Source organism: Ochotona curzoniae, unplaced genomic scaffold, assembly GCF_017591425.1.
Source record: "Ochotona curzoniae isolate NIBS_2020 unplaced genomic scaffold, NIBS_Ocur_1.0 contig_1014, whole genome shotgun sequence".
In the NCBI taxonomy this organism is placed as follows: domain Eukaryota; kingdom Metazoa; phylum Chordata; class Mammalia; order Lagomorpha; family Ochotonidae; genus Ochotona; species Ochotona curzoniae.
The window spans coordinates 13,351,663-13,423,751 of NW_024464920.1; the positions used below are offsets into that span (position 1 = coordinate 13,351,663).

The 72,089-nt window shown below is 37.4% G+C and overlaps 2 protein-coding genes across 5 annotated transcripts; both read left to right on the forward strand.

Moving 5' to 3' along the window:
* The first annotated feature begins 6,332 nt into the window (after positions 1–6,332).
* On the forward strand, positions 6,333–39,156 carry DCN (decorin). 4 transcript variants are annotated; one of them, XM_040980918.1, is made up of 8 exons: positions 6,333–6,522; positions 10,356–10,632; positions 22,560–22,672; positions 28,747–28,960; positions 29,614–29,727; positions 34,044–34,137; positions 35,871–36,009; positions 38,780–39,156. In XM_040980918.1, the coding sequence occupies exons 2-8, from the start codon at positions 10,389–10,391 to the stop codon at positions 38,972–38,974; spliced, it is 1,113 nt and encodes a 370-aa protein (XP_040836852.1). In that variant the 5' UTR covers positions 6,333–6,522; positions 10,356–10,388; the 3' UTR covers positions 38,975–39,156. The 4 variants fall into 4 exon arrangements, with proteins under 4 accessions (XP_040836852.1, XP_040836844.1, XP_040836856.1 ...); XM_040980910.1 differs by lacking the exon at positions 6,333–6,522 and adding an exon at positions 9,400–9,607; XM_040980922.1 differs by lacking the exons at positions 6,333–6,522; positions 22,560–22,672; positions 28,747–28,960 and having other exon boundaries at positions 10,360–10,632.
* A 24,536-nt stretch (positions 39,157–63,692) lies between these two features.
* LUM (lumican) lies at positions 63,693–69,095 on the forward strand. The gene is made up of 3 exons (XM_040989569.1): positions 63,693–63,889; positions 66,223–67,104; positions 68,240–69,095. Exons 2-3 carry the CDS (start codon positions 66,243–66,245, stop codon positions 68,392–68,394), a joined length of 1,017 nt encoding a protein of 338 aa, XP_040845503.1. The 5' UTR covers positions 63,693–63,889; positions 66,223–66,242; the 3' UTR covers positions 68,395–69,095.
* Positions 69,096–72,089: the final 2,994 nt, after the last annotated feature.

The window sequence follows — 72,089 nt, forward strand, 5'->3', positions numbered from 1 at the left end:
AATAAATAATCTCAACAAGGCAAATTACAAAAGTTGAATTCTTATCATTGAGGAAACAAATTGAATCGAATCCAGTAGCTTTCACTGGGTGGCAACAATCTCAGAAGTTCCTAACAACGTTATTATTTCTTAGCATAGACATTAGAATAAAACATTTCAGTCACTTGTCTACTTAAATTCTGGAGGGGTATATTCAGCAATGGAGCATTTACTTTTCCTAGGATACAGAGTAAATTGAAAGGAGTGTATTTGCAGACCAAAGAGGCGCCACACAGTAAATACATGGCACAGTCATGAGCTGCATTTGAATGCTCCAAACTAAACACAACGTAACTTTCAGACTAGACTATATGAATAAAGGCATTTAGAAGGAATCTTGCAAAATCTTGATCCATTCTGAGATTTTCATAACTTGACACAAACTTGCAGAACTTGTTGTCAATGACAAGTTCTACTCCAAATCCTTTCCATGATTTAACTCATCTTACTCAAGTGTGACGTGAATACTATCATTAATGGAGAATCTGCCTACAGTCACATAGACCTTAAAAGTTGCAGAGCTGAGAAGCAAACCTCAGCAATATGGCCCCCAGAGTCTGTATGCTCAACAATTTGCAATTTCCCTGAAATGCTAGTGAACAGAAGAGCTCTTGTTGAAGGAAATTACAAATATGAATGTGTTTATTTCTAGAATTGAGGTTGTGTACATTATTATTTTGCTGCCTTGTGTCTGGCCTTAACTTCTGTCTTTTCACACAATGTTTTTCTTTTGTTGGAGAAAGAAGTATAGCACTGCCAAAGCAGTCTGCTTCGTCAGTTTTATGGTAGCTCGCCTTGATTCCATCAGCATTAGTCAACTAAGATGCAAACAGAATCAGAGGCAAGGAGATGATCTTCCAGGTAGTGTCTGGCTTTTATCTCTCCCTTATGTTGCTTCCACTCATTTTCAACGTGCATAGCTCTAAATCTGACTCATCTGTTAAAAAGCCAGCATTTCTGCCATCACTCAGTGTGAGAAGACTTTCTCCAACACTAGGTCCTTTCCCATGTGGCAATTCAGCTAATCAAGGGAAGACTGTATGAGTGATTTCTTGTCAATTTCATTCTATAAGATTGCATATTTTAATCCATAATTCCTCACATTAGAGTCACTACTGTGTACATACTTTATTTTTGTACTCTACAAGTTAAACTCACAAAGGATAGTCAATTTCTTGATGACACTAACACACATCTAGAATTTTTGTTACCATAATCATTTTTATTTGTTGCTCTCTTCCATTTAAAGAATATTCTTGAGAATAAAGATGCAAGCAGAACCTTTATCATGCTAGTCCTTCATTCAAATACTGATGCCAACATTTAGTTTTTAACACAGTAACTGGAACATTTTAGTCATCAACTGAGCACTGGTTGAACTAAGAAAGAAGTGGGTAATTTCCCCATGCAAGGATTTCAAGTATTTTCACAATTAGACTTTATCCTCTTTTATCTCCCCATGTTCTAGTAACTCCCTAAAACATAAAACTTTCACTGTTGTTTGCCTCCAGTATGTCAGACACTATAGCAATTGAACAACCAAGAATGACAAAGAGATTCATGGATTTTTGAAAGAAAGACTCATCTTAATTTACACTGACATGTTTATTGTCTCTTTTCTCCTCACTGAGATTTTCTTAGTACATTTTGAACCTATAAAGCTGTTTCTATCCCTACCCTCCACACACATTCTTTTTGTCCCTGAAGATTGAGTTCAAATTGTAACTTGTTCTCCAAAACACTTAACTAATCTCTCTTGTGTAAAGTGGGTTCTTTGTTGACCCTCCCCTGACTTGCTATTACAATTATTTTAATTGCATCATACTTTAATTTAGCAAGGAGTTCTGTGTTGTACATCTTCTGGTATATGATAGATACTAGAGTATTCAATTATACTTTATGCTCTATCTCTTCACGCTGTGTCAGTCTTCTGAGGCCATGCTTTTCATGCTTTAAGTTTCCTAGTGTCTTCCTTAGGACCTGAAAGTAATACTTTCCCCTCTATTGGTTCCTTGGTCAATGTATTTGGCTTGATTGGTTGACCAAATTACAGGAAATTTTCTTTTACTTAGCAGAGTGCTGTTTCTTGCACAGACTGCTGGGTATTCAGTTGATTTTATTACCCAACTATAAACCAATTGATTATTATTATGAAAATAATAAAATATTCTTTGCTTGCTCCTAAGCATTCAAGAAGTCAGCAATAAAGTATTTGAATATCTTCCTGAATTGAAGATTAAGAACACATTTCCATGTTTTTGTTTTTCCCCTATTTACATATATTACCTACCCTGTCCTTGATTCTATGTCCACTTCCACTTCATAGTTTAAGGTAGAGATTTTTAAACCATAATTTGAACACTAGCAAAGTCTATGAATGTTTTTCAGCAGGTATGGAAACCTAATCATAATAGTATGCCTAAAAAAATAAAAACCCAGGGGGTTATTTAATGATACCAAACAGAGCTGTAAGTTCAAGCTTATGACTGTGCTGAATCCTTGTTTTTCTGTGTGCACCATGGTTTTAGGTGATATCTTGGTTGTTAGGCAGAAAACACACCGAACTATAAAAGGAATGTGGTCTGGTTTTTGTACTGGAGTGTCCAAGGGCAGGTTTGTAGTAACAACCCTATGAGCAACAGTGGTAGTGGCAACAAAAAATATGTGTTGCTGGAGAAGTGTCAGGCACAGCTTTAAATACTTTCTGTATTACCTTCTTAACCCATATCACATACCCCACACCCACCACCACAAAAATGCAGCCCTATGTCTCTAAATAGGCTCTAGATTAAAATCCTGAATCAGAGAGAAGTTGAATTACTAGTACAAGGTCCAAGGCAATAAACACAAAGTGAAGAACTGGGGAAGTAGAAGTGTGGGAACAAAGTCAAGGTTAGAGTTGTCCACACAAGATTTCATTTCACATCATCCTGCACTGAGTTCCATTCTAGTATATTAACTTGGCTGACACAGAAATCTATCTAGGGGAACAAAATATAGAATGCAGTGTCTAAGTTAATTTTGAAGAGTTAGTCTAGAATAAACTAGTCCCATCACATTTGTGAAGATAATCACTTTCTTCCTACATCTTACAAAAGGGCATCAAGAAGAGCCCTTCCCAGCTGCAGACCTCAGCCTTTCTCTCAGCCCTAATACTGCACACACACACACACACACGCACACACACACACACACACACACACACACACACACACACACACACGCCCTTTTTAGGCCTTTGGACTTCTTCACACCACAACATGGAGGTATACTTTAACTCATTCATAGATGAGATTGATAAGAAAAACTGACTAGTCTTGAACAGACTTCAAAAACATGAAATACAGTTATTCTGTTGCTAACATGTTACCACAGAGTTCAAGTCATCTTTATATCAGATGCAGCAAGTACTCTAATTTGGAATATTCCATATAACTACATAACAGTCTCAGTTGTACACAACCTTATGCCAAATATTGCAAACCAGGACAGGCTGAGGCAATCTACTCAAGTGCAAGCTGTAGACTCAAAATTATTCTGTTTCGTATTAAAACATAAGAGACGTGGGGAATGGCACAATGGTTCAGTGGCTAAATTCTCGCCTTGTAAGTGCTGGGATCCCATTTGAGCACTAATTTGTGTCCCAGCTTCTCTACTTCAATCCCAGCTCCCTGATTGTGGCCTGGGAAAAAAGTAGAGGACAGCCCAAAGGTTTTGGACCCTGTTCCCACGTGGGAGACCAGGAGGAAGCTCCTGGCTTTAGATTGGCTCAGCTCTGGCTATTGTAGCTATCTGGGGAGTGAACCAGCAGATGGATCTCTCTCTCTCTCCTCTCTCTCTCTCTCTCTCTCTCTGTCTCTTTCTCTCTATAAATCTTCCTTTCCAATGAAAATAAAATAAATCTTTAAAAGAAAAAAAATAAGAGACCTGGATCCTAGTGGTAAAGTTGTGACTTCTTTGTGACTTAACTATATATGGCACCTTTGGAACTTAGTGTTTCAATCTGAAAATGAGCATGAGAAATTATGTTTAACTTAGCACATTATTAAAAATTCATATTTAACACAGCTATGGTTGGGCATTCAGAAAGGGTGCTTTTACCAAATTTTAAAAGGAGATATCTGTTCCTGCATAAAACCTAAATACATTTTGAAATACAGTATAACTGGATCACAGTTTTTCAAACGTCTGTAAGAATGTTTTATAATGTGTCATTCATTCAGAGTTTACTATTTGTTATGGTGGAGCACAACAATGAAGAGTTGAGTAGGTGTTAAGACGACCTGAGTGGAAATCTTTTCTTTGCTTGTTTTGAACTCTGTGAACTTGAGCAAGTCTTTCGATTTCAATTTCCTCACTTGTTAAAGCAAAATAGTAAGAAATATTGCCTTTGCCTAATTCAAAAGATTTTTCTGTATACATCAGAAAAAAAAAACCTTTTATGGACAGATTACTTAATACAACTAGGTAATGCCTCATTTCACCATCTCACTAATATTATGAATTAAGTAATCATTTCTACCCATTTTAAACATATGGAAACTGCGTTTCAGAAGCAATAAGGAAGTTATCCATGCTCATATAGCTTACTGTAAGAGGGAAAAACCAATACGTGAATGTTAACCAAAATGGTTTTGCTTTTGCAGATAAAATGATCTAATATAAAAGTCAACTTTTTCTTCTTTTGCTGTCCTTTTTCTCCTGTTTTTTTTAATATTTCTGTTATCTCTTCTCTATTTTTATGAGGTAATAATGATTGCCATTATTCATCGTATACACTTTAGTAGGATTAAGTTGGGTAAGTGGCAAACCAGAATGTGGTCAAGTCAGTATAATGGCATGGCCCAGAGGCAACTGTGAAGCATTCAGTAAGTAAATGTTTTTGAGAATTTACCACACAAGTATATCCTGACTATACTCGCTGCAAGGACCCTACAAATGTTAAGAATGAGATATAGAATTAAACAAAAAAAAAAAAAATAAGAAGAAGAAAAAGCAGTTAATTATCATGAACACAGAGATATAATTACCATGCAAGGAGAGTTGAGAGGAGAAATTCGTTCACTCCAAGTAAGGAGCTAATGGATTTTACAACAATGTGCAGAGAAAACTTGCCTGTTCTTTGCAAAACATCAGGGCATTTGGTAACCAAATAACAGAGTGAGGGTAAACTATAAGAAGGGGCTGCTGGGGCTGGGAACAACTCAAAATCCAACATTCAGAAACGTCTCCTCTTTTAGATTTTAAAACTAAATTCCTTCCAATCTCATCAAGGCAAAAGAATATTTACAGTAGAAGTGCAAATGGAGGTAACTGGAAGAGAAGGGTAGAGGATGGGTTAGGATCCTCTCCTGTTTCACAGATGTTGATTTTAACTTTCCACCTGGTAATAGCCTGGGGGCTAGGACATAAAGATACAAGTCAAAACATAGAGACCTACCCAGAGGAGACTAACAGCAACCAGCAGGGGAATTACAAAACCACACAAAATATCTCCAGTGGCTAAGTACACTTTCTTTTTTTCCCTATTTACTAAAATTTGGAAAGAGTCGTAAAACATATTACCTTTTCAAAGCTCTGGATTACATAAAATGTAGCTTGAGAAAATAAGACATTTTTCATATACAGAGTAAATGATATTGTGATGAATTTCCAAAGTAGGCTTTGTTTAACAAACACAAGTACACAATGTAGCTTTAAAGCTATGAAAAATAAAGGTAGTAGATAACATACTTTTCCTGTAACACTATACCGTTTCTCCAGGACTTCAGAAAATGTCCAAGAATGTATAGAAAAGCCCCATAGTTTAGTATTTAACTTGCAAAAATATATTTCAAGGCAAGTGAAAATTTAAAAAAAAAAGTTTTTCCATAAGGGTAGTCATTTATGCTTGCAGACCACATTTTTAAAAAGAAACAAGATTAATTTTATTCTGTTTTCTGGACTTGCACAACGTAAAAGCAAACGAGCAAAAAAAAAAAAAAAGTCCCTATCATTTTGGAAGCATAATAGATGCTTCTTATAAACAAGGCTGGGAAGGATGGCTAGTGAAATAGGAGTCGGGGAGGGGAAGCAAATCCTTTAGGTAACAGTCTTTCAGGGAAAAATTCAGAAGACAAATTTTGAATCAAGTTATTCTGCTTCACAACGTGAGTAGTTTTGAATCCTAAGCAGATGTAAAAGGAGTACGGCAAATGGGGAGAAAAAAAAAAGTCGATAAAGTTTCTGGCTACAACACAAGCGATATATCATTACCATATGATCTAATGTGGGTGTCAGCAGCATTGCGTTCATTGAGGGAAACCTCACTTTTGAGCTGTGCAATGGAGTAGAAGCAGGGGCTTCTCAACCTAGTGACAGTCAGAGAGCAGCACCTACCCCCTCCTTCTTTCCACATCTGCAAACTCTTTTGCTTGGGCTGAATATTTAGTGTAATTACATCTCAGTTTTGAGCGCTCCAGTGGCAAATCCCCGGATTAAAAGGTATGGTTTTCAATAATTGTCCTGAACTCTGCTACAGACTAATAAAATTTGGGTCAAATGGAGAGCAACAGGAAATATTTGGTGAGAAAATGAAAATAGAGAAAATAGTGCTAAACTTTTAATATTCTGTCTGCAAAATTTTAGATACATACTGCTTGAAAACAGAAGTTAAATCTTTGATAAACTGGTTGAATGCATTGTTTGAGTTCTTTATCTTCTGTTCTTGCAAAGATGCTTATTAAAGAACTGTCACCTAACACCATAAATATAAACTTTGATGTTTTTGTATTTGTGCTAATGAAATGTTCAGCTCTTTAGGAAGTGTGTACATGAGTGTACTCTAAACTAGCATATTATTTGTAATTGGATTATACAGCTCAGGATTTAGCCCCCTACTGTAATGTTGTACACTTTAAGGACTTGTAAAACCTCAGCAATGTTGGTAAGTAGCTGCAGAGAAGTAAAATATATTTCTACATTCCCAGAAATGAATAGAAACTGTCACCAGGAAGGAAAAAAAAATGTTGAAAATGCTTCTGTTATTAAGACCCACGTTTTCTTAAGTGTTGTACCCCTGTCAATATTTTCTTAAGAAAAGAAATTTTATTAGAAGACACATTCAGTTTTCAATGAGGATTCAGGTTAGTTTTCTTTCTAATTTTAAAATAGAGTAACATGATGACCCCTGGTTTAAGTGGGCTCACAGCAATACAAATACCTGTGGCTTTTTCTTTCACTTTGAATTTTCCCTAGAAAAAGAGCAAAATCCCTCTTATAGCAGCCCTTGTTTATGCATAGAAGCTTGTCTTATTTATTTTTTAAGTTATTTCTATTTGTATTAAAGTTTTTATCTCACCTCGGGCTGGGGCATTTTTCTGTCATTTGGCATATATAGCCTCTCTTATCTCTTAAGGCTCAAATTATTTCTTTGAAGTCACACCAAAGGCACAAATAGCATTAGACCAATGTATATACGAATGATATAGTTCACTTAACAGGAAGAAGTAGTTTCAGGAGTCAAAAATTATTTCTGCTAAACATTTATCAACTGTGATAAGTAGTTTTTATTGGAGGAGTGGTACTATCCTAGCAATTAGCATCTAGATAAGTGCCACATGAGAACACATGGAGAGGAACTTAAAAAAATTCAGAGAAAATTTAGAAATAGATAATCTCCATAGCAGATTCCTTGATTTCTACACCGTCAACTGTTGTTTGCTGTTTGTGTTTGTGATTCTTCAAAGGTAGGAAGGGAATGGTTAAAGAAATCATTAGCACCCACAGTCCACAACATCGTTTTAAGATACTGTGTTTTCAAGAATCATGACACTTATTTAGAAGTAATTTTATGGAAAAACTTACACAAAGTTTCTGGACATGCTGTGATGCCACTCCGGGATGTTCAGGGTTAAAATGCAACTCATGCGTACTTGCCTACATCCACACGTACACAGAACAAGTCCAAGTTATATAAAAATGAATTATCGAAACTGCATGTTGTGCTTCTGCATTCAGCTGCAATCAAAAAGAATAATGTGCAGAGAACAGAACCATTTGAACCAGAGTAAACAAATGTAAATTATGATTCTTTTCTTCTGAGCTAATGCTCAACATTTCCTTTTCTGGCTGGTTGGTGAAACCACCAGCCCCTTTCTGTTCTGGAGAAAAGATTACAAAGCAAGCGACATCTGTGCTTTTTTTTTTTTATTATTATTAAATCTGCAATTACTTTGCTTTATTTCGCTTCTAAAATTGTGATACATTAAATATGAAAGGCCAGCAAACTTGTGGTAAACTGTAAACATTGCATGCTAATGTAAAACATACAGAAAACCACTTCCTCAGACTTAATCCAAGCAAACATGTTGCCAAAACAATAGAGGCTCCTCTTAAAGGTAAAGTCAGGAATTCCCAAGGAGGGACTGCTGGAAAAACAAACTTGAAGTTCAACTTCAAGTGGCCATGTGACTCATATGGTAATTTATAATCAAAAAGTCACAAGCCTATATGTAGTTTAGTGACAAATATGGATTTTTAAAAATTGAGTAAGAATTTGCAAAATACTTGTGTCCTCTTTGCATAAGTTTCTAAAATTCAGGTTAGGACATATAAAGATAAATTTTATCTCTGCTTTTCTTTGCTGTTAGTTCTATCACTGCCTACTGGCCAAAGAGTTCTTTCATCCTAATTATGAACCTTCAGGTTAATGATTTAAGGTAAAGATGATAAGAATAAATGTAATATCTGCAAAATGTTTTGGGAGTACTTAGAACATCGTTCTTTGGGGTATTTAATTGGAATTCATGGATATTTAATTAGGATTTATTTTAACATAAATAATCTCACAAAAGGACTACTTATCCTCTATACAATCAACTACATCTTGTTGTTCATATTTATGTAGTTCACTTCAGTCAGTTTAGCAGCAAAGATGTGTACTTCTGTCTCTAAATGCTCGATGAATTAATGGATATTATACATATTTGTCAGAGCTGTACATTTTTGGTTTCCTTGTTGTTTTTAACAAAATATCCCTATTGGTAAAATTAGAAGACATACATGTCATATAAAAGTCAGAATTTTCCATATATATTTATTGGAATTTAAAATAAACAGTTGGAAAAAAGTCGCCAATGGACTTAATTTTTTACTAGACTCTTGATAATACTGTTTAAATTTTCAATTTGATAATGTTTTAGTGTCAGAAATTGGATATAGACTAAAAAGGATGATTATGTATTTTTAAGAAAATCACACAGATTTGATGCTCACAAGAAATGAAATAGATTGCATTGTTACAATACACTTACGGTCAATTGAGTCATTTGTGTGCAAAATATTGTGCAAAGCCGAGTGCAGAGCAAGGGATAATAAGACACGCCCTGAAGGACTACATCTTCTAGTGGGGAGGACAGAACAAATATGCACAACAAATTACAATCTAATGTGATAAGTCCTTTAAAAGAGGTAGAAGCAGCAAGCTTTTGTTGCGCAGAAAAGGGGAAGCAGCACCACTCCTGAATGAGCCAGGGTGCAGAGAAGGGAAGCCCATTGTCTCACCTCATCTCTACAGCTGTGTTACAAGGTAGGTAGGTGTTTGTAGTTTTGAGTATCAGGGTTGATGTGGGGACTTGTGGTGGAGAGAAAATGAAAAGATAAGTACTTGGAAATATCTGTGGGACCAGATGATGAGTAGCCACGCATGTAACCCAGGCAATGTGCCTGCCCCTTCTTGTTAAGCCATTGGAAGTCAATGGATACAATTAGCAGTTAAAATTTAATTTGTAAAAAAATGATTTGCGCAGCAGAGTAGAAGCTGGCCAGAAGTAGAGGAAATGCTCAAGAAAGAATTGAGTAGCAACTCTTGCAGAAGTTCAGGATCTGCTGAGAGGGCCAGAATCAAGATAAATACAGGAAGACAGAGAGGTTAGATTGGTTTCCAGGTATATTTCAGAGGCAGGCAGTGGCGATCTTTCATGGGTGTAGGTGGAGTTTTACCTGACTGTTGCATTGGTTGTGTTGATTGAGCAATGAAAAGGTTCCCATGATTTTCTGTCATGACAGTTTCACAAATGAAGTGATTGTATAGTGTCTTCATAATTCAGACCCTACATCTGAAGGTAGCCAGCCTAAGTAGTGTTCTAATTTCTCTTCATAAGAAAATAATTGTACAAATGAGACATATTTAATCTTATCACCTTTCAAATGCATTTTTAGCGTTTTGCTTCTGAGTAGTAAGTGAACTATTGGAACATATGTTGTTCCCTGTGCTCATGGTGGGGCTTCATCATCAGGTAACACTGCTCTTCCCAAACCTTTCCTTTGTTTCTTAGGTTCTCTGGTTGTGAAAATATATGAAATAAATCATGACGGCAACTCTCATCTTCCTTCTGCTTGCACAAGTTTCTTGGGCCGGGCCGTTTCAACAGAAAGGCTTATTTGACTTTATGCTGGAAGATGAGGCTTCTGGGCTAGATTACGAGGAGGCACCTGTCCCACCTGAGTCAAAACCCAGATTTACGCCTGACGACTTCGACATGTTGCTCCCAGAACCAGTGTGTCCCTTCCGCTGCCAATGTCACCTTCGGGTTGTCCAGTGTTCTGATTTGGGTAAGTTGGGTGTGGTCCCTCGTGATTTTTCTTGTTTGTTTTGTTCTTGTGACTGTCTTTGAGTTAGCAGTTCTTGGTTTTAATTTCTGTGATTCCAAACATGAAGGACAGTGCCACCTAATGAGCAGTAAAGGAAGTAGAACAGGAGGGAAGGGGCAGTAGCTAAGTTAGGAGATCTTCACTTTTTCTTTTCCATCTCATAGTTTTATTAGTTAAGACAAATGAATTTTAAAAAAAAAAGTCTTCCTTGAGTTCAGGCTCCAGTGTTTACAATATAAAACTTTGGAAATGGCATATCTTATGTCCTGGGATTCCAGAGTGATGATTTATTTTTGTTCTATACATTGTGTTTGTGAAAGCTCAGATATTAAGAATAACAGGGATATCTTTCTACTTTTGAGTTGGTCTAGATAAGAGTTTGAACATTACTAAATTATAAGGTATGCAAAGTTCCCTGAAGAAAAACAAGATAAATGTTATGCCAAAACTTATCTCTCAAGTACAGAAATGCACCCTTAATCTTTGGGTCTTAGTTTTGCCTTTAGCTCTGGCATTTTGTAATCCAGCTGTTTATATTCTTTAGAAAGTTTCAAGGGAAATGTTTGTAACTAAGGTACAGTGTAAATATTCAACATAGTCTTGGAACATTTATCTTTAGCCGAACACCCTAGAGACAGTTTGATTTATCATCTTTTGAGAAAAAAATTGGTCTGGAAATTCCAAAAGCAACGTACTTAGAGAATAAATCTCCAGAAAGTTTTGAGGCCTCAGTGGATGAGCCAAAGGGAAAGAATCATTTTATGTGTCAGAAGATTTATATTCCTCTTCTCTTTTGAGATGTTTTCTTTTTGTAAAGATAAAAACAGTCCTCATATATTGATTCTCCCATTGTGTATTTCCTTACAGAAGGAATTGTGCCACATGGTAAGGCATGGGTTTTAGTAGGCATATACTTACACTGAACATACTTTGTAGCACAGCTTCAGGTAAAGCATATTGCCACTAACTTCTATAATTGTAATAAATGACGTACAGGAGTATGGAATCACATGAACTAGAATCACACGCAGGAATAGGGAAACATGAAAATCAAATTCAATGCTGACATATGTGATATAAAACCCACAATGAAGTATATCAGAGTTTTCAGGAATCTATAGGAAACTCCACTTTTCTTTTTTCTATTTCAAACTTTTAAAATTACCTATATAAAGAGAATAGGTTTTATGTATTTCCCAAAGATATGATCCTAAGAAGATAACCATAGTTTTCTCATTTGTCCATTCATTCAGCAAATCTATGAAGAATCAGTTCTGTGCCAAGCCCTGGGAAGGAAGGGATAAGGAGGTCAAATACGGTGTTGCTTCCTGTGACTCTCAGAGGTTAGGGTTGGTGACTGGTCTTTTCTGACATGCATGTTTGCTGCAGGGAAGACTGGATTGCTTTCAAACCGTCCAGAAACGTTTGTCAGCATCTGACATGCATCACTGTGTTAGGTGAGAAAACAAAGGACTGCAAAAACCTGCAGAGACCATCACAATTGATAGAGTAGTGGTAGACTATCTCTAACATGACTTCGATGCCAAGCTCCCAAGAAACGTGTAGCAAGTTAAATGTCTCATCGCCTCTGACAACAAAATTAAAAAGACTCATTACTCTCATTACGCACATGACCAAAATATGAACAGTTGATGTTTTTAAGGGAGGAAAGAGATGGCAAGGCACGGAAGACCTTCCGTCCAATGATTCACTCCCCAGGTGGCTGCAACAGCTGGAGCTGAGCCAATCCGAAGCCAGGAGCCTCTTCCGGGTCACCCACGCAGGTGCAGGGTCCCAAAGCTTTGGGCTGTCCTCCACTGCTTTCCTGGGCCACAGGCAGGGAGCTGGATGGGAAGCGGGGCTGCCAGGATTAGAACCAGCGCCCATATGGGATCCCGGGCATGCAAGGCTAGGACCTTAAACACTGCGCCATCGTGCCGGGCCTGACAAGTACTTTTTAAAGCATGACTTACTAGGATAATAGAACAGGATCCCAATCCCCAGGTCTATAAAAGGCACAGAACTATTGCCTAAAACTAAACAGCAAACTCCAATTTTAGCAAATATGTTCACTTACTTGGGAATCTCATGATGCATCTTTTTCTTGTTTTCTTTAGATTATCTTTTTTGTCTTCAGATGAGAAAGTATTCTACATTTCTAAAAATATAACTTTGTAATTATCATTCATTTTAAGGGATCATAATTAACTATTATAACTAAATTCTTGGAAGGATTAGGCTATTCCAAGACATCCTTAGTTTTTGCTCATTCAGAAATGCATATTTAAATATGCCGTATAGACATACATCAGATAGCTCAAAGCAGAGCGTATACTTTTTCAGAAAAAGAAAATCTCCCTGTGTTCAAACTATGCTCACAATTTTAGCTACTAACACTTGCTCTCTGATAAATTGTTGAGGCCTTGACATCGTTATTTGTAAAAGCAAAAAAAAAAAAAAATCACAAACAATCCTAAAAATTTTCTTGTATGTGTAAGGTCCCTAGCTCATAGTAGCAGCTCAGTATTTTTGTTTCAATTATTATCACATAATGATTGTGCAGAGAAAAAGATGAAAGAAAGGAAATAGAAACTTCATTCATCATCAAGGCAAGATAAGCATCATTTGTACTTTGCATTTCCTAGTGATCTGAGTATGATGCTTGGATTTTTACGAAAAAGGATAAAATACAATGCACTTGGGGAAGGGAAATGTTAGTCATTGATTGCATGCTTGGCTGTTGTTTTTTCAGGGTTGTCCTTGCTAAAATTCATAATAAGCACAGAGGACCTACTGGGTGGGACAGCATTTTTTTTCTTTTCACCTAAACAATGCGTAACAAATTTTTTATTGTAATCTTTGACTCTTTATTCGCCAGTGATATTTCTGACAAAGTTAAATAACATGTGGTTGTTAAATAGTTCTTTCCAAGCCAAGAAACCAAAACTGTGAAACTAAAATTCAAAATTCTTCATAGGAAAATTTTAGGCCATCCAGCGGATGCGCTGATTAATTTCATCTTTTATTCAAACTTATTAGAGTAGCATTTCAAGGTGCTTTGAGAATCTGGGATATTACTGAAGTAATCATTTGTTCCCTCAGAAATTTTGGCCAATTTGTATTGTTGAACTTGTTGTAATTCACCTTGTTAAAGTAAATCAGAATTTTATGGGTACCATGTCTTCTTTCTTTAAATAAAACTTATGTTCCTAAGACATAACACAATTCACTCAGAATTATTTTACAAAAGCAATATAAATAGAAGATGAGTAAACTTCGAACGTTATCAGAATCTTAAAATCATAAACCCACAATTTCACTAGTTTTTGCCCAATCTTATTTATTTATTTATTTATTTATTTATTTTATTGGAAAAGCAGATATAGAGAGAGGAGAAGAGACAGAGAGGAAGATCTTGAATCTGATGGTCACTCCCCACGTGGCCTCAATGGCTGGAGCTGAGCCCATCCGAAGCCAGGAGCCAGGAGCTTCTTCTTGGTCTCCCACACGGGTGCAGGCTCTCTAAGCTATGGACCATCCTTGACTGCTTTCCCAGGCCGCAAGCAGGGAGCTGGATGGGAAGTTGAGCTGCCGGGATTAGAACCGGAGCCCATAAGGGATCCCAGTGCGTTCAAAGCAAGGACCTTAACCACTAGCCTACGCTATCACGCAGGGCCCAGTTTTGGTGAATCTTTTGAAAATATCCTAATTTCTATCTCAGCGGATATTCAAGTTCATGATGGCATCTTCTTGAAGGAGATGAATTTCCCTTTTTTGAGTACTCTTTGGCTCAGCCACTCAGTTTTGGATTAAGGACAACCAGGTAGCATAACTTGATTCTGACTTCTCCTGGCTGAAATGTGGATTAGCCCTGACAAGTCAAGTAAGCATGAATGTTGCCTTTTGACTTTTCCCTAAAGTGAAGGTAGCAGTGATCTTTCATATAAAATGTTCTCCAAAGACTTGAAATGTCTTTTAAAAATGTTTCACAGTGTGACTATGAAAATAAAGATCTATGAATTCAAAGCTTGACTTAGTAATGGTTAGCTGTGGAGGCAACTTTCAACATCTCATTTACTCAGTTCCTAAGTGGGTCTATATATTCCTGCAATGGGTAATAATTAAAAATACATGTAAAAATGATTTTCATACTAACTGCTGTAGTCAGTTCCCATTTCAGATAAATGCGGTAACATTGTAAGGCTGCTTCTGACATGTCGTTTTAGTTTTATCTTGAAAACTAAGAATTTCTGATAAGCACACAGCCTGTAAAACTGGATGCAAACTACCAGCCTCCTTCTCCCTGTCAAAAAATGGCATGTCTTCTCCAAATGTAAACAGACAAAGGTAAAAATATTGTACAATTATTAAGAAGCATAGTGTTTCTCAAACCAACATTGTTTTAAACAAAATTGTGTTGGTTGGGTTGAGAACAATGAAGCAAAGGCTATTTTATACCTACAGATCATCAACTTACAAATTAGCCCTGTAGAAATGTGCCAGAACATGGAATGCATTCAATGTTGCCATGGTAAAGCATTACAGATAACAACTGCCTGTTAAATTCACCCTGTGGTACAAAAGAAATTTCAATTTTAAGGATTTCAGAGAACAAATAGAACAAAGTTAGTTTTTTCTCTTTAATTATTTCTCCTGCAGTGGTGAAAATTTTGTCATTGCTTACTATTTGGGGCATACACCAAAGCTTATTGTTTGGGGAAGTTGATTTTCCAGAAGCACACCTTACAGAGGTGTTAACCTCTCCCATGAAATCGACTCAGAAAAGCAAACCAGAGCTATTTAGTAGAATAGTAGTTCAAGTGCTTGAAGCTCCGTGGCCTCCAAGGATTTCATCCTGTTCTGTAGTACCTAGGATATAGATAACCCTAATTCGAAGTTTCAGATACATCAACAGGTGTCTCCAAAGCCTGGGACAAGTGTACCCAGTACATGCCCAGTGGTTTACCCAGTACATGCCCAGTGGTTTACCCCCATGGGTGGAATAATATTAGTCCTCCTATGAATCAAGGTAAATGGCTGATGTGATTCACAAAAGCAATGTACCTGCCTCAAAGGGTTAAAGAAGGTAAGAGGAAGAAAGGAGTGAGTGAAGGGCAAGGGAAGCAGCTGTCTTCTTGACCCGACTGGAAACTGACTTATCCCTGGTTTCCTTCTCTGGCCCCAGAGGGGGAAAGAGAAGCAGCTGTGTGGGATCAAGGCATTCTGTTAGAGTGCAGCTGCGATGCATTCTCCTTGGGAAGAAAATCCTTGGCTCCAAGTGACAGGATGGGAGTAGGTCAGCTGGAGTATCAACTGCCTGGGTGAGAGAGGAAAACATGAGGACGTCTAATCTTATAAGGGGCAGAAAGGCAATGATATACTTCCCAGAAAGTAATGATAAATAAGCGAAACCGATTTTCTATCCTGTCTTAGTAAAAGGAGAAAGCCCCCCTTTCAGCTATACTATAAAAATCAAGAAATCAGTGACATTTGATCTGCTCTGCAGATGGCTTTGAATAATCTCTACAGCTTGTCAATTGTTCTTCACTATAATCTGCATGTGTACTGACTATCTCAAATTAAATTGCATGTAAAGTTAGAATTAGCCAATATCTTTTAAATATATATATATATGTATATAAGATATATGTGCTTTCTTTGAAGTTTGACAGCTTATTTTCATAAAAAGGTGTTTATACTTTCCACCCAGTAAGGTGCCTCATACTTGATAGTATCTTCAAATTAAAAATTGCTTTAGCAATGAATACATGGGCAGCTACATGGCTTGATCGTTGGGTGAGTGCTTGCTGGAATAGTCTACAGTGCTCTCCAGCCCCACAAGCTGAGGAAAGGAGGGCTAATGGGGAATTAGATGCCTGGAGCTGCCAAGCAGCCTTGCTTCTTCCCTTTGAGGCAGCCAAAGAAACCAGAAAACTTCACTTCTAAAATGCTTGAAAAAGAATGAAATAGAAAGGGAGAAATATTCCATTTATGAGTCCTCATAAAAATGTCATCTCACATAAAAATCACCGTTTTTAGGAAGGAAGAGGTACACATGCCTGCTTTCAGCAGAAAGGTGTTAACCAAGACAGGGCACCTAAATAATCCTTTGCTCATTTAACAAAAGCCGAAGTGTACTTCCATTGCCCTATTCATTCAGTTGCAGACAGAATTAAATTAAAAATGGTGGAAGTCAACAAGAATAAAGCTGAGATTTGGACCCAGGCCACATGGCAGGAAAAGGATGAAGCTTTAAGGCAACTAGGCTTTTGTCCAACAAGATGTTCACCAGATTGCTGACACTTACTAGTGGAACAATCCTATTCATCCCCAGGACAACCAGGAATAGATGGAGTAGGGTGAAGGACTTGTTACAAGTTTTTACTCAGAAATAATTTTCTGGTAGGAGAGTTTTCTTTGCTGAAATAAACAACTATATCCAAAATTTTGACTATTTTTGTTTTCATTTTAGTTGAAAGTCAGAGGCAGAAAGATGGACAGATATACTCACTAGTTCATTTCATAAATGAATGACAGTCAACAATGGACCAGGTCAAAACCACAAGCTTGGAGCCCAATCCAAGCCTTCCACATGGGTGTCTTGAACTATCACCTCTTTCCTCCCATGGTGTGATGAGCAGGAACCACATCAGAAGCAGAGAAACCAAGACTGAACGCAAACATTCCACTATGATGCAATACCCCAAGCAACAATTTAACCACCTGCCCCATGATGATATTTAAGAAAAAAATAGGTCTCCCTTTGTACAGTTAGGGAACACAAATAAATATCCATGGTGGCTTGGGAAGTACGCTGTTTTCAAAGGATGTTCATGAAAACATGAACTTTTTTGGGCACTTTGTTCCAAACACTTTTGATGAATAAGTGTTGCACCAAAATTTGTGGTTTGGAAACAGTCGTTAATTTGCTCATGACTGCAGGAACAAGAAATTTGTGAAGAGCCTAAAAGGACTGCTCTCACTTGGAATCTGTCATGTATTTCTAGTCAAATACTAGCTAGACCTGGAGTTAGGGGCAAACTAAGTTAGAGTGTACTCATAAGAGAGTTCACCCTCGGAACTGGCAGTTGGCGCTGCTGTCACCTGTCAGCACTGCTGTTCCGTCATCTGCTGGCTCAGGTGACCTTTCAGCATGATCGTCTCTTGTTATATGCCGTCAGGTTGCCCCAATAGGAAGCATCCTAAAACTCCATAACAGGCATGCCACTTTTATCTCACTTGCCTTAAATGTCATGCTTCCCAAGTCCTGTGTTGGTGGGAGGTTTGACTAAGAGATGACCTGAAAGCAAATTCTGGCACTTGGATATGTTATGTGAAGCATTTCAAGTGTTAGATCAAAGGCTAGCACCAGAAATATTCCTAGAAATGCAAATTCTGCAGCAGAAGAGACCTATCTGCCAAAGAACTTCAGCCATGATCAACTAATTCTTCTAAGTTTTTAATAGATCTTGAGCTACTTCTCCCCTTCTGTAACATTCTGAACTGATTTCCAATGATTAGATCATTTTATTTATTAATGTATCAGGATGTTATGAAAGAATCATACTTTTAAGTAAAGCAATCACTCCTAAATTCACAGTAATTTCGTAATGAGAAATAGTCACTCATGCACATCATTTCAATTGCTGTGTAAACATTATAAATGCTCATCTTAATTTTTTATGTGCATCAATCCAAACGAAAGGTAGATTTAGCATTAACAAAACAGTTTCTAAGTTCCGTAAATCTACAGATTCATCAAAATCTCTCTGCAAGAAGTTAGATCTAGAGGTTTTATGATATTTAGAAATAATACTGTATTATTATGCCTTTAATAGGACTTGGACCAGGAAATCCTTTAAAAACCCAAGACCTATGATAACAGTGAATGAGTTCATGCCAGTTGTTGATGGATAAAGTAGAGACTTGATACACTTATGACAGCTAGGTGACAGACCAAATGGGAGATCATTACATCTTTGGGGACTTACCATAGGATTTCATAATTGTGGTTTTTAGCAATATTCTCCCTCTCTGCTTCCTTGTTTACCATGCAACCTCTTCTCCACACACATACAGCCTCCACCTGAGTTCAGACTAATGAAGTGCTCAATTTTGAATGCCAAACCTGTAAATATAAGCTAAATAAACATTTTATCTCCCTAAGTTTCTCCTCTCAGTTGTTTTGTTCAAGTAATAAAAGAGTAATAAAAACAAAAATCCAGGAATTGGGATTTATTTATCCATTTACAAGCATAAATTAATCCTTCTCTGAGACAAATTTGTGCTGTGCAAAGGCATTGTTACTGCAAGATCATTCACCATGTACAACAGCATCTCCCGTCCTGTTTCTACAGTTTAATACTGAAGTTTGAATGCATTTTAAGAACTATTTATTCACTTCATCATCCTTAGCATGGGACAATCAAACACAGAAGAATATTTTGGGGGGTTTGTTATAGATAAGGTCTCTGTGCACAGACTCAAGATGGTGTGAGTGAGGCAGGGTAAGCTCAATAGCTCAGATCTCTCTTCTAAATCTTTAGCTTTCAAAGGAACCTGTTCTCACAACTGTTCCTGACCAGTCAAGAATTAAAAAGCTGTGATCGTGATGGTCTATTATCCCAATACCTACGAGGAAAAATAAGAATCTCCAGCCAGTCAATAAATGGCAGAAAAAACTCCAAAACCATAGCCATTAACTTTCCACCTGGGATGGGAAGGCAGAGAGATTTAAAAACAATCAGGAAAGCACACCTGATCAGTTTGGCAGAAAGAGCAGCACTCTAATGAAAAACAAAAGTGAGCTTACAAAAAAAGCAAGCACTAAAATCCAGGGTGGTATAGTCTAAGCATGCAAATCTACAGTAGATAGAGTGTACAGTCTGCTGTGATGTAAATTGTAAGAACAATCTTAGGACAGAGTGGAAATAATGAGTATGTTTCAAGAGGTTTTTAGACTGAAATCAAAAGGAAATCAATAGTTTTTCATAAGGTATATATTGTACCAACAAAAATGAGTGGCTCTAAATGAGCATAGCAAGTTAGAGAGACAGCTGTAGATTCTCTTTGATTCTGTTAAGTACAATGCTTGCCTGCATAGATGGCACTCCAGCTAGTTGCGTGGTGGAGTCTCGTACCATACAGATTCTTGGTGTACTTTGACTGTGAGGAATGTTGAATAATTGTTTTACTTTATTTTGGGGTTTTTTTTGCACATATAACAAAATAATACTGGATTATCTTAAGTATTCCAAATTTCTAGGTGAAATAAGCATTTTTGAATGTTGAGGAATTTATTAGTTATGTCAGAACACAAACTAACAGAATAATAGCAGAAGATGACCTGCTACTGTCACAATAAAGTTAAATAATACATATTTAATGGCAGAATAGGAAGTGGAAGCAAGAAATGGTGTCGGAAATGGGTGTGTATGTGTTTAGTGATTCACATGAAAATTAACCAGATTCTCCCATTTTCCTTCATTATAGCATCTGCCTGATCAGCATGTGAGAACCATACACTAGCCATTGTTTAAGTACACTTCTATTTATGATATGTATCTTTTTAGACTCATGACTAGGATAATTTCTCCATTCAACACTACCTCTAACAAGATAGTTAATATCTTGATAACTTACCTATCCCCTAAATTGTATAGCATCTTGCTGGGTGTGATGTTAGAAGAATTCCTGTTGGAACTACAGATGCTTATCCCATTAAAAAAAAGCAGCATGCTGGAAGCCTGGGGAGTTAAGTTCTAGTCTACCCAGATGAGCATCTCCGTATTAGTAAGCCTTTGAAATATCTTCTGGAGAAAGGAAATTATCATGCCATCTCACCTGTCACACTGAGTTCTTTTGGATAAGGTAGCATGTTTTCAGCTTTAGAAAACTCTAGGAGTTAGAAAAACTAGTCCCACTCCTAGAGCTGAAGTCTCTCATACTGAACTCCCAAGAGTTGTAGGATCACAATTTTAATCACCAGAATGACCATTTAAGAAATAAACTTCAGAAGTTTGCAAGACCGAAAATGATATTCTTATACTAAATCTTTAGAAACAAAGCATGCATGAATCAATATTGTTCCAGTATTATGGAATTAAAGGATGACAACAAAATCAAAACTTTTGTCATCCATCCAGATGCATTATTCTTTCCTTGTGCATCTGAAGTTTTGTTTTCCAGTTGGTATTGATCAACCATGAAGAAAGTCACTGGAATTTAAGTTCATCAACTTGTAAAAGTAAGCAGAAATAGAAATTGAGACTTCGACAGAAGAATCCTGAAGTAATTATAAAATGTGGGCAGTTGTCTATATTCGGAATGACAGGAAATGTCTTTTCTTGGTTGGAGAACACTAATTATCAAAGATTTGGCAGTCTACCACTCCTAATTGCATTAAAATTAACAAACTGACATTTCTGAAAATGATTGTGATTACAACGGAATAGAATCATTAACAGTCTCCCCCAGGACAGCTGTTCTGGTGGCTTACTGTTCAGCACTGTAAACATACTATTGCAGTGAGAACTACTTCCGTAGTGAACTCTGTGTTTATGTAACATTTTAAAGTAAACTTGGTATCACCTGCATTTTGATGTCAAAATTGATAAGGATAATGCCCACTGATTTCGAAATAAGAATTTATTCCCCATTATCAACAGTCATGAGACTGTGAGTAAAATGTTACTTAGAAGTAACTCCAATGCCGACGGTCTAGGTTAGTTTTTCCTGTGATTTTAAATGAAAATAGATGAAGTGTATCTACCATAATGGTGTATTTGCTTATGTAAGCTTCAAAATCAATAAGATGTCTTTCCCACAGAGTAGTAAAACACCTTGATGTAATTTTATTTCCAACTGAAAACTATAGAATGAACTGTATTTGTCATGAACTTGTAGGTAATTTCTGTGTGGTTCTTCAGCAATCCACAGATGGTACCTGTGAAATACTTGACAAAGTTTTGTTGAATAAATGAAAATAGGATCTTTAGTCCCTCAGCTTTCTTACACGATGGAGAGGTTATTTCTCTCAACGGCTTAATAGAACATTAAGATTCTCTGGTGTGGAGCAGTCATTGGAAGAGAAAAACACAAAAAATCACCTTTAATGATTTCTTCCATCAGTATTAGAATAAATTGTTCAAAATGGCATTTTTAAAAATATAAGTATCAAACGGGTGCTAAAATGCTATTAATATCAGGAGCCAGTTACTTATTCAATATATTTAGATTTATAAAATAAAATGAGTAATTCAGTTAGTGAGAACTAGGTCTAAAAATCCAAGATTCTTGCTTTATAAAATTAAATTTTGGGAATTATGTTTACAAAAGATTTTTATAGTTAGCCAGATATATATAGGGCATAAAATGCCAATTGAAATTTAGATTGTTTTAACTTTTCAATTAAAACTGCAAAGAGTTTTTTTTTCCAATAAGGGTACAATTGGGTTATATGTTCATATACTTTTTACAGCATTAGTTTTCTCCAAGTAGGTCCTTATAACTGGAGGTTTGGAGAGAGAACTTTCCTATCACCAGAGTAGTTATGTAGAAATGTGTAAGTTTAAGCTGAGCACTTGTACAAGGTCTATAAAATAGAATACAGTGTGCTCTGAAACACTGAACCACATGAGAGGGAAATACAAATTTCCCCTTATGTAGAATAATCATATAAGGAAGTTATGTTCAGTTACAACTGAGAAATAAAGTTCATTTGCCTTTGTTAGAAAAAAAAATTTTAAACTGCATTTTGTCCTATTTGTGGGGGGGGGGAAGTATTTTACTGAGAAAGCTACCACTGGGGTGTAGGCTTGTTTTGTCTGAGTGTAACTCTGTACACTGGGTCCCTTTTAACTACCCGTTTTGTTTCATTGACTTCCTAGGTCTGGACAAAGTGCCCAAGGATCTTCCCCATGACACAACGCTGCTGGACCTGCAAAATAACAAAATAACTGAAATCAAAGATGGGGACTTTAAAAACCTGAGGCACCTTCATGTAAGAACAGTTCTTATTTTTACGTACTAAGATATGATTCAAAATGTTTTTCCAAACATAAAAACTAAGCATGGTAAGAAGCACCCTTAGCTATACACTAGTGTACAAGCGTTTGTTAAATTCGTTTTGATGACGGTGAGAGATCCAAACATTTTATTTGTTGATCACTCCAGCATCATCCACATGTTTACATATTTCTTCAATATTAGCTTCAAAAGTATTTTATATCTTTATTTATTTTATTGTCTCTCATGTTGTCATCTTAACTATTTCTTCTTAACTATTTGTTAATTCAATAAGGGAGCAGAACACAGAATAAGTTGATATTGATAACATTTACTTTATATCATTTCTTTAAATCATTTTACTGAAAGAAGTATGTATGACTATAATGTCTCGAAGACTGACACTAAAAGGAAAAGGATTAGCATGCACATTTTATTTATTAATTATAATTATGTTTTCAGTTGCATATTGATGCACATATCTTTTCCTTACTTAGTATTGCATGCTCTGTGGGCTGCACCCTTAGCTGTGTTATGTTGCCATCTTTGCTTACCTGTACTCTGTTGTAACGTCCCAGCTACCAGTCACAATGTCATGAGAACAGAGTGGCGTTCTCTAAGAGTCTTGTAGAGGAGACTTTGTAGAAAGCACTGTTTGAAGAGTGGTCCAAGGCATTGTGAAGCAATGATACTTATAAGGCTTAAGTAACTAGAGCCATAGAATTTCTAGGAACTGCAGTCCTTCCCCCTAATTTCCTACTAGTATCTCCTAAGGCAGAAGTTACCGAAACGCCACAAGACAAGTTGGATTTGATTGATGTGATTTTATAAGGTCATGTTTGTAGGATGTGTAAGAGGACTAGAACAGGGACAAAGAATGAATATATCTGTATTTGTAAGAAGATATGTTATGATAAGCACAGAATAATGAATCCGATCAAGAATAATGTTTGGGCCAGCTTTAGGGCATGGTAGATTAGTTAAGCTGTTGCCTGCTACTCTGGTATTTTTTTAGGCATTTGTTCCAGTCCAAGATGCTCCATTTCTGATTCAACTCTCTGAAAATACGCCTGGGAAAGTAACTGGAGGTGGCCCAAGGAGTTAGGTCTTTGTACTCCAATGGGAGACCTAGAAGTTCCCAGTCCTGGCTTCAGCTTGACTAACCCATTCTAGTCACTTGAGGGGTCAATTTGCTCATGGAATCTCTCTTTCTCTCCTGCTTTCTCTCTCTGGAACTCTGCATTTCACGTTAATAAATAAATCTCTTTGAAAGAATAGCCAACCCTATCACATGAAGATTAAGCCCAGCCTTACACTAGAGTAAACTCATGATCTGTTAACACAGGCGCCAGAATCCCTGTAGCATTTACCTGGTGCCGGGATCTGTGTAATCAGTATGATGTGGCTTCCCTTCAAAATATCAGTATACGTTTAGTAACAATTAAGACTTCCATGTCTAAGAAAAATACTGTGAAGATCTTACTGTGTCTGCATTTCACTCTGGTAGAACATTGGTTTTCATCTCATACTTAGCAAGATGCAAAACATTTTAAGCAGAGCATCCCGGGAAAGAAAATCAGGGATACAAGCGTGGAACACATGCTCTGTAGGCACAGCCAGAGAGCTGCTCTGAACGGAAGCGCATTCTCTTGGAAGGGCCGTTTAGGAGAAGGGGACTGGTACTCCATCAACAAGGTGACAGAATATTCCTCTTGACTGGGAATTTCAGGGAAGCAGATTTTTGTTCAATGTTGAAATGCAATGTTTAAGACTTATTTATTTCTGAAAGGCAGTTATAGAGAAAGAGAGAGAGAGAGAGAGAGATTCCATCTCTCCTTCACCCTCCAGAGAGCCACAGCATCTGCGACTGGACCAGGAGAAAGACAAGATCCAGGAGCTGCACTGGGGTCTTGCACTGCAGCGGGAGAGCACACTTTTGGGCCTTGCATTGCCATTCCCACACACACAGATGGGATTCCGGGGTTACACGTGACATATTTACCTGATAGTCTGAAATAACGCAATTCAAATATTTAGAATTTTCTTTAAAGATTTATTTATTTTTATTGGAAATGCAGATATATATAGAGAGAAGGAGAGACAGGGAAAAAGCTCTTCTATCTGCTGGGTCACTTCCCAAGGGGTCCCAAAGATCAGAACTGAGTGGATCCAAAGCCAGGAGCCAGCAGCTTTTGCCAGGTCTCCCATGTGGGTGCAGGGTCCCAAGCCTTTGCGCTCTCCTCTACTGCTTTCTCAGGCTACACGGAGAGCTGGAAACGAAGTGGAGGGGCCAAGAAACAAACCAGCACCCATGTGGGATACTGGTGTACGCAAGGCAAAGATTTAGCCAGCAGGCTATCGCACCAGGCCCAAAATTTAGATTTTTTTTTTAAAAGATTTACTATTTATTTATTGCAAAGTCAGATATACAGAGAGGAGGAGAGACAGAGAGAAATCTTCTGCCCAATGATTCACTCCCCAGGGGGCATTAATGACTGGAGCTGAGCCAATCCGAAGCCTAGAGCCTAGAGCCTCTTTCGGATCTTTCACACAAGTGCAGGGTCCCAAAGCTTTGGGCTGTCCTCCACTGCTTTCCCCAGCCACAAGCAGGGAGCTGGATGGGAAGCAGGGCCTCTGGGATTAGAACCAGTGCCCATATGGGATCCCAGCATATTCAATGTGAGGACTATTAGCTGCTAGGCTACCGCGCTGGGCCCCCAAATTTAAAATTTTTACAAAAGTGTGGTGATATGTTTTTGTCCTGTGACAACATTTTTAAAGTATTTATTCATCTTTTGCTCAAAAGGCAGATTTACAGACAAAAGACAGAAAGAATGAGATATCTTTGATTCCCTGGTCCCCTCCCCAGATGGCTTCAACCATTAGATCTGAGCCTATCTAAAGCCAGGAGCCAGAAGCTTCTTCTCTGTCTCCCACGGAGGTACAAAGGCCTAAACACTTGGTCCTTCTTGCAGTGTTTCCTCAGGATGTAAGCATGGGGCTGCTTTGCAAGTGAGCAGCATGAACTAGAGCCATCAGCCATGTGCGATGCCAGTGCTATAGGAATAGGTTTAACATGCTGAGCCAGGGCAGCAGCCCAGCAAAGATTATATTTTCATATATTTTTAGTATTTCTTTTAGACACTAAATTCATAGCTGTGTACTAAACGTATGTTGATAATTTGAAGGGAAGCCATATCACACTAATCACACAGATAACTGGATCAGGTAAGTGATACAGGGATTCTGGTGCCATATGCTATATCTCATTAAAAAGTATATTATAGGGCCCCGTGTGGTAGCCTAACAGCTAAGGTCCTCGCTTTGAATTGCCAGGATCCCATAAGGGTGCTGGTTCTAATCCCAGCAGCCCCACTTCTCATCTAGCTCCCTGCTTGTGGCCCGGGAAAGCAGTCCAGGACGGCCCAAAAGCTTGGGACCCGGCACCCGCGTGGGAGACCTGGAAGAGGCTCCTGCCTCCTGGCTTCAGATTAGCTCAGCTTTGTTGCAGCCACTTGGGGAATGGCTCAACGAATGGAAGACCTTCCTCTCTGTCTCTCCATCTCTCTGTATATCTGACTTTGCAATAAAAAGAAATACATCTATTAAAATTAGCACATTATAAAACAGACATGAATACATTTTAGAAGTGCTGCTCCAAAATAAGCTCATTGAATTTCATTTCTGTAAAATTTATCAGGCACTTACATATGTGTAGAAATAATGTAATATGAAATAGGATAAATAGATCATAATGTATTATAAGATTCAATTATAAACTTTCTACCAGTCAAAATGAGAACAATATTTATTCATTAAGAGAAAAAAAATTCACCACCATGTTTTTTGAGGAAAGCTTTTTCTTTGAAATTTTAAGATGCTGTATCAAATATTTAGAACAACAGTACATAATCAAACACCATGGACTGTGTCCTGAAGTGCTCAACTCTGTAAGTACAATATAAGTTATGAGTGGCAAGGGCACAAGAAGGGCAAGTTGTTGCAGCATAATAAAAAATGTGGAATGAAAGGTATGAGGAGAATTTTGAAAAGCAGCAAGCAAGGAGAGCTCTTGCAGCCTAAGAAGATAACAAAGGGGGGACTATAGGCAGCAGATGTAAGAACGCAAGTTGGCTGGAGTAAATAATATACAGGTTCCACTGCAGAGCAAGGCTGAAGCTTCGGCCCTGAGCCTTGGAACCCTGGCAAGATGGATGGATGGCAGGTCCAAACCCCTCTTCACCAGCTCTGGGCCTCCATCACAAAGGTGTACTGGGCATGAGCTGTGGCCAAAGTGATAGGGTTTCTCAATGAGTGTCTATCATTAGAATAAATCTAGACTTGCTGTAAAATGATTATCATTTACTTTAGGAATCTAAAATACTTAAAACCTTTTCATTATTTGCATAAATTTATCTTGAATCTCCTGATTTGAAGGATAGAGGATTCTTTTACTCTAATCTGAACTTCCTATATAGTTAAGTACAAACGAAGAGGCATCAATTTCTGTAACATTCTCATTAAATATGGCGTTCTTGATAATGTGTTCTTTCTTTTCCCAAGTAGTCTTCTGAGCATGTTTTTAACATAACCATCATGTTAGTGAGAAGAAGAGAATTTATTAGAGGCTAGAGCCCCTCCAAGGATTCTGAACAGCTATTTTTTTTTCTCCTACTCTTTCATTCATGATCGTTTTTCTATGTGATTATGCAAATCAACATCACCATTTTACCAAGGAAAGGCACCTGTGAATGAGAAGGCACAAGAGAAATTAAAATTTAGCAAGACTAAAAATAGAAATCATTGCTTTGTTCTCCAGTAGTTGTATCCGTTTGCAACTCTGTGGCTCATGTGTCAACCGTTGTGCACTGGTAGAGTGTTACTCTTACCTAGGAGTAGTAGAAAAAACATACTTGTTCTAGACAATAATGAAAAATAAAGTGGAATGATGGTAAAAGCCATTTCTTTCAACTGAAGCTTAATACGTCTATTAAGGATATTTTATTAATATTTCTAAATTTAATAAAATGTCAGACTGAATCATTTTAAATGTTTATTTAGTGATTATACTAGGCAGTATTCTTGGTACCTAATAGATACTAACATGTTTAATCTTCATAGCTATTCTTCCAACATATACACACTTGATATTCCTCTTTTATGCAAGAAAAATGACAGGCATAGAGAGGGTCAGGTTGTTTTCTCATAAACACACAGAAATGAGAGCCAGGTCTTGAGTTTAAAGACTCAGGGGGCAGCCTAACCTGAGAGACCATGTTACTAATTGCATATATATGCATATACGCACACACACACACACACACACACACACACACACACACATAAAAAAAGCAAAGCCTTTGGAATTAATCCACAGAAGAAGTCCTATATAATTGGCTTTGGAGAAACGTGAACATTACATTAAAAAGTCACATTTTATCTTCCATTTCATGGTTAATATATTTAATTATATTAAGACTTCAAAATTGTCCTCCATGGACTGCAAGTCGTAGCGTCTTATGAATGCTAAGGAGCATAATGAGTGTTTCCCCATTAGACATTCACCATTTTGTACGTCCTGAAGCAGTGCATTGCCTCAATCTTTGCTCCGCTGACTCCCTAACTCTGCACTAACCTCCACTTCCTGCAGTCTCAGTCCTTGCATCTGAATTTTCTTTACTATTCACTGGATTCCCTTAGAATCTCATATTAACTGAAAGTTTAGTTAAAAGTTTATGTTACTTATAATATGAGATTTAAATTCATCAAACAGTGTTAGGCACATGAGGAGGTTCATGGATTAATCATAGTGTTACTGTCTGAAAATACTCCTGCATTTCTGAGGCTGGAAATTACATCTGTGCTTTCATTGCAGTTCCCTTTTTTTGCTCCACAGAATTCTCCTATATGCAGAAACATAGACATCTAAAGACAAATTTTTTAGGCTTTATTCAATATGTCTAAGTGCCTTTATATTTCTCTTTCTTTTTCTCACTGTCCCTGTGTCTTTTGAATTATTTTTTCAACAAATAAATTAAGGTTAAGGCATTTTTTTTTCACTTTCTATAGACACTGATCCTTGTCAACAACAAAATTAGCAAAATCAGCCCTGCAGCATTTAAACCTTTGGTGAAACTGGAGCGACTCTATTTGTCCAAGAACAAGCTGCAGGAACTGCCAGAAAATATGCCCAACTCTCTTCGAGAGCTGCGTGCCCACGAGAATGAAATCACTAAACTACAAAAATCTGCGTTAAGTCAATTGAACAAGACAATTGTCATAGGTATGGATATTCTTTTCACATTTAATATAATTTAATTTTTCTTATTTTAATGATCCAGTTGCATCGGCTCCGGTATTTCCCTTGCCTTCTTTCCAAATTCCCTCCTCTACTGATTTTCCCTATATTAGTACAATAGTATCGTCTTCATATATTGCTATCACATTAAGACCATGAATCAAGGTTCTCCTTAAGAGAATTCAAAGACTCTTGAGAAGGTAAATCAATTAAAGTCTCCATACACTAAGCCAATATGAAGTACAGTAGCAGGCTTGGGAACTTTGGGATTTTGTATTTGTACCATATGATGATACTTCTTTTCCTTGTTTCTGAAAATCTGAAAATATGGAGAAATCATTAGGGTTGAAGGGCATGCAGCACAGATTCAGATCACCTTCAGTAATTTGGTATTATTGTCATTATTGCTAGCGTTGCCTTTGTGTAAGTCATTGCTCATTTTGCTGGTTCTAACAAGGAACATTTTAACCCTATTTCATCATGTTTTGAGGAATACCGTTTATGTTTTTTCTCCCTCTCCCTCACCCTCTCTTTTTATCACCCTCTCTTTTCGGAATCCTTGCTGACACACATGCTATTCTGATTTTTCATACTCTAACATTTTCACTGAAATCCTTGTATTTCTTGAATTTGTATAGAACTGGGTACCAACCCCCTGAAGAGCTCAGGAATTGAAAGCGGAGCCTTCCAAGACATGAGCAAGCTCTCCTACCTACGTATTGCTGATACCAACATTACTACTATCCCTAAAGGTAATAGAAAATTATTCACAATACTCAATAATCTAGATGTAGGGACGAACATTTGGCATAAAGTTAAGTTACTATGTTGGAACCCCCATATACCATATTGGAGGACTGGAGTTCCAGCCTTGCTCCCAGTTCCAGGTCCCTTCTAATACACACCCTGGAAGCAGCAGGTGATACTTTTGGCAACTGAGTTCCTGTCACCAGTGAAGAGAACTGATAAAGTTTTCAGTTCATGGCTGTATCCTGGCTTTCCCCTAGCTGTTGTAGACATTTGGGAAATGAACCAGCAGTTTGGAGATTTCTCTACTCTCTCATACTCTCTTTCTCTCTGCCTTCAAAATAATAAGTAAATATTTTAAAAACATAAATTCAAAGGCTTTGACCTTTTAAAAAATGCCAAGGAGTTTTAAATTATTGTATAAGTCATCAGTCTTATTTCTGCTAAATTCTTTGTCCCTGATATTGTTCCCAGTGGGAAGATACGATCAGCAGATGATCCAGGGTCAGTGTGGAGATAAACATACTCCTTATAAATTCCAACTGAACCTCCAAACACTGTGTATTCATATATCAGGTTGTTTGCTTGTCACAAAGTGTAGTTATTTTAAATAGATATCTCGACACCATAGATACAGATATTCATGCAATAATCCAAAATTGAACCAATATTTACTTTGATTTTCTAGTATCATAGATAACTCTTCTATTTAGGAAAACTCACAGTTTAATATCCAAATAGAGAGATCCACTATTTTGCTTAATAGAGGTGACTGTTTTTTTGTGAAATACAGATTTTTGAAGTCAGTTGGCTCAAGTTCAGTTCGTTACTAATTGACCCTAAGAACTCGAACAAGTTATTCAACATCTATTCCTCAATCCATGTATCTCTGAATTGGGAATGAATTTAATATGCATTCTTCACTTCGTTATTTTAGAATTGAAAAAAAAAATTGCTGAAAGAACGTCAAGCATGTGGATGAGCAGGAGATTATAATTAGCTTCTATTTTAACAAAATGTTTCTAATATTCACTGACATTAGACAATGTGCCAAGTACCAGACAAATAAGCAACCATCATCCCACAGCCATAAGGTACAAGATCATCATGCCAATTGCTTTCCAGTAAAGGCACATGGACCAGTCTTTGTGATTCAAAAAGGGCATCAAACTACAAATCATAAATTCTAATTTGCACATTTGCCCTATGCCAAACTTTTCAGGTCTACCAATTCCTTTTACACAATCAAATTTTCTGTCAACACTGTCCCTTTCAATTTCAAAATCTTGTTCATCAACTAGGCACAAAATGTAGAAACATGCCCCTAATAATCATGGCTGTTTCTTTCTTGTGCTTCCACATTAATTCTAATTTCTGAGAGTATATATTCAATGAATGTTTTCTTACTAATCTTTGCTATCTCTGTTGTCCTTTTACACTTAGGTAGGCACATCATAACCCATTGATGATAGTTTCTTTCATCAATATGTAGATGTAAATCAGTAGACTACAATATAGAGGTTATAAAATCATTGCTTCAGATTACACCAATTTCATGAGAGGTCTAACTCAGACATTTAGCTATTCTGTGACTTTAAAATAATCATTAACCTTTTTAAAACATCAGTTTTATGTATAAATAAAAAATTTAATTATATATATATATGTGTGTATATATATATTATATATTCTAGGATTTTTGTAAGGAATGGATACAAGTGAGATAAACGGTACATAGATAGTATTTGGCCCAGTGACATTCATGATGATTTACCTTTCATAAAGTGTCAAGCATGAAGAGAGCATGATCCTTTTATGTTGTATGGTTTGCTTTGGGATAAGAGTTCTAACTTCTGGTTTCTGTGACCCGTCTTAGGGAAGACTCGTGATTTTGGTAAATGGCTTAGCACCACAGAGACTGTCTTGAGTACAGACTCTTACGGCATTCTACACACAAGGCAGTGAGGCAAAAGCTGACGCCCTTAGGAGAAGGTGTTGTTTCTAGAGTAAGGAGTTCCCATGTTGGACATTGTTAAGGAGAGGCAGCAGCAGCCAGAGAAGGCCGGACACGAACCAGTGCCAGGTGTCTGAGCACCAGTTGTGGAGATGACACTGCATGGTGGCTGGAGAGGCCAGCGCCCCGGGCAGCACTGATCATAAAATAATTGGCCACATGCTCTGCTCACCTTCTGTCTCTGGGCACATGATGATCCACTGGAGAATTTCTTGGCTGGGATGGTGATTAATCAAGAGACAAAAGACCCCCAAGTGAATTCAGTTGGTAAGAAATAGAGTTCCCCAAATGAGTAAAAGCTCCTGGTAAATGAGCCCGGGACTAAAAGCAGGCCACTCTACTGCCATCCCACCACCACTTGCTTATACATACTGCCAGCCCTTGCTTGGTCTTTTGTTTCTACCAGCCCTTCTGTTCAGAGCCTCTTTCTCTTACATAAATGAAATTACTACTGCTCTCATCGTTATGTCTGGTCTTGTAAACTGTCATTGACAACAGGACAGAGACTCGGGCTCTCCCCTTCCAATTGTGATCTCATTGGCTGCAGTGAAGAATATGCAATTTTAACTTACTTTTGACATCAGGAGCGTATTAAACTACCTACATAATAAAAGGAGCAACCCATAACAATTGTAACTTTAGTTTCTGTGTTTCTTAAGTATTACGTGGAAATAATGACCAATAATTTATACATAAAAGAATTATTAGAATTAAGTTAGGGACAACATCAACTTAAATGTTCAGTGTTTTAAGAACATATAATAATTACAAGTTTCTTTCCTTAAAAAATTCCTCACAAAACATAGATGACTAGTATTCCTTAAGAAACATAAGTAATTTTTTCCAATCAAATGTGGACTAAGCTACAAAATAAACAGACATTTACAAAAGTAAATAAATTCTAATGAAAATTTGTGACCAAATTTAACCTAAGGTTTTTCTAATTCTAATACCTTTATCGACAACTAACCATGACGTTCTGTCCATCAGATGTTAGTTAATAATGTATTGATTGCCGTCTTCTTTATAGTTATTATTTATTTAAATGGAGACATGTGTTATTAAAAAGCTGCATAAAAGCATGATGCATCCTTATATGGCAGCAGGAAATGAAAATAAAGCATTTCAACTTAAATTTAGAATTCCAAAGTTTTGAAAACACAACCATTCAGAAAGTACTACCCAGAAGCTTAGTGGGTACTTTGCATTTAAGGTTATTCTTCCAGTTGGTCTATGTATGGCAGATTCCTCAGCTATTGGCTCTGTACTTTTGTGCATAAAAGAAACAGTCATGATGTGACATAAGTGAGCTGTAGCCTTTCCTATATAGCCTGTTGGAAGACCTTCGGTGAGTTTAGGGAAAGTCGAGTAAGGCTATCACTTGCAGGGTGTATCCGTGTTAGTCACTAACGCTCTCTCAGTTGATAACTAACGTTTACATATAGGTAAATCTCCTGATTACAGTTGAAATGCTCATTTCCCCATTAATGGTTCATATCCTATATCGATAGCCACTAAAAGAGAATCCGAAAAGGACAAATATCGTGTTTTCTCTGATAGAAGACAACCTTCATGCAAAACTCAAAATATATAGCTATGCAAGTAAACAAATATATACATATATTCTCCTAGAGGAGCTGTATAAGGGAGACTAGCCTGCCAGGAAATGAAGATACCTTGCAGTGTGTGTCTTCACTCCTGAGTGAAAGAGGCACCTAAAACAGTGTAATATACCTTGGCAGTATGGTACTAGCTATTCTTCCTTTGCCTAATCTGCAATGCCATAATACACTTACATAGCAGATTGCTACATCTGTTACTAAAGGACTATATTGCTGTGATAATATGGGGGGAAATGGCAGGAAAGGAAACTGGGGAGGGAGGGAAGAAGGAAGGGGAAGAGGAGAGAGGAATCCTTATACCTACAAAAACTGTATTATGGAAAATGATAATAATGAATAAAAAGAAATAAAGATTAGAGAAACAAAAAGAAAAAAATGATAGAAGACAATCACCAGATTGAAGGTTGGACCTCAGTTCTATAATTGCCAGGACAAATATTTACTACATGCCAGAACAATTTATATTTTTCTTAAGGCAAATCTAGGATAGAACTAGGGAGGACTTGCAATGCTTCAAAAGCATGTATCATTACAAAAAGAAACAAAGGGGAAAGAAAAAGGTGAGAAGGAAAACCAATTATTTGAAACTACCCATCTTAGAAAATTGATTCTCAGGTAGTTACTCCACTTTTTGTACATATAATGATTATCTACTTTATTAATATCTTGTATTTCCTTCTTCCAGGTCTGCCCAGTAGCCTTACTGAACTACATCTTGATGGAAATAAAATCACCAAAGTTGGTGCATCTGACCTGAAAGGACTGATTAATTTGGCTAAGTAATTTAATGTATTTTCCCAACATTCTAAGAATAGCTAGGTAGATTAGCACCTGTATGCTCAGAGTAAGAAAAAGGATTACGTTTTGACACATAGCACTTTGTTGTTTATAATATTATCAGACTCCAGTGTGTCTGATTACCATCCCTTTTAATGACGAGAAATAGTAAGACACTTGCTATAGCCACCAAGATCAGTTTCATGTCTTTTGAACACAATATTATCTGTATAGTTTATATGTGAGGTTTTCTTATTTCAAAAATATGTTTAATGAATATGTTCATTGAACATATGTTAGTTTTATTAGTGACAAAAATTAAGTAAATTCTGTCTGGAATTTGCAAATGCATCAAAATGAAAGATAGCAGGACATACTGAGCTTCTGACGTATTCCTATTAAATACTTGCAAAGAGATCCCCTAACCCTTGATTCTTCGAAGAGTTTAAAATAAGTGACTTTTACACATAATGTGAGTAAATAAAATTAAATGTTTTTTTTCTTCAACACTTAAAAAATAAGAGTTCGTTAACTGTCAATTCTGCTTTCTAACTTAATTGCAATCTCTGATTTTTACATTCTGGTTAAATATTAAGAAAAGGAAGCGCTTACAAACTTTTTCAGCTGTCTTCAAAAAATATTCTGTTCTTCATCCACATATTTGGAAGAATGTTCCCATGGAAAGATACAATGTTATGCCAAATTGGCTCATTTATCTTTTTTCCACAATAGATAAACAGACACAAAGTATATCTTCATACCGATTTCTAGAAAGGCTGCAGCAGAAAAATTCTGAGATGGTTAGAGAGTCACGGAGGCTCATGCTAGGTAAAAACGTTAAGTCTTCTCAACTTACAGCAGGCAGGTTCATAGAATTTTTATAATACTATAACTTTCATTTCCAATGAATAAATTTTAAGATGCACAGTTGCTCTGTTTCTGAACTGATAACACTACTTTTTATTAATTTTCTTTCAAACGGGTTAGCTGTATTTATTACACATAGGAATCAGTTTGGCAGCTATTTACGGAACATGTCAAGTTCTGTGTTAATAGCGCATTTACCACAGAACAATCAGTTCCAGTGAGAAGCATCCCAGTACACAGACTTTTAAAACACACTCTGGTTTAAAGGTTTAACTTAATGGTTAAGATCTGGCACTGGAAAACCTGGACTCAATTCCAAACTCCAGCTCCTGACACCAACTCCCTGCTAATGCACACTCCGAGAGTGTGATGGTTCAGATTTGGGCTCCTGCTCCCCACATGTGCAGGTTGGCTTGTGTTGCCAGCTCTCAGCTCCAGCGTGTTCATTCCTGGCCACTGTGGGTATCTGAGTGAGTCAGTGGAGTGTAGAATCACTGAAAGCTTGTTCTCAATCTCTCCTTTCTCTCTTTCACAGTTGGTCTCTCCCTCTCTCCCTCTACCACCTCTCAAATACATAAACAAATAAAAAATGTAAGATCCCATCTGTCCAAGGTTTTTAGAGGTTGAGCACATGATGCTATAGAGCTACCGTCATGTTCTGTCAGAGGAGTGCCAAGTGAGTTTGGGCTGAAATCTTGAGAACAAATGGCTGTGTTCAGGCTTTAAGTGATTGCAAGTGTTCTAACCAGGAGGAATAAGATAAATGCAAGCAAAATCATCCCTCCCTGTCAGCTAGATTAATGTCACAGCATCTGTTGGAAAGGCATCCTCATGTGATGTGCTCATTCATTTCTGCTTTCCGTTGCAGACTGGGTCTGAGCTTCAACAGCATCTCTGTTGTGGACAACGGCACTCTGGCCAATGTCCCTCATCTGCGGGAACTTCACTTGGACAACAACAAACTTATCAGAGTACCTGGTGGTCTGGCAGATCATAAATTCCTCCAGGTAATACAAAGCCACTGCAAACTCTGAAGAATAGCAAGAGTAAACCTTCCCTTCTAACATGCCAAGAGTTAGGAAGCTCTACCTAGAAATAGTGCTTGCAGAATGGCTCAGCTAGCACTGCCATACCAAAAAAAAAAAAAAAAAAAATTAAAAGTTGTTCTGTAAAATAACACACATTTATTTCGCCAAGAGTAGAAGTAGCGGAGTCGGAGATCAGGGTAGTGTCATAATTAGGTTCTGGAAGATACCATTTCCACCTTTAAAACTGCCAACTTCTTCTTTGCCCTCACATGGCAGAAAGCAAGCAAGCTTTCAGGCATCTTAACGAAAGGGCCTGAATTGGCTTTTCTTGGGCTTCGCACTTGTGTCGAAAGACCTCATCTCCAAATGCCGTCATGATGGAAGATTTTAACCTAGATGTGTGAGAAAGAGAAAAACCTTCAGACCATTCTACAGAGAGACAATTTTAATCTTTCCACACACTCATTCTTTCTTATAAAACTGAAGGCTTAAACTATTATTTTTAGACTAATACTATTGCTTTGAATTTACCAATAATAGTATTAATAATAAATATTAAGTTATGGAATATTATTAATAATTCTAATTTATTATTTTCTGCCAATGTGTAACATGTTTTGTGAAAGAGTAGTTTCAGCTCAGAGATCAGTGATGTAAACAAATATTAACCAGGCAAGATGATGCAGTCTATGATGCACTGTCAACACACTGCCGTTCAAGAGGAATGATCTGCTCAGTGTGATCAAATTAACTTTATATTAAACTCAAATTAAGGTTTTTAGAGCAGAAAGATGTGATTTAGTGTTTCAGAGTACTGGTAGTATTTTACAGTTTATGAGTCTAAAAAAGGAAAACATGTTGCTAAACCATGATACTGTTTCCACGGATGATAATACAAGACTACCTTCTACCTTGTAACTTTAAGGAAGCCAAACAAAACATCATTCAAATAGTTCAGTTTTTAAATTTTAGATTTATTTATTTCAAAGCCAGTTACACACACATCCAGAGAGAGATAAGGAGGGAAGGAGAGAGGAAGGATGGGAGAAAAGAGACAGAGTGAGATAGATAAAGGGAGGAGAGAGAAGAAGAAAGGCAAGGAGAGAGAAAGGAGAGGAGGAGAGGGGAGAAAGAACAAGGTCTTACATTGTTGGTTAACTTCCCAGAGGGTCACAACAGCCAAGGCTGGGGCAGCATTAGGACAAGAGGCAGGAGCTTCCTTTGAACCTCACAGGTGCATGCAAGGGACCAAGCACTTGGGCCATCTTCCACTGCTTTTCCCAGGCCATCAGTGAAGAGTTAGATGGGAAATGGAGGAACGAAGAATCTAAGTAGCATCCAAATGGGATGTTGTCACTATAGGTGTTGGTTTTTCCCACTATCCCACAATATTAAAAAACTTTAATGATATAATTATGCAAAATATTTACATTTAAATTAGATCTAATTTTCAGTTAACAATTTTATTTAAGAGATGTCTGTTTTAAAAGTTTAAACGCATACTTAGTTCTTCGATAGTGACACATAAACTCTATCCTCATACTTTTTCGTAGGTAAAATCATTTATAGAAAGTTTTTTTAAGATACATTTATTTTTATTTGAAAGGCAGATTTTATGGGTGGGTGCAGAGGTTGAAGGACTTGAAACATTTCAGGTTTTTTTAAAGATTTATTTCATTTTTATTGGAAAGTCAGATATAGAGAGAGGAGGAGAGACAGAGAGGAAGATCTTCCGTCTGTTGATACACTCCCCTAGTGGCTGCAACAGAGCTGAGCCAATCGGAAGCCAGGAGCCAGGAACCTCTCCCAGGTCTCCCACGCGGGTGCAGGGTCCCAAGCTTTTGGGCCGTCCTTCACTGCTTTCCCAGAACACAAGAAGGGAGCTGGATGAAAAGTGAACCTGCTGGGATTAGAACCAGTCCCCATATGGGATGCTGGCACATGCAAGGCGAGGACTTTAGCCTCCTAATCAACCATGTTGGGCTAGATTTGAACCATTTCTGCTGCCTTCCCAGGCCATAGGCAGAGAGCAGAGTCAAAAGTGGAGCATCTGGGACTCAAATTGGCACCCATATGGGATGCCAACACTGTTTAGCCACTAGTGTGGTCAATATGCAGTTTTAAATTTGGTAAGGTAGCACTGAACTATCCTGGAGTTCTTAATGGGGTCGTTTCTTTCCTTAGAACAGTATAAACACATGTGAATAAAAATATCAGGTGCTTAGTTATCAACATAATTTTCATTCTTCGTACTCCCTTACTCTTACACTTTTTATCATCAAACACCGGTAGCTCAGCATTCAAACATACCTAGAATCCACTTGCTTTGCTAAGTCCAGCCCTTCCACCTTGCCCAAACCCGGCCATCATTTTGTTCTCTGTAATTAAAGCTACCCCGATTGCTGTTCCTAAGTTCCCTTTGCTCTCTGAATATTTGCTCTTTTCATATGTTTATTTATTTCCTAGAGTCTCCATTTGGAAAAGAAAATTATACCTTGTTGGTCTCTGCATCTCAGTGGCTTCTGATCTCTTACAGAATCCCAAGCATCTAAAATGTGGGACATAGATTTATTGTGATGTGGAAGACTAGGGAATAGCACATCTGAAAAAGGAGGAAGAAATAGTTCAGGCACAGAAGTGCCAAGATACACAAAACAAAGAATGAAAATACAACAAAACAAATTATATACTTGAAGGACAACATAATTGGAAAAAAAAATAACCATTCCCCATTATTTTTCTCTGGCAGGTTATCTACCTTCACAATAACAATATAACTTCAGTTGGAAGGTATGACTTCTGCCCACCTGGGTATGACATCAAAAAGGCTTCCTACGCAGGTGTGAGTCTTTTCCGCAACCCTATGCAGCGCTGGAATATCTCGCGAGATGCCTTCAGATGCGTCTACATGCGCTCTGCCATTCAGTTTGGAAACTACAAGTAACTCCCAAGAACACCCTCCTTTTTATAACCCATCGAAATTCTGTTAATGCCATTACTAAAATAAAAGAAAGAATAAAAGCTAGATGCTGGAAACCTAACCATAATGTGGATATTTTTCCCACATGACTCCTGTATAGAGTCAAATATGCAGTTCAAATAATTGCCTTCAATAAAATTTTGCCTGCCACATTGAGAAGCATTTTGAAGCTTTCTGTTGATATTAACTGAACTACCACAATCTCATTTCACCAACTGCAAACCTTTTAGTACAAATGTGCATATCAGTAATTTGGTGAAGCTTTTCCTTTTGAAAATTCAGACTGAATCTCATAAAAGGGGTATTGTTCTTTTTGTAATTAATTAAGTGAGTTAGCTTTGGTGACATGAAGTCAAATGCTAAATGCTAGATATGCATTAACTCTGTGACTTTTAAAGCCTTACTTGAATGTGTGAATCCAGTAGAGGTTATAAATGCTTTGCTAATGTCAGATATTTCAAAAAATAATTAAGAATACATTAAATGATTATAAAATTAAGTTTAGACATAAACATTCAGTAAGCTGAGTTTTCTGATGAGATTTGAAAATAGTAGCCATATTTTCTACTCATATTTGACATTCAAGTATGACAACTTACACTATCAATATTTGTGTTTAAGTAATGCATAAGTTATATCATTTCTGATTGGTCTACATAACCAATATTCCCAATAAGCCGATTTAAAAAATATCATGCATATAATTAGATTATTGCCTGAGCATTTCTACAGTTGATAGACACGTTAAAGTGCTTTTTCCCTAGTTAACTGTTAACTTTAGATTTTTTTTCCCAATAGAAGAGTCATCAAAGTAGACAAACAAGCCTGGGAAATGAGCTGAGTTCATTAGAACAAATATTTATCAAATGGCACATTTATGCTTGCAACATTTAACATGTAAACACATGGAGATAGTTGTTTATTTTATGCAGTTGGGCTTTTTTATGGTTCTAAGTTAAAAAAAAAAACCTCAACAGTTTTAAAGTAGAAACGGAATAAAAAACAGTCCTCTCTCTGAACTTTTGGTTACAGTTGGAAGAGTTTTAGCAAAGTTTCTCTGCAGTTCTTTTAGCATTACCTTCCTTAATGGCCCCTGTTGATCAAACCAAAAGGAAGGCGATAGAATAACGAATGATGCCATCTTTGACTTTAACTCATTGGGGTCTAACTTTCCAATTCTGCAAATATTTCAGACAACATATATTTATTTCCAAGTTACTACGAGTGCCAGTAATTCAACTTAAGTTGTGCTGGGTATCCTATATATGATTGATGATAACTATGATAGAGGAAACGGTAATTGAAATATATCCATATATATTTTATGATAAAAATATTTGCAAGTTACAGCATTGGCCCAGAGAGGAGGAGCAGAGTGAGTGCAAAAGGACATGAAATATTCCGTGAGAGGGCAGCGGTCACGTTAGGTTTTAATAGGTATCTCTGAGTTTCACACGAAGAATTGATAGAGAAAGGTTATTAGAGACAGAAGATAACATCAGACCAAGAGATTACCCTGGGAAACTTATTTTAAAATCTATTTATTTATTTTTGCTTGTTTATTTGAAATACGGGCAGAGAAGGATAGAGATAGTCACACATGCATACACACCCACGTACAGAGATAGAACTCTCATAAACTTTTCACTCCGAAATGGCCACAAGCTCTATGCCTAAACCAGGCTGAGGCCAGAAAACTCTGTCTGGGGCCCACACACAGATAGAAGTGGCCCTAATTCTTGAGTCATCTTACACTGCATTCCCAGGCACATCAGCAGGAAGCAATAAGGCTTAAACAAATACTCTGCCATTGCATGTTGGAATCCCAAGCAGTGTTCTAACTCACTGTGTCCAACAGTGGTCCCTGAAATCAATAGGCTGCATGAAGGAGGATTTTAACTTTTTATTTTTCAGAAGCAGATGTGCTTAGTATTCACTTTTGCTACATCAGAGTTAAGGACAAGAACAGGGAAATTGCATCCTTTGCAGAACTGTTAAATATGATTTTTCCATATGTTCAACAAGAGGGAGTGAAATTGTTTTCTCATCCTCTGAAATTGAATTTTCACATTTTTATTATTTATAATGACAAGCAGTGATTTTCACCACAACACAATTGAATGTTCAAGACCCATGTCCATCATTGGATGCTATTTATTTTTTATTTTTTCTTGAATTGGATTTTGATTGACTCATCCTTATGTTTGCTGCAGCTTTGATGATGCAGCTTTTACATTTTAGTCTTGAATGATGCAAATGTCACATTAGTGGTGAAATTATGCACCTATATGCTGTAGCCTTTCTCATCAAGAGGGAAATCAATGATCTTTGCTACTGCATGGGCAAACAGGGTAATGGAGAAGTGGAGATAGAAAGATAGAAAAGCTATTTTTGGACTATCATTTGCAAGACAGATATTCCAACACCACTTCCTAACAGTAGAGATGCTTCAGTTTTGATAGAGGAAAGAGGCTTGATTCGTCAGGGCACAACATCCCTTTTCTCATGTTTCTTTCCTATTAAGCAAAAAACAAAAGCAGTACCGTACACTGTGTGGCTTTAATAAGATAGAAATCTATTGTCCTATAGTTGCAACAGCTGAAAATTCAAAATTAGTGAGCTAATCAGACCAGGATCCTTGCAAAACTTCTACAGGTAGATTCTTCTTGCTTTTTGGGATGACCCGCAACTCAGCCTCCTGTTTCCCATGCCCCTGTCCCCTGTGTGCCTCTATCTCTCCTCATCTTGTCGTGAGGACTGCAGTCACACGGAATTTGGCTCCCTCCCATATTCAGCCTGAGCTCCATTTAACTACATGACATCTCTAGAAATCATATTTCCAAATAAAGTCACATGTACAATTACAGAAAATAGAAGTTTAACACATCTTTTGAGGGAAGACATCGGTAAATTTTTGATGTCCACTCTCTTCTTTCTTTAAAAAAATGTCTCTATTATTTTTAATAAAATTTCTCCTTGACAATGTGAGGTTTACTCGAAAGAATGGAAACTGAGTTTGCCTGCGACCCTCTGTGGCTTGGCAGCCTCCCTGCATGTGCTTGTGCCGGATGCAGTTGAAGTACCTTCAGTCTTGAGGGCAGTTTTTTCTTGCCATGTTCAAGTGACCTGCATTTTCCAGAGCGGAGTGTATGAGTTCTTCTAATGCGTGTATCAGCAACAACCTTGATCTGGCAGTAAATGTTACTGTGTCATTCTCCTCACGTACATCAGGTATAACTTTGGTCTCACTCAGTTACTGAGTCATCAGCACTGTATTTCTTTGTTATGTTTTCTTTGTGCTGTTTTCCACCATACAGTTCCAAGGAAATCTTCATTCCAGTCTGATTGCATCTGCAGATGCAAGATGTCATCATTTCTCTTCATGGGAATGAAGAAATGCCTAACCCCTCAAGGCAACTGAAAACATTCTTGTCAGTGGTTTCTCGCTCACCCAAGTTCAACCCTTGCCTGGTGTGAGACACAGAATTTTCACTGTCTTTCAGAGCTAATTTCCTATAGCCCAGGCATGTCTGGCTGCTGCACTGTTAGTCATTTTACTCATCACTTTTCATTTTCAGTTCCCACACCTACTGTTAAGACGTTTCTTTCTTATGTATTCAACATACCATCTGTCCCAGTTACTTCCAGTAACAGGTCTGTAACAGACTGTCACTTTTTTTTTGCCATAAAGTGTAATGATGGGAAACAAAATTTAAAAGGTAACGAAGAGAAGGAAAACACCAAACTTCTTAAAATCACTATACTCATAAACATCCAAAAAGTTAAACTGACCTTTAATAAGTTAAATAATGTAAAACGAAGAGAAAAGCTTTCTGTTATTCTCCAAAATATAACCAGAAAACGATGAGATACTTCCTAAGTGTAACCCCAACAATATGTTAAGCATTACTGGTCAGGGGGCTTTCTTTCCATGGTCTCTAGTTCCTTAGGACTGACTTTATACCCATAGACCACCAGGAACAAGTTTATGTATGTATGTGTATACATACATATAAAATTCTCCTGACCGGGCTTGATATATCTTTAAAAAAAATATTTATTTATTTGTATTAGGAAGGCAGCTTTACAAAGAGAAGGAGAGACAAAGGGAAAGAGTTTTTCAACCACTGGTTTACTCCCCAAATGACTACAACTGGAGCTGAGCTGAGATAAAACAGAAGCCAGAAGATTGCTGTAGATCTCCGATGCAGCTGCATGATTCAAAGGCCTTGAACCATCCTCTGCTGCTTTCTCAGGTCACATGCAGGGAGCTGAATGGGAAGTGAAGCAGCTGGGACATGAACCAATGCCCATATGGAATACCGATGCGTGAAGGTAAAGGATTCACCTATTAAGCCTCTGCATTGACCCCTGACTTGATATGTCTTCTAGCACACATCACTGTATTTATTTGTTCAGAAATATTCACTGACCTACCGTGCCTAAAACTGCCATAAGGACTTAGACAAAGCAACATCTTATGTCTACAAGACATAACAGTGGGAGAGACATCAGAACTGAAGTATGGTTAAATCATGAAGGAGTTGAGAATAAGGAATGTGAGAGGTGGGACTTGATATTTCAAAAAGGATAGTAATCATAAATGATATTTGAGCAGATACCTGGAGAACAGAAAGAAACAAGAAAAAGGAGCCAAAACAGGAAAAGACCCAAGGTTCCAGTAATATCACAGAGGGTGAGTATGAGCAGAGAGATGAAGGAGGGCTAAGATAAGGCAGATAGTAGGAAAGATCACAGGGTTTGTTTAGACCATTTGGAAGATTAGATTTTACTCTCAGTGAGATGAAAATCTATTAAAGGAGCCATGACTTAATTATCTGCAAAAACAAATTCCTCTGGTCCAGTCCGTCGGCCTAGCAGCTAAAGTCCTTGCCTTGAATGTGCTGGGATCCCTTATGGGTGCCAGTTCTAACCCTGGCAACCGCACTTCCCATCCATCTCCTTGCTTGTGGCCCGGGAAAGCAGTCGAGGATGGCCCAAAACTTTGGAACCCTGCACCCTTGTGGGAGACCCGGAAGAAGCTCCTGGCTCCTGGCTTCTGATTGGCTCAGCTCCAGCTGTTGCAGCCCCTTGGGGATTGTACAGATCTTCCTCTCTGTCTCTCCTCCTCTCTGTATATTTGCCTTTCCAATAAAATAAATCTTAAAGAAAAGATTCCTCTGACTTTATGGAGTGAGTAGGGATGGGGTAGGTCTTGGAAAGATATTTAAGACACTATCCCAATAATCAGTGAAGAGATGTGATGACGCTAACTTGAATAACAGTAAAGTATTGTGAAAAAGTCAGAATAGCAATGTTGTTCCATAGATAAGGACAAAGGGATGATTGAGCAATCATACATGAAGCAAGAACACAGAATCGGGGTAGGAATGACCTCAGAAGTGTTCGTCCTGAGCCACAGGAAGGATGGATTCAGTATATACCCAGAATGAAGAAACCGTGAAAAGGTTAACCTCGTCAAAATGGAAACTGAAAGGTTGGTTTTGCATAGGTTCATTTTGAGATGCCTCTTCCACTTTTTCTTCCCCAGGGAATATCAAGGAGGAGGATTTAGATCTAGGACCTTGCATTCAGGACGAAGGGTGAGGCTGTAGACACAAATGCTTGAGATGGCAAAGGGGACATTTTTATCCTTCTTTATTAGCACATTAACGACTTCATCCAAACCAAGCAATCGAATTGTGCAAGTGAGCAACACATTTTACAGAGCCCAATTCTGGACTTTTGCAATGTCCTTGTGGTTTCTAAGATAAATAAGCCTATTATATGTTTTCCCCTGAATGCCTTTGTTATGATTTGGTCAGCTTTTTCAAAACAGTCATTGCTTAAACAATACCAAGAAAAGTCAAACCTCTTTAGAAAAGATTGTGTGTTTTTTTAAACTTTGTGTTTTAAAAGTTTGAGAGTGTCAAAAAAAAAAAAAAGCCAGTCCAGTTCCTGTTTTCAAAAGTTCATATTAACAAGGCATTAGTTGGTACCTGACTCGAACATGAGTTGATAATTTGGTGGTGGTTTGACAGTTATAAACAAACAGTTCCGTACCATAAGGAAACAGAAATATTTGTGCAACTGCAGGAGGTCTCGAAGAGCTTCGTGGATGGTGGCAGCACATTTACACAGAAAACCATGGGAACATGTACAAATTCCACGAGCAAGGCCACTGCACACGCAGTTCTGTAGAAGAGCTACAAAGAATGCTGAAAGAATTTATAATTGAACACCAATTTAGACATAACACTTACAGTTGCTAGAACTGACATTGGTACCTGCAAAGTATTAAAAAATATATTTAAATGACTTACTTTGCCTCTTCTTTTTTTTTTTTTTTTTTACAAAATCAGGTGTGAATATACGTGGCAGTATTTTCTGTTCCTGTCTAAACTTATTCACACAGAAGGAAATGAAATTTAAGTTAATACAATCATATTTCCCTATTAATTCATATTGAAGACAATGTGGATAGCAGGAATTGGGCTAGTTCTGGAGAAAATAAAATTCAAATGTGTACATTTTATTAGTTTCAGTTGATAGCTCTGGAACTTGAAGAAGACATTACTTCAATAAACTTTAAAAATGAATAAAAATACAATATTGAAAGGATGAAAGGAAGAAAGGAAGTCCTGAGAGGAAATGAAAGTCAAAACCGACTTACCTAGTTGTGATTAAAAATTATAATGCTAAACAAATTTCCTGGGGCTACTCTACTTCAGTAAAAACATCTGGAATGCTGTAAGGAATACCAGGCCACCCACAAATCACAGGACCCAGCTTTCACTGGGGTCCAGGAAATGACAAACAAAGCTTATGGCCAGATGTTTCTCTATGCTGTTATTTTGATTAAGACTCTTCTCAGACCATCTGGATGACTAGATGGATCTTTAAAACTTTTTAAGAGTCTGTATTCAGCAGTGCTCATTGATAAATGCATTAAAACTTTATTAAAAGAGGCTGCCACGTTGTCAGAGCTTATGTTTCCTTCAGCGTGTATTGTTTCTGTTGCGATTCCTTTCTCAAAAAGGGTGTCAGGCTCTAGTTAGCAAAAGATGGAAATTAAGTACCTGTGCAAGAGTGGTCTTTTGTTAGACCACAAGAGTGCCTTAACTCTGGTCCTAGTTAGTGCTTCAAAATAGAAAACGCAATTCAATTTTATATACATTCTCTGTTTTTTATTCAGTAATAAAAATAGCAATAGCAATTCTATTTTGTATGTATTTGATAGGATTTAGTTTTATGTGCATTTGCCAATTAAAATCGTATTGCTGTTTTTACAACTGACCAATAGGGTTTCTGGGTTAGATTAAGGTAAGAGAAAGATAATAACACTTTGAGATTAGACGTGGTCTTCTTCATCAGCCAGAGGGAAAGGAATTGAGCAGCTAACAGCTAAGATTCTGAGGACAATTATGAGGGGCTCCTTGTAAACAACAAAAGACTAAGGTCAGAAATAGCTTGAATGATTGATCTCTGCCCTGCCACAGTCCTACATCCCACTTTTTTTGGAAGAAGGGCAGTGCCCCTTCAACACACGCACACGCACACACACAAGGAAATCATCTTTCATTGAGCAGTTCACTTCTCAAATGGTAGCCGCAGCTAGGGCCATGCTGGACAGAAGCCAGAAACCTAGAACTCAACCCAGATTTTACCTACGAGGTGAGGCACCAAAGCACTTCAGCCATCATCTACATCTTTTCAGAGTGTGAATCAGCAGAACACTGAGATCAGAAGCAGAGCAGAGAGTCCAATACAGATACTCTGATAGAAGAAGCAGATTCCCCAAGTGATGTCTTGGCTGCTCTGCCCAACATCTACTCGGGCACTGGTTGTATAATATAAAATAAAACAAAGCAAATGAAAAGCATAAAGATTGGAAAAAAATGCAAAATTAAGCTATGTTTATTTGAAAGGGTATGAATACGTCCATAAAAAATCCAAACACTAACCAAGCCCTACCACATTCACGAATTTAGCATGATCACAAGATAAAACGTCACCATGTAACGTTTACTTTCAATTTGTCAACTTGTCAAGTTTTCTGAAACTACAATGGTATTGATGAATGGATGGACATAAAGATCAACTGAACAAATATGTTTAGAAATGTGCGCAAACATTCTAGTATACTTCAAAATAGTCATTAAATAGGGTTAGGTTATTTTGTTGAAAAAATTTTTGCAAGAGCAGATATATAGTGATTTTATATAGAGATCCAAATTTGTGCATGAAGATAAGTGTAATCTTTTAAAATAAACATTCATTTATTTATCTGAAAGGGAAAGTTACACAGGGAGAGGCAGGGAGACAACGAGATTTCTTCCCAAGCGGCTGCAATGATTGGAGCCTGTGGCTTCTTCCAAGTACCTGGACTAGCCTCTGATGCCTTCGCAGGCACGGTAACAGGGAGCAGGATTGAGGGGAGCAACAGGGTCTCGAAGCATTGTTTCAGGCAGCACCTTCATTCAGTAAGTCACAGTGATGGAATTACCTGCTATGCCATAGTGCCAGCCCCTAAAAACAACTTTAAAGTCAGTTTTTTCCTTAGGTTTCTAAAGTAACCCCATATTTAATAAAAGTAGACAACAAAGTAATTCAAACAGGAAAGAAAACTTCTTTAATAAATTGTACCATTATAGCTGGAGTAGCGGTTTATAATATCCAAATGAATATTACCTTGCAATCTACTTGAAAATAAACTCAAAAAGTGTAAAAACATAATTAATATTAAAACCATAAAATACCTAAAAAAAAACAAGAATAACTATGTGTGAATTCAAAGTAGGCAGAAATTTCTTAAATAAGATACAAAAGGCACAAAAATGACAAAGTTGAAAACTAGGACTTAGCACAATTAAGGAAGTTACATACCATGGAAAAATGCTTATATACACATATGCAGCAAAGGATTCTATCCAGAATACGTAGGTACTTGTACTTGTAGCTCTTGAAATTCACTAAGGCCAATCAATCAACATACAAAAATTCAAAAATGGAAACACTGCCTACTAGCCAGTTCTCACTTGTGTAAAACACAAATACAGACACACAACCAATATTTAGAGCTCACATATTGAAATGCTAACTAAAGCTAGAATAAGGAAAGGAGCAGTATATAACATATCCAGCAACACTTTCTTTTGTCTTTGAAAATGAAATGAAATTCTTCCACAGTAAAGAAAAGTTAAAAGAATTTGCCTCTTCCAAACCTGCCCTACAAATGATACTTCAAGATGTTCTTTTGACAGAGAACAGGAATAGCACCCACCAAGACCAAAAGGAAATGTGAAGAACATCCCAGCAAAATGACAACAGAAGACTAAATCAATGAACAACCCATTCCTAAAATGATGGAATCAAATTACCACCCATACATATTAACCCTGAATGTAAATGGCTTAAACTCAATCAGATGTCATAGATTAGTAGGCTGGATTAAAAAATAAAACTCATCTCTTGCCTACCGGAGACACATGTCACCAACAAAAAATCAGCAGAAACTATATCTCAAGGATTTTTATTTTTTGTTTTTGTTAGTTTCATCTTTTCAAAATGCTTTCTTTTGATTAAATTCTTCAATGACTCACAGTTTATACAGCAGCATCAATCTCTTCCAGAAGTTTCTTGATTTTCATTTCTTCAGCAACACATTAGTCATTCAGTAGCAAGTTATTTAACTTCATGGTGTTGTTAATTTCTTTTTTCTTCCTGTGTTGATTTTGTTTTGTGTCTTTTCATTTAAGGAGATGTATAGTAGCTGTGTAATGGAGACTCTCATATCTAGTAACATGTTGTTTAACTTCATGGCATTGCAAATTTCTATTTTTCTTATTGTTGATTTTGCATTGTGGCTTTTCATTTAAGGGGATGTACAGAAACTGTGAAATGGAGACTAACATATCCAGATGTGAGCACACAATGCAGTATGCATCTCTACTTTCAGACTAGAAATGCACTCCAAATGAAACTGTTCGCTATATGACAATAGCATTATGGATTCTCTGCCAATGTCCACGCACACAATGATGGACATATGACTGTGTTTGAAGAACTATACTTTTGTAATGATACAAGAGAACCCAGTAGGGGGGAAACATGGGGAAATAGAAGGGAAATCCCAGGGGCCTATGGAACTGTATCATAAAATAAGAATAAGAGTAAGAATAAGAATTGTGTCTGAATTATTTTAAATGAATCTTCTATATATGAAAAACAAATTTTAAAATGGGGAAAAAATGGATAAAAACTACAGTAAGGGCCACTATATGCCCACGAATGTGGCTAACATTGAAGAGTGCTAATTCCACTCCTTGACTATGATGCAGAGCAACTGGAATTCTAATACACTGTTAATGATAAGGTTTGTTCTTAGAGCCACTTTAGAAGGAATGCTTGTGATTTCTTAACATGTTAAACAAAACCCAAACTATTTAGAGAATGCAATGTGTACACAAAGACTGTGCTTGAATGTTTAAGGATATTTGCAAAACTAAAACCACCCAGCATTTCATGCACCAATTACGACTCCTGACTCCCTCATTAGAGTGTCTTGGCTTCAGATGTGTTCGGACTTTTCTGGTAATATTCACTGGGAGGCAGCAGATGATGTTCAAGTAGAGACACTCCAAATGTAGCTAGAGAACCTGAATTGGGTCTACAGCCATGACTTCAAACTGTGTCTATCAAGATGTGATGCCCTGATGATGGGACGGGAATCTTGGGGAGTTCAATAGAGTAATATTCAAGGAAAAAAAAAAAAAAACCCTTCCAGACATAATTCAGTTCTCATTCTAATTCTATAAAACCTACAAAAAATGCGGGACTGGATAAAAATCACTCAAAAATGCCAAAGCATTTTAAAAAATAGCTACCACCTCATGAAAAGATTCTATAGCATATAACAGAGGGAAAGATTCATGATGTGTAAAGAAAAATCCTGCTTTGGGACCAGCTGCCATTTGCCAGGCTGAAATCCCAGATCTGAGCATGAGTTTGAAATCTGGCTGTTCTGTTTTTTATCTCATTTCTTACTAATGCATCTGGGAAAGCAGTAGAGGATGATCTGAGTATGTGGGCCCCTGTTATCGATGTGGCAGACCTGGACAGAGTCCAGGGCTCACGGCTTTGGGCTGGAACAGTTCCAGTCTTTGGGGCCATTTGAGGAGTCACTCAATAGATGGAAGAACTCTCTCTTACTCTCTTACTATCCTCTTTCTTTCTGTCTCTCACCATTGCTTCTGTCACTCTGCTTTGGAAATAGATACATCCTGGGTTTTTTGTTTGTTTGTTTGTTTGTTGTTTTTTATTTTTAACACAGTCCTGTTTTGAAAATTACATTTCTGGGGCCCGGCGCGGTGGCGCAAGTGGTTAAAGGTCCTCGCCTTGCACACCCGGGATCCCATATGGGCGCCGGTTCTAATCCCGGCAGCCCCGCTTCCCTTCCAGCTCCCTGCCTGTGGCCTGGGAAAGCAGTCGAGGACGGCCCAAGGCTTTGGGACCCTGCACCCGCGTGGGAGACCCGGAAGAGGCTCCTGGCTTCGGATTGGCATAGTATCGGCCCGTTGCGCTCACTTGGGGAGTGAATCATCGGACGGAAGATCTTCCTCTCTGTCTCTCCTCTCTGTATATCCGCCTTTCCAATAAAAAATAATAAAAATAAATCTTAAAAAAAAAAAAAGAAAATTACATTTCTGCTTTAAACATCTATTGATTTCTATCTTTTAAAGGAATGCTCATAGTTTATTATCTGGTGATCATTTATATCTCATTATTTGAAAATGACCTTTAAGCTCTGCTATTCATTTTTAACTGAATTCTTAAAATTATTGAATTGTTTTAATACTTACTATGTAGTGATTGCTAATCTGACTCAGTTATATTGTCTGAAAATATTATCCACCATTCTGGGTATTGTCTCTTCATTTTATGGATGATTATTTCCCTAGGGATACTCATTTTAACAGCTGGACCAAATTGGGAAACGAAATGACATTTTCAGGTTTGATGCTGGACCCAGGAAACTGCAAGCAAAATGACACAAAGTCACATCGACATGACTCCCCTGTCTGTGTGGTACGAGTGGCAGCTACCTGAGGGAGGGGCCTTTGGGGCTGTGCACTGTGAAGCACAGTTTCTGCTGAAATTGGAAATTAGAGTTAATAAACTTTAAAAACAGTCATCTCAAGCACTCCTCTTGGCAAAACGTCAGGTCTTGCTTGAATTGTGCTCGTTTGCAGTAGAAATTATGTCTAAAAAGCCTCTTTGGGCATCAGTATATGCAATTAGAAACGTATTTCTTGAGGTGAGCTAATGATTCCTGAGTGACTGTCTTAGTTTCTTTACATTAAATACACACATAGCTATGTATTATTGGAAAAATGGTTGATAAAACATAAAATATTTGTCACACTGCATGAAAACAAGAAGATGCTTACAGTACAAACAAATTCACTTTTTAATTTATTTTTCAAATTTGAAGCAAAAGATGTACTTTTTTCTTTAAACTTTCAAAATTCTTTCATATTTTTATCAGCATATAACAGATGTAAATATTTATTAGATACAATGTGATATTTCAAATGTGTACACTCTACTGATGAACTATGCGCAGTCAGCATTCCCATGTTCCTATAATTTGTTTACACTCACAAATTCTAAGCTCCTCCCTTCTTATTCCTTATAAATAATGACCTGATGTGAGCTGTAGTTATCCAACTGTGCTGTGGAAAACACGCCCCAAACCTTCCCGGCCTCTTGGACATCTTTTGCCACTTCATTCAGAATTATCTGTGTGTGGGTGGGAGGGGGAGACCTTGGAACTGAATTTATGTTTGCATCATCCCCTTCAAGTGTTGCTTTTTCTTCTTACATTTTAGAAATACTTTTAGCAAAAAGTGATTTCTGATATTAAAGAAAAAAGAGATATGGCTAAGTAAAGTTATATATTCATGACATTCATGGAATATGTATTCATTATTTCTCTACTAAAGTTTTTTTTTCTATGATATAGCCCCCAAAATTTATACACCAGCAGTGTCTCTAGGGCATTGTAGATATAGTCAAGAATCACATATAAGATCTGAGAAAATTGAAATAGTCTACATAAAAACAGTGGGGTACTCCCTGCCTTGGTACTCTCATGCTCTTATTTATTTATTTTTTTATTTATTTGAGAGGCAAAGTGACAGAGAAAGAGAAAAGACAGGTTTTCCATTTGCTGATTCCTTCTCCAAAAGGCCACAAAGGTGTGCACCAGGATGCAGGAGCTTCATCTGGATCGCCCCCACGGATTCAGATTTCCATGTGGTTAAGTTGTTTTTCACTATTTTCCCAGGTTATTAGCAGAGATTTGAATCAGAAGGGGAGTAGTCAACGCAGAAGCCAGCGCCTATATAGAATGCCAGTGTGGTAGGTGATGGCTTTATTCAACACGTGAATGTTGGAGAAATGTAATTCCTGTTTTGTTCAGCCATTTCATGTGAAAAAAGCAAAAGTACTCAACACTTAGGCAGTCACAGAATGGTGGTAGCTGACACTAGCCACCAGAGCAGCATGAAAGGGAAATATCATTGAGAAGAAGGAAAGAGAGGCTGGGCAACGGGACTTCTACGAATCCTGACAAAGCTCAGACCCCAGACAATGACATTTGGGGAAGTATTTTCAATGTTTGTGACCCACGATCCAGTACAATCACTCTGTGTTTTTCCTACATTGATCCTTGCCATTTTGTTTTCTTTTTTTCTGAAGTGGCAAACTGATAGAATGATTCATTTTTAAGATTCCACTATGAGTCATGATCATGGCGAGCACAGAAATAAAGCTAGATTTTCCAGCACTCAACTTTCTTCTTCTGGTTGGCCAATCCACTGTGCAGCATCACTTCTGGGAAGAACAATCCACATACCCACAAGTAGACTTCCCAGTGTACTTTATGAGTTACTCCAAAGGCGATTCCCAGAAAGGACATTAACCAGACTCAGAATAAATCCATTATAGTTTTATTTTCCATGGTTTGCAAAGGAATGCTACATTAGCAATTTGGACATGTAACAGCTGAATCACTCCACTAAAGATCACATCTCAATATACTTTGTAACTGGCTGTTAAAAACTCCAAACTAGAAAAGTCAATTTTTCTGATATTAGAGTGTTAGTTAGGAGATACTGTGTTATGGGGTTACACTTGACATCATAAAAGTCATTATTATACATTTTGGAAATCATAGTAAAACACAGAGTTCCTTCCTATCAATCATTGTAACCTTTATGTGAGTGAATGTATCAGCTTTGTTACTTGCAGAACATGTCACATTATATGGCAATGAGAGGTATAGGTAACTGGTGCAATCATTTGGTCCTCAGGTGACTTTAACATCATGAGATTGTCCTGGATTATCTACATGGGTTTAACAGAAAGAAATAAAGTGGCAACACAAAAGGATGTGGCAATGCCAGAGTGTTTGGGGGTGAGAAAGATCCATTTGGCCATTAGTCTTTGTAAATTTAGCCTTAAAGCCATGAAGCACTAGTTGTGTCTGAAAGACAACTGAATGGATTGTCTTCTTGAAGCTCAGAAAGGAATGCAGTCCCGCAGATGCTTTGATTTTAATGCAATTAAACACACCTCAGATTTGAGAGGTCTAGAACTAAAAGGAATGCATTTGAGTTGTTCTAATTCAGTGACTTTGGTATACTTCTTTTAAGAGCAATGGGAGATGAAAACATGAACTCATCCAGGTGTCTTGCCCCTTAAATCCTCCAGTGACTTAGATTTTCTGACTGAAGAGTCAATCACAACACCAAGATTTTGGTTGCAAGTCAGTTGATAGGTACATGGCTGATTCACCAGGTGAAACCACAAGCTTTTGGCCAAAATCTCTAGTTGCAGATGTCAGTCAATAAAATCTCCAAGTGCAGCAGGAAGGCAGTTGAACAGCTCCCTGCCTGCTGCCTAAGAAAGCAGTCCAGGACAGCCCAGGGCTTTGGGAACCCGCACCCATGCGGGAGACCCAGAAGAAGGCACCTGGCTCCTGGCTTCAGATTGGCTCACCTCTGGCAATTGCAGTTGAGAATTTGAGATATGGCCAACCTTAACCAGATCCCTCCTACCCCCCCAAAAAAAATTATGTTTTTTTTTTTAATAGAGAAAGAGTCCTCCAAATCACTGCAAAAATTAATGTAATTAATGTATCTGTCCAATTTGGGAGAGGAGATCTTAGAATTTTATTGACATAAATATAATCCCACTATTGTTCAAAGAAAGACCTAGAGTGTAGGTTGCAATGTAGTAGGCTAGGTAATTATCCAAAAATACACATTGCTTTGAAAGGAAGTTTATGAAGCCATCTAGGGTTTTCAACATTGAAATGATTGTCATTGAAGCATCTTTGTGGTTTATGAATAAGTCAGTTGCAACGTGTATTTTAAAGTTCCAGAGCTATTTTCCAAAATTCTCTTCTGAAGTTTAGAGCAAACCGTACAAGACTGGAAACTGTTATGTCACCAGAAAGTGTATTAACTACTTAATCTTAAGCTTCAACCACTACTGATATACTAGAGGAAGGATGTTTGGAATCACAAGTACATGTTAAATTTCTGGACCAAAATTTTCAACACTAAAATAATGAGCACTTAACATTATTTTCCCTTAGAGGTCGGTGTGTTTTTAGTGGAACCTATTTTATAATGAGTCAGCATTATGTCATTTTCAAAACATGTCTCATAATTTTAGTGTTTTTTTAACACATTAGAAGGAACCAAGTCTTCACATTTTTTTTGTTGTATATGCCTTCTAAACTCTTAGGAAAACTTTCATTTTGTAAATTATTAATGATGAAAAGTACTTTTAATCTTACGTGCTATTTACACTTTGCTACATCCGGTGTTTGGAAAATTGTGTGCTCAGAGCCCTCATCGAGTTAATCTAAAGAAAACTTTGAGTTTCTAGTTCTCAGCCACAGCGAGTCTGTCAGTTCCCATTAACATAGGTTTCCCATTTATTAGGACTCTTACAGAGATTTCTCTCTGCTTAAAATAGCATGGATTTTTGTCCCTTGCTAACTACTGTTCATCCTTCACACTAACACTGGATCTGAGCTGACATTAATTCCCTTCAATCAAACCTTCCTTGGCAGCAGAGAGGTGGGTTTGTAAGGGTGCTGTTTTATTCCGTGGCATTTCAGTCTTCCTGCTGCGGAAGAAGCTTCTGCATGTTGTTATAACTGTGTGCTTATTTGCATCTCTGCCACCCAGAGTTGGTGCTTGTTAATTTTCAAGAACTTCTCTTTAGTACTTAAGCCTTGAGAGATATTCCTGTTGGAACTTGAGTAATGATTGGGTTTTCCTTCAAGAACCAAGCCTAATTTACAGGTTGTTACTGATTGTACACCTAATTTATAGGTTTGTACTAACTGTAGCGGGATTGTACACTGAGCTACAGCAGCACTGTGTTTCTGAGTCTGTGTTGCTGCACTCAGGGTCTTTAAAATCCCCTTTCCATGTCATTCTACTGATTCCAAGCAATCTCAGTCATGATGCACTTGAAGAAAAACCCAAAGTCTAGATACTTTGTACATATCTACAAATATGTAAAGGTAGATTTATTTATCTTTAATGATTTTATTTATTTTCATTGCAAAATTAGATATACAGAGAGGAGAGACAGAGAGAATGCTCTTCTATTCGATGATTCACTCCCCAAGTGAGCGCAATGGCTGGTGCTGCGCCAATCTGAAATCAGGAGCCAGGAACCTCCTCCAGGTCTCTCACGCGGGTGTAGAGATTCAAGGCTTTGGGCCGTCCTCGACTGCTTTCCCAGGCTACAAGCAGGGAGCAGGATGGGAAGGAGGGCTGCCAGGATTAGAACTGGTGCCCATATGGGATCCTGGTACATTCAAGGCGAGGACTTTAGCCACTAGGCCACGCTGCCGGGCCCTGGTTTGTTTATTTTTATTGGAAAGGCAGACCCACAGAGAGAAGGGGAGACAGAGAGAAAGATCCTCCGCCTACCAGTCCACTCTGCAAGTGGCTCCAATGGCTGGAGCTGAGCTGAGCTGTAGCCAGGAGCCAGGAGCCTCCTCTGGGTCCCCTATACAGGTGCAAAGCCCCAAAGCCCCTAGCTATGCTCTCTTTATTTTATTTGAAAAGAGGCTTTAGAGACAGAAGGAAAAAGAGAAAATGGAAAGAGAGAGAGAGAATCTTCTATCAACTGGCTCACTCTTGAAATGGCCGAAATAGGAAAGCTGACTGATTCGGTCTGAAGTCAGGAGCTAGCAGCTTCCTCTGGGTGCAAGAGTTGAAGACCTTGAACCTTCGTCCACTGTTTTACCAGGCCATAAATAGGAAGCAGGGTTGCAAGAGGAGCAGCAGGAACAATGATCAGCACCCATACAGGATGTCAGCAGTGCAGGCAGAGGACACCTACTATGCCACTGGGCCCGCTCCTCAGACAAAAGGTTTTTAAAAGCTAATCCAAGGCCCTGCGTGATAGTGTAGTGGTTAAAGTCCTTGCTTGTATGTGCTAGGATCCCATATAGCCATGGTTCTAATCCTGGCAGCCTCGCTTCCCGTCCAGCTTCCTACTTGTGGCCTGGGAAAGCAGTCGAGGATGGCTCAGGGCCTTGGGACCATGCACCCACATGGGAGACCCGGAGGAGCTCTGAGCTCGTGGCTCCTGGCTTTGGTTTGGCTCAGCTCCAGCCATTGCGGCCACTTGGGGAGTTAACCATTGGACAGAAGATCTTCCTCATGTCTCTCCTTCTCCCTGTATATCTGCCTTTCCAATAAAACTAAATAAATACATTTTTTTAAAGCTGGTCCAAATTGTCAAAGTGCAAACTAAAAATAAATGTATCACATGATTCAGTTACTCAACTCTGGATGAAAATATATTAGCATAGCAAAGAGATACCTCTACTCCCAGGTCTAATGCAACATTATTCACAATAGCTACGTCATGGAATCAATGTCGACACACACCAGCTGATGGTTGAATATAGAAAATAGGACATTATGATACAGGGCTATTATTCAGACACACACACACACAAAGAACAATGTCTTACCATTTGCAATAAAATGAGTGGAATTTGAGGCTATCAGGTCAAATGAAGTAAGACACATAAAGACAAGTATTGCTTATGCTCTCTCACTGTGGAAGCTACAGGAAGATTGGTGTGAATCACAGCGCTGGTTACTGGCGGTTCAGAAAGGTGGTAGGAAGCAGCAGGTAGAGAGAGAGTTTGGAAAACAGGAACCAAGACATTGATAGTGAGAAGGGATAAGTTCCAAGATTCTACCGTAGAGTGGGGTGACCCTATTTCACAATAATGTAATGTAAATGGGGATAAAGGAAGACACAGGCTATCTTGAGTTAATTTGATTAGGATACTAGGTGTACAATTGCTGAACTGCCCCACTGTACCTCACCAATGTGAACAACTGATGAAAAATATTTTTAAAAAATTCAGATTGGGCCCGGCGCGATGGCGCAAGTGGTTAAAGTCCTCGCCTTGCACGCCCGGGATCCCATATGGGCACCAGTTCTATCCTGGCAGCCCCACTTCCCCTCCAGCTCCCTGCTTGTGGCCCGGGAAAGCAGTCAAGGACGGCCCAAAGCTTTGGGAACCTGCACCCGCGTGGGAGACCCGGAAGAGGCTCCTGACTTCGAACCAGCATAGTATCGGCCGTTGCGCTCACTTGGGGAGTGAATCATCAGATGGAAGATCTTCCTCTCTGTCTCTCCTCTCTGTATATCCGCCTTTCCAATAAAAAAATAATAAAAATAAATCTTTAAAAAATTTTTTAAAAATTCAGATGATGTATTCAACTTTACTCAGATTTACTTTAAAGCTAGTTACACACAACACACTTATGCATGCACACAAAATACACAGATGAATTTTAAGACAATTAAAAGGTTATTGGGCGCGGTGGCATGGCCTAGCAGCTAAAGTCCTCACCTTGAATGCCCCGGGATTCCATATGAGTGCCGGTTCTAAGCCTGGCTGCTCCACTTCCCATCCAGCTCCCTGCTTGTGGCCTGGGAAAGTAGTCGAGGAAGGCCCAAGGCTTTGGGACACTGCACCCATATGGGATGCCCAGAAGAGGTTTCTGGATCCTGGCTTCGGATCAGCATAGCATCGGCCACTGCACGCACTCACTTGGGGAGTGAATTATTGGATGGAAGATCTTCCTCTCTTTCTCTCCTCCTCTCTGTATATCTGACTTTCCAATAAATAAATAAATCTTTAAAAAAAAAAAGGTTATAGACGTGAACACCTCAGGCTACAAAATCAATATAACTATATTCCAATTCAATATAGTGTTTTTGTTATGAAATGTTCATAAAATTTATGTTAAATAGACAAACTATGGTGTTCTGTAAAACATTTGGTTTTACTCAACAAATATGTGTGGATGATCTATTTCAAACACAAGGGACAAGCAAAATCTTTACTATCATAGAATGACATTCTAGGATAAGTTATAAGATAGATGCTTAATGAATAAATGAATTAGAAAAAAATTCTGAGAGTGCTAAATAGTGCAATAGTGGAATACACTGAAATCACTGAAGAGTGGAAAGTGCTTTGCGGACCACTTCAGTCAACAGAGTTAGAGAGTTTGCCTGAGGAAGCCCACACACGGTGACAAGACACTGACAAACAGCCACAAAGTTATCAAAATGCATAGTGAACTTAACACTTCACATTAAGTCCATTACACAGATTTTCTGATATCATATCAACTTGTCATTCAAGTGTTCCACTATAATTTGCTCAGAAACAAACATGGGATTCTCCAGAAAGTATACAACATATGATGGTATTATTGTCCAGATGGGTTATGTCTACTTGTATTCCTGTGTTTTCTGTGATTTTTATAGTCATAGGTTACAGCACAAATGCATTTTCAAAGCTTAACTCAGCTTACTTGCAGTAACACCAATATTTCCTCCTATTTTTGTTTATGTGTGTTTTTGTGCGTATAATCCTGTGACTTAGTCATTGTCCAATAGATCATTCTGTGATCTTTTTGGATTTGTTTTTGCAATTTTTTTCCCCAAAAATGTTTCTAGGCGTAGGTGTGTGGAGCAGCAGTCGAGTTGCTGTTTGAGGACACCCAAATCCCCCGCCAGAATGTTAAGTTCAAGACCTGGCTACTCCATTTCCTATCCTTTTTTTCTGTTAATGGACATCTTGGCAGTGCTGATGGCTGATGCGCACAGGCCCCTGACGCCCATGCAGATCTGTACTCTGTCCTGGGTTCCTGGCATCAGCTGGACCCAGTTCCAGCTCCTGAAACATTTGGATGGAAGGTTTTCTCCTTCTCTCTCCCTCTCTGCTTTTCCAATAAAATGAAGTAAAGGAAAAAACAGTAGAGAACTTCTACAATTTTATATTTATTCACATTTTAAATGTCATCTGCAAAATTTACATTATTTTGCATTTAAGTTGATGGCTATCTTTTTTTTTTTTAAGAAAAAGTCATTTCATTTTTTAAGTAAACCTACATGGCACAATCTTGATAGATTAGGGAGCTCTCTGAATCATGGAGAAGTGAACCATACTTGCTAGAGAGAGAGTGGACAAATTGGGAGTAAGCAACAGAAATATGATGAATCCATATTTCCTCTGGACATAGAGATATTACTATTTTAATTTATTTTCCCTTAAACACCAGAACATTTTTATCAGCTAAAAGGTAACAAGTGAACTCTAGCATCGCATTGGGACTGACAACTTGGAGTTTAAAGAAAAATATATTAAACAAATAATAATTAACTTTAGCTATGATGGGTTCTAAAAGCCATAACAATATTTGTTTCAGCTTTGCAAACTAGAGGTGGAAAAAAAACCACTGAGTATTTTACTAACTAACGTGTTTTTTATGATCTGAGGAGTGCATGAAAACGTTTAAGAAATGAGGATGTATACTTGCAGAATGAAGTCAATAGGAGGATCCAGTTACTTGGCGATGATGCATGAATTCATCATAACAAAGACTTTTAAAAGACATGGAGACAGAGCTAACATGACTGCAGCAGAAATACATATTTGCCTTACAAATGAACAAATAGACAAGTGTTTTTGGCCTAATTAGCCCCACCGTTGTTTATAAGGCACCATTGTGAATTAAAAGTGTGGTTGATAGATTATTGTTTTTCAAATTTGATAAATATACTTTCAACTAGGACAAGTTCACTTCAAGGAGATTAAATACTATTTGGCACAATTAAATATTTTAAATAAAACAAAAAATTTGGACAAGACAATAAACAAATGTTGTTGCATGGGGCAAGCAACAAGAATAAGACATAGAAAGATAAGTTTTTCTCTCTAAAGCAGACTATTACCACATATCTACTTAAGTTAGGAAGTTATCTAAGTGCTGAACTATCTCAGACAACTGTTAGGCTGCCAGGAAACGGAGAAATGAAATTCTATTGTATGTAAAAGTTGCACATGATATTCTTGAAATAAAGGACAATATCTGAAAAATAGTTATGCCTAGAAAAAATAATTACTTTGCAGAAAATGTGATTGGAAAGACCTAGCATGCTGTGTCATAGTTTATGGTGTATGCATTACTCTTTCAATATAACATATTAATAGAAAATAGAAGCTATATTATTCATAATTACAAAAACATACTTACCACATAAGATATCAAGAAAAGTAGAGGCAATCACAAGGTGAATTCAAAATATATATGCATATGAACATAAAGACTATGTTGACATAAAATAGGTTCATGGCTTACAGAAATTCAAAAATTAAGACTGGAAATGGGGCTAATGTAAGAAAAAAAAGGAAAATCCAGTTTTTATTTTATTCTTTATCTATATGCTTTCAAAATATACTTTAGTTAAGCCAACTTCATGGAATTTGTAACAGAAAAAAAATGTTGAATTTGAAACTCCAATGTGCAAAACAGTAAATCAGAAAATTTTTTTCTATCCTCAATAAGCTGTTATTACATTTTGTCATATTCTCTGTATTCTCTGTGATGATGTTCAGATACCCCTCAATACAGAGTGCAGGAAAACATGCAAGACTGTTGATCCACTCGAAAGAATAGCCATGTAGGAGTTTGCTTGGATGAAGTTCTGGGAACACAGTTGGTTAAACTCATTCCGTGAGAAGATGAGCAGTGGCAGAACTTGGAGAATTTATGTAAAAGTAGCTACCAACCTGCTCATCTCCGAGAGTCATTCCAAATCTGTAGTTCTATGATTCTGTGAGTAATCGCATACTAATAAAAGCAGTAAGATACCTAAAATTTGCTGAAGTCTTATACTAAAGGTATTACATACATAGTGTTTCCGAATTATGTACATTTTTCTACAGACTTCATAATCATTTTTTAAAAGACTCTAAGGCATCAACAGCACATTTTATTTTTCATTTTTACTGCTGGTAAGCACAGTTTTGAATTTGCTTTTCCACAAAGCCCTGGATCTTAATTGTTTAACTATTCTAGGACTGACTCATAGTTTACCAGCAGTCTGGCACTAGAAGGATCTAACCATCAGAAATGGCTATGACAATAAGACAAGTCAAGTGACTCTGGAGGCTTGGTTAACTGCAGGACTGAGTTCTGACCAAGGTGAGTGAAACAGCGATAATGCTCCTTTTTATCCCTGCTGGTCTCAGGTCTCAGGGGACCCACTCCGCTGGCTGGTGTTGGGGCAACTCAATCTCTTTAAGCTGTATTTGCATGAAACACATTTTGACCCCAACACCCATTTCCACAAATTCCATGGTTCTCTGTTAGCTGGGATAGGAATTTCAAACATCAACCAAAGTTCTGAAGCATGGATATGGCTATGGACGTACCTGTAGTTGCCTGATGCATAGGGAAAAAAATGTATAAGCTGACATTTGGTGTAAAAGTAATTACTGCCTAGTTGATGTTTCTGCCTTTTGTCAGCTGGTAATATTGTCTATAAAATGCCTTGAACTGATTAAATTAACTACTTTGGTTTTATTCCATCCTATCCACCCTCTTAGTGAGTGAAGATATTTTAATTTTTCAGTTACATTTTCTTGTTAGATGAGTTTTACCAAATTTTTTCTGAATTTCTGCTCCTGCTTCCAGAAATATAACATATAAGAACATTAAGTGAGACATTTTAATAAATATTGAAAACTGCAATAATAATGCAAGGAAACAATAAAATATTATTTTTAACTTCATTTATTTTAATAGACCTGGGGAATATTCTTTAATATGTGCAAAGTTATTCAACTGTTGACCTCACAGAATCAATTTTATTGTAAAAGACACACTGACATGAACTTTGCAAACAAACTAAATTCAATTATGGATAGTATAACACAGTATAATCTTGTAAGAAAAATAATAATTTTAAGGAGTAAAACACTGGAATTCTACAAAGCGTTCAGATGATAAAATCTGATGAACTCAATGCTTATAGTTTATTAAAAATACTTATAAAATGCCATTTAATTGTATTTTATTGGTCCATTTGTTTTTGTCTTGATTTCTTCTGTATATTCATTCCCTTTATTATGAAACTGATATTTCTCAATGATTTTGTGAATAATCACCAAAGTTTATATTTCTACATCACCTAGTAATTCTTTGAATTACTTTCAAGATCATGCTTCATTTTTCAACTTTTTAATTACAAAAATGAGATATTTTGTTCAGCCAAATACAATAATATTAATGGAAATGAACTTTCCATTGGTCTGACTACCAAGAAGCAATATTTTTAAAAGGCAAAACATAATGCCTTTCATTGAAATTTCTTGTCCTATGGAGTCTTATACACATCTATAAATTAAAATTTTCAAAGAAAAACTCTAAAAATGTCAATGATAGGATATAAAAGTGTAATAGACAAAGACATGAATTATTTCATTTGCTACAAGTAAACATCAGGAATTCACTATGGAAGATCCGTTAAATCAAGCCTGTGTGGGATTACAACCTTGAATAGCTTTAAAAATGATATTGTTGGTGTGCAATGACAGCATGAAAAATTATTGCTTTGCCATAGTTTCAGCATAAATTCATGTCTCTCTTTGTTCTTTCATATTTTTGGCATTAAGCTATAGAATGCTATCTCCAACTAGGGTTTTGGGTGAATTCCTAAATGAAATCCACAAAATAAGAAACAGGCAAGACAGTGCTGATTGGTTCCAGATCTGAATACAGCAGTTTCCTTAGCATAAAAAATAAAGTGAAAATGTTGGTATTTATTATTTGTATCAGAGTGCAGATAAAGCATTTTTTCATATCTTAGAAGCTAATGCAAGTTAATCTCTTAGCAAAAATAAAATGATGCCAAGTAAAACAAAAAATGAATGCATGAATGATAGGCAAAAGGACTCCAATGCTCTGAGTTAGCACATTTGAATTTTTCTGAAATTGTCTTCTCTCTGATTTATGAGGCCTTTAGATGAACAGGAAAGTTGGCTGAGTTAATCGCACTTAATTGTTGCCACAACCACAGATGCAGAGAGCTTTGTGAGAGCAACATTCTCCTGCTGAGAGCAAGACTGCATTCTTGGTGAAAAGCTGTGATGTTTGTACTAGTTAGGCACATCTCTCTGGTTCCATAGGGCAAACACAGGCCTCCCCTCGCTCACCACGTCCACCTGCACTTCGTTAGAGGGAGTCCGGTTCACATGCCACCGCACAAGAGCCTCACAGTGACATAACTCCATTCAGAGATTGGCGTGACTGGGCTGATCCCCCTCCCTGCTCAGCTCTTGTATCACTAAGAATCTGGCAGCCAGCTCCAGCCCGAGAGAGTTTACAGCATAAATTGGTGGATTCTTGTCCACGGTGCTTCTGCTTTAAGAATTAAGCAAAGTAGAGACAAGACACTAAGGTAAGTGTTATTTTAACTTTTGCACTGGGGATGGTAACTGCTTGGCACAGTGTTTATTGTAATAGGAACAACAACAAAAAAAAAAAAAGGAAGAAGAAGAACACTTTTCCAATTGCTATTCAGCAGCAAATTTAGTTGTGACCATTTATTTTCATGTTTTGCTTAATAGGCTTTCCATGATTTATGACATGAGTTAAATTTTATGCAGTATTTCCTATACTGCTTGGCAAGAGAGGTCATAAAATATTTGCAGGTTAAAATGAGAAAATTGTTAGACAATGAGAAAAATATGGAAATTAAAATGTTTGCTATTTATGCTAATTATATATGCCAGTATTGTTGGAACATAATATCAGATCAAAGATGGACATTTCAATCAGCATTCAAAATATTTTTCAATGAATAGATTATTGCCATTTACAATAAACATGCTATGTTGTTACAAAGGTGAGTTAAAGTACTTACACACTTGGGGATTACTTGTTTCTATGTTGTTGAAGATTCCTGTTTTAGATGAATATCTTAAGAAACACATCTTAAAGCTCTTCTGAGAAATGATTAATTTTTGAAATATAGATTTTATCTAGAGCCACAGATATTTGAAAGCACAGGGAAAAGTACACTGTGCTTAAACCTCATAGTGGAAGCTTTATTTGGTTACAAACTCTGAATTCAGAGTCCTCATTGCTTTCATTATTATTCAACACTCACATATAGCCCCCTCAGTGTTCTGGTATATATTCAATTTAAATTAAAATGGAAGCTTAATAATGAAAACAAAATAAATATTTACAGTATCAATATGCTGTAATTTATCAGGAATTTTAGGAATATCTCCCTTTAGTATTATTTGATCATATGATCAAAACAAATTAAATGTACATAGTATGATCTTGGGGATCATTACTAAGATTCTATTATTTCAGTAACTAAATTGTTTCCAGTAACTTCTTGAATTTTTCATTTTCTGAAATGAAGTGCCTTATAATTTTAAGTTAAAACAAAGAACAGATATTTAAAAGTCTTGATAATGAAAATACTACTTATCAAAACTAGATCCAAAAGCTTGTGCCGTACTTCTCAGGGAAGATAATGCTCTGTGCTTGTTAGTGGAATATGCCTCTTCATAGTTTTAAGTTCTCTGCAGCAGCTATCGACTTCTCCTCATTCATAACTCTCACGCTACACAAGTCCAACTGTTATAATTTAATTTTCCTTTACCTAAGTAATTGATTCTATACCTCCTCAAAGCAATTATAATGTCCTTTATTCCTATTCGTTTTTAAAACATGTGCATTTGAGAAGATAACTATTAGAGTTTATGTAAAATTTGTTTTCAGTGCTTTTGTCCTTACATGTTTCATAATGTCATTGAAAATATAAACTTTATTTTACTTCAAATGCTCTTTCACTGCCATTCTGAAAAGGCCAGTAAAATTCAATCTAACAACCTAGGCAACTTTAAACTGGATGAAAGAACTTAGAGACCTTATGAGTAATTGATAGATAGAAGAACTTTGTTTCAAAACATGAAACAAAAATCTTTCTCTACCTGTTGAATACCTTTCTAGATTAGGAAGTTCGTAGACAGACATTTCCTGATTAATAAACATCAATTTATTAATGTTTACTTGAATTTATTTACTAAATATTAGTTCCACAACACAGTTTTTAAAGTAATTAAAGGTAGGAATATTAGAAAAAACAATCTTATAAATATACACATATGTCATAAATTCTGCTTCCTTTCCTAAGAACCCACAATAACCAAGCATTTTTAAAGGAATTTATTCTCCTCCTCCCATCACACACACATATAATAAGAACAGTTTTCTTCCAGGCCAACCCACAGATTGTCTATGCCCCAATAAGGATCTTCTTAATGATACATTTTCATGATGTCAAATAGTAGGGTGGAAAGTACAGTCTGCAATTGTCTTCCAATTCTCATTTCTTCTGATTTTGAATGATATTCTGAAGCTGCGTCCTAGTGTGGTGGTCAATGAACATTGTCCAGAAACTTCTTGCAGGAAGACGTTTCTTTAAGAAAAGACTTAAAGTGATTGAGACAATCAGCTTTGGCCCACCCAAAAGGGAATTCAAGGGTATTCAAATAATACTGATTCCCCTGTTCTCCACTCTAGAGTTATCAGGTTACATCATTGACAGTTAAATAAAACATTTTAAAATTACCATCTAAAATGCTATTTTTGATACATTGAAAAAGCACAAAATAAAATATACATTTACTAATACACTTAACATTGAAAATCAAATTTCTTTTTCCTTAATATATTCCATTTTGTAATGTTCTGTATTTCCACGTTATTTAGGTGGCAAGTATTTGCTGAAAATGAACCTAGGGGCAATTACTCTCTTCCTGGCATTACTAAGTGGTGCCAGTGGCCAGTACTATGATTATGATTCACCCCTATCAATTTATGGAATGTCATCACCCAACTGTGCACCGGAGTGTAACTGCCCTGAAAGCTACCCCACTGCCATGTACTGCGATGAGCTCAAGTTGAAAAGTGTGCCAATGGTGCCTCCTGGAATCAAATACCTTTATCTTAGGAATAACCAGATTGACCATATTGACGAAAAGGCCTTTGAGAATGTAACTGATTTGCAGTGGCTCATTCTAGATCACAATCTTCTAGAAAACTCCAAAATAAAGGGAAAGGTGTTCTCTAAACTGAAACAACTGAAGAAGTTGCACATCAACCACAACAATTTGACAGAGTCTGTGGGGCCACTTCCCAAGTCTCTTCATGATCTGCAGCTTACTCACAACAAGATCACAAAGCTCGGTTCCTTTGATGGGCTGCTAAACTTAACCTTCGTGCATCTCCAACACAACCAGTTGAAAGAAGATGCTGTCTCAGCTGCTTTTAAAGGTCTCAAATCCCTTGAGTACCTTGACTTGAGCTTCAACCAGATATCCAAACTGCCTTCGGGGCTTCCAGCGTCTCTTCTAACACTCTACCTAGACAACAACAAGATCAGTGACATCCCTGATGAATATTTCAAGCGTTTTAGCAGCCTGCAATATCTACGTTTATCTCACAATGAACTGGCTGATAAAGGAATACCAGGAAATTCTTTTAATATATCATCTCTGCTTGAGCTTGATCTCTCCTATAATAAGCTTAAAAACATACCAACTGTTAATGAAAATCTTGAAAACTATTACCTGGAGGTCAATGAACTTGAAAGTAAGTAGAAAGCTGTGGTTATGCTTGGTTGATGTAGCCTCAAGTGATTAAAGGACTTCAGGTGTGCAGTGCCAAGATTGCACCACAAAATTATATCTCAAATTCAACCTTAGAAGGACACCACGTCAATTGTAGGTTTACTGTCTAGCCTTTGTTAAGTGTGTCCAAATCAGGGAAAATTAAGACCATAGTAATTAATGTTGAATTTCTTCAAGTCTAAGTGATCATGCTGTGTAGTCTCTTGATATTTATCTATTGTTGTTTACCATCTTTATGACTTAGACCAGCACTTATATATTTGAAATATCTAGTTGAGGTAGGAATAGACAAGTTCAGAAGAGGAACAGCTATGAAAAGCCGTGAAATCTCTCTACCTTGTCCTCAGAGCAGACTATATGTTCTCATGGTCGTTTCGGACATATTGTCTTATGACTCAACATGTTACTCTGCAGTCATGAGTTCCATCTTTCCCCCTCATCTCTGATGGAGTGTGTGTGGTTTTTACAGTTCTGATGGAGAACCTGAGGATGAGGAAAGGGATGAAAAGAAGTTCTGGAACATCATCATCATTAAAATAAAGACCCCTTTCTTATACATAGCATTTATACTCATTTGATTTGCCTATAGTAACTTTCTCCATCCTCTTGCTGTCATCATTTAATCTTTTGTCTTGTGTATTGGAAGATGCTAGATTTGATCTACTTGGACTGTGTGTGCACCCTTCTCCACTTTTGGAAAACATTTTCAATTTAAACGTGCAGATTCGGGTGGGAAATTAATATTCACCATTCTTCACCTTAGTGTTTAACAGAATGTGGCAGAAGAGAAAAGCCAAGATTGATGGATAAGGGTTTTAAAATGAAAATCAATTTGTAATAACAAATAAGTTAGTTTTTTAGAAAGTATCCAAATTATGCTCATACCTACCCTAGCTACTGTTCACTAAATATTATTGTTCACTTGTGCAGCCTCAAACAAGCCATTAATGGTACACATTTTAAGAAACATAGGCCAAGTGGCTTTTCTAATAGATAGAAGACATGCTTGATAATACAGATGAGGAATTTTTTATGAAGAGTCTTTCAAGGCGGCATGCTGAAATAATCACTAATGTTCACTCTTCTTTAATTTCCAGAGTTTGAGGTGAAGAGCTTCTGTAAGATCCTAGGGCCACTATCCTACTCCAAGATCAAGCACCTGCGCTTGGATGGCAATCGCCTTTCCCAAACAAGTCTGCCACCAGACATGTATGAATGCCTACGGGTCGCCAACGAAATCACTGTCAACTGACACCTGCCAGTCCAGCTGTGCTCAGATGTATCATGGAGCAATAATCTAAGGCTAGGGTTTTTGTGTATCCATTTTAATTGCCATTTATTTCTTCCACAAATTTTAAGTTTTGGGGGAAATGTTTTGTAGACATTGACCACATTTTTTTAAGGAAAGATGAAAAGCAGGCCTATTTCATCATAAGAAACACATACACACACAGACACGAGATGAAACTAATGCTGTATTTGTAAATTTAGTGTTTTCTATGTCTACTGTCAAGGAATATATAAAGCCATTTACTGATTGCAGGGAAGTCAGCCAAGGTTTCACATCCTCAATTCCTAATGTGTCAACCAACATGGACTACTTACGCATACCTGCTTACTGACTTGGACCAAATTGTATCATTATACTCAAATTTTTTACTTGCTTGAAAAACCAGTAGGATAAAAGGGATTTCAACATTTTAATGGAAAATTCATGTTATCTTTAGTTCAGTTCCTGTACACACTTTTGTGGTTCTTGCGATTATGAGATCAATAATTTTGCAAAATACTAAACAAATTTGAAAAATAACTATCTTTAGTATTAGGAATCTGCACTCTTATCTAGTGGAACTTTTTTAGAATTAACTGTCACTGTCATTCATATACACCTTTCTCTTTAAATATTTACCTGTAATGTTTAACAAGTTAATAGCAAAATAAAACATAGCAAATGGCATCACTGTGTTTGATAATTTTTTGAAATTTATAGCCTATATACAAAGTACATAAATGAATGGATTAGATTGCAAAAGACAACTCTTTTCTGCAATATTTTGCTGATTGAAGAGATCATTTCCATTATGAAAATTATCTACTTCTAGAACATATTCAGGGGTTACGAAACATGCCTTATAACACGCACTTAAGCCTCACATATTGCTTGAATGCTTGCTGTTACGCCAATTCCTTTTGCTTTTACAGATTCATATTCAACAAGACTCTACTAAACAAGATAATAATACAGAAACTTGGCAATCACTTTTCAGTCTTTAGGTAAAGAGTGGATAACTACTAGCATAGAAATGTGAAGTAAATACAAAAATTTGCAAAAATTGGTTTACCTTGAAGTCAACAATTTAGTGCAGAGATTGTGAGCTCTATAATGGGAAACTGGGTTCAAGTCATGAAACTTCTATTTTGGCAAGAATAATGGCACACAGTTAAAAATATACTCATCTCCATCCAGCGTACCATAACTAAGTATGTGTCTAAAACAAAGAAAGTGGGCCCAATGTGGTGGCCTAGTGGTTTAAAGTCCTCACTTTACACATGCCAGGATCTATATAGGCGCTGGTTCTAGTTCCAGCAGCTCTGCTTCCCATCCAGCTCCCTGTTTATGGCCTGGAAAAGCAGTCAAGGATGGCCTAAAGCCTTGGGACCCTGCACCCACGAGGGAGATCCGGAAGAGGCTCCTGGCTTCTGATGAGCACAGCTGTGGCTGTTGCAGCCACTTGGGGAGTGAGTCAGTGGATGGAAGATCTTCCTCTCTGTCTCCTCCTCTCTGTGTATCTGCCTTTCCACAAAATAATAATTTTAAAAGACTTTAAAAAAGAAAGAATCCTAAAGCACAATAAGCTTTGGGGAAATGTTTTAGTGGACTTTTATTTTTAACAGTAAAATCATCTTTAAAAAAGAACTGTCATCATTTAAGATGGAGTTGATTGGCAGAGATGAGATAGGTATTACATTAGGTACACTGTGCATTTTGTATTTTAATTTTTTTTCCCTATAGCTAGAAAATTTCTTGAACTGTGACAGTACTCTCAGGCTCATTATTTTTTGTTTGTTTTGGTAACAGTAAACTTCTACTTTATTCCCCCCCAAAAAAAACTTGTATAAAAGAATTTAAGGCAAAATTTCCTCATCTCATTCACCATCAATCATTCAGAACCTATTCAAGTATGTAGAAGAGATTTTGTCTTAAATTCTTTCTGGAAAGACCGTGAGGGACTTACACTGTACTCACACAGTACTCTGTACTGTTTAGGGAAAAACCTCTTATCTGCTGTTTACATCTGTTCATATCTCTAAAGAATTTTGATTGCCCTGTACCCAAAGTCCTATGTTATTCTTAAGTCTAAAAAGCAAAATCGTAACATTTCAAACAACAGTTCCCTGTGTAGTTACTGTCAGCTGAGCAAGAAAAAGTGACATATTCTTGTGCAAGAAACCCAAGAAGGAAATAGTTCGATCCTGGCTGGGGACAGACTGTCTTTGCAGAAACAGAGCTTATCCTTTTGGACTCAAACAGCTGCAGAACAGGAGCTTTCTGCTAGTTCTCACTCAGTGAGCCAGCCTGGAGCGTTGGGGAGGAGGTAAGGAAATCTGGAGACTGTTCAATATGGTCACTCCTTTCCTCTCCTACTGCTCCACAGGTAAAGTAGTGCTTTTCCATTTCCAGTGAATAGCCAGCATGTTACAATAATTCTGTAAATACATATTACCAGACACAGTACCTAGGGTATATGGACTTGCCTTAGTATGTCATGCAATGTAGGGTTCCATACTTTAAAAGAGCATCCCTGGGTGAATTTTATACTAAAAATGAGTGTTACACATTTTTAGAGACATTGCTTTAGTGGAATATCATCACATAGCATAGTGAATACAGTTAAGAAGTAGAACAATCCTGTTGTCTAGGGAAGCAGAGAGAAAGCAAACTGTTACTCACAACATGCATGCATGATGATAAAAAGTATTTTTGCTTCTTTAGTGCATTTAAGCACTTTGGACATTGACCTTTTTCTACCTGTGAGCAGGGAACAAAAATGCTATCTTAGGGGCGAGTGTTGTGGCACAGTACATTAAGCCTCCTCCTGTAGCATCAGCGTTTCATAAGAGGGCTGGTTTCCAATTCCAGATGCTCTACTTTCAACCTAGCATCTGATGAATAGCACAAGGTGACACAGACACTTGGGCTCTGCCACCCATGTGGGAATCCTAAAAGTCTGAGGCTTCTGCTTACCCAGCTTTGTTTGTTGCATCCATTTGGTGAGTGAAACAATGGCTGGAAGACTTCTCTCCTCTGTCACTACCTCTTTCTCTGTAACTCTACCTATCAAATGAATAAGGAAATCTTAAAAAAAAAAAAAACACTTACCAGCTTATAAAATATCTTTTACAAAGACAGCATGAGATACTCCAGTTACCAACTTACTTGAAAGTTGCTTTTCATACTCCTTGTCTGCTCACAAACTTTTCTGTTCAGATTCCTCCCAAAATGTCCTTCATTATAAGACAGCTTAAAGTTCAGTCTGATGGAATTTACAGCAAGGTAACCAAGTGATGTGATCAACCACAGGCATCAGTCTAGAAAATAGCTTCCTCTAAATTGTCTCACAATAATTTTGACTTCTCTTTCTGGATGAATTCCCTCATTGCTTAATTGAAACAGCGATGCCAACGTGGACACTGTGGCGTGGCTGGTAAAGCAGCTGCCCACTATGTAGTCCACATCCCACACAGGTGCCCATTCAAGTATCTTCTGCTCCATTTCCCATCCAGCTTCCTCTTGACATGCCTGGAAGAGCAGCGAAGGATAACCCTGGCGTTTGAGGCACTACACCCCACCATGGTTGGGCCCCAGAGGAAATTCTTGGCTCCCGACTTAAGACCATCCCAGCTCTGGTCATTGAGGACATTTGGAAAGTGAAACATGGGATGGAA

What these genes read in the sequence shown, in the direction of transcription:
- DCN (XM_040980918.1), top strand. Translation starts at nt 10,389, where the DNA reads ATGACGGCAACTCTCATCTTCCTTCTGCTTGCACAAGTTTCTTGGGCC. An exon ending in GGACTGATTAATTTGGCTAA is followed by an intron (nt 34,138 to 35,870) that starts GTAATTTAATGT and finishes TTTCCGTTGCAG; the next exon opens with ACTGGGTCTGAGCTTCAACA. An exon ending in CAGATCATAAATTCCTCCAG is followed by an intron (nt 36,010 to 38,779) that starts GTAATACAAAGC and finishes TTTCTCTGGCAG; the next exon opens with GTTATCTACCTTCACAATAA.
- LUM (XM_040989569.1), top strand. Translation starts at nt 66,243, where the DNA reads ATGAACCTAGGGGCAATTACTCTCTTCCTGGCATTACTAAGTGGTGCC. An exon ending in GGAGGTCAATGAACTTGAAA is followed by an intron (nt 67,105 to 68,239) that starts GTAAGTAGAAAG and finishes TTTAATTTCCAG; the next exon opens with AGTTTGAGGTGAAGAGCTTC.